Here is a 72,089-nt window from a genome sequence, read left to right as displayed (position 1 = left end):
ACTGTGAAGTTTGGTTATCTTTATTTAAGGATCAACACCCTCAGTAGATGCAAACATGAGGGTTTTATTTGTTTGGGTTTTAGTGAACACTTTTAGCACATGCCTATTATTATGCATTTTTCACGTCAAAATTAATACCATCAAAAGCAGTTGAAATTTATAATTTGCAATCTACTCTTGAAAGCACATTTGAAGCCTTAACTTCAGATGCAGTGCCTTAATTTACAAAACAAAAGCAAAGAGTTGTTATTACAGTTCAGGATAAATTAGACAGTGAGATACATATATTTGCTATTTATGCTCACGATGAGTACTAACAGAACAGGTGACATAGCCAACAGCGCAGCATCATGTATACAGTTTATTTATGGAAAGGGAAACCAGCCAGTGTCACTGCAAATGATTTTTTGTAACAAGAAGGTTTTTTATTTCCTCTTGCTGACACTTGAAGATCGTTAACCCGTTGAGCTGCTACGCGCATAGATAGAACATTGATGAATAAGGGTGTCACTGCTCAAAATGAAGCTAAAGTTTTTCTATTTGAGAAGTGTGTCGTACAAAAAGTCAACAGTTAGTTGAAGAATTAGCATTAATGTTGTAACTTGACTTGAAAAATAAACTGTTTTAAGTGATATTTAGCAGAAATTAGCAGAAAGGAAAAAATGTTTTTTGTTCAGTACGGTTTTAACTGTATAAGAACTGCTTAGTGTTTATGGGTTTCCGTGGTTATACAGTATGCAATCTTAACCAGAGCGTGAATACAGTTTTTGGTGACAATAGAGTTTCAACTCTGCTTTTATCCCTATATATAGTTTTAGTAGAAGAGTATATAGAACTCTACAGACTATAAAGGATGTCAAATAATAGCAACAAACAATAGAAATAGAGTAATGATGGTAAACTTTTGCATAAAAATACGAGTTTTTCATGCTAACACAAGACAAAGTAAGGGTTATGTCAGTAGGCACTAGCCAGTGTATAGTATGATCTAGACTGAGCATCTCATTGTATATATTTTGATCTCTAATCATTTTGTATATACGCAAACTTCCACAAAATATAACAAATGTCGGTCGATGGCAACAGAAAGTAGAAATAATCAGCGTAGAAAAAGTCAGACGTTATGCATATATAATGATGGTTGACTTTCTTTGATGAGAGAGTTGGTGTCCGGTTTCCAGAACCAAATTCGAGCTAGAAAAGACAGTCGACGCTGAGTGGACTAACGCCAGAACGAGGGGCTTAGCTCCGTCTTGGCGTTAGTCCATGGAGACATGGACTAACGCCACCACTAAAGCCACTAACGCCGAAAAATCGAAACACCAGCCAACCACTAATTGAGCTCACAAATAAAGTTTTATCGGCGATGAACCATGCCAAAGCAGTATTAGGGATATTTCTTGATTATAGTAAGGCTTTTGACACTATTGGCCACAATATATTCATTCACAAATTAAAAATTTTTCACTTTTCATCGTCTTCTATTCACTGAATAAGAAACTGTTTGGAATATAGAAAACAAGTAACTTTTATAGAAAACTATAAATTTAGCTTTTCAAGTATAAATTGTGGCGTTCCTCAAGGTTCTATCTTAGGTACAACCTTATTCTTAATATATATTAATGATCTTGTGTTATCTACTAATCATCTAAAACCTATAATATATGCTGACGACACAAATTTATTTTCTGAGTCTAACAATTTGAATAATGACATTAATATAGTCAATAATGGACTTAGAAAACTTGAACAAAGGTGTAATACAAACAAATTAACTGTAAAGATGGACAAAACAAGGAATATTGTAATGAGAAATCATTAAAACAAAATTAAATCAAAAAAATCTATAAAATTATTTGATTCGGAGTTGAAAGAGACATCTTCAATCAGATTCTTAGGAATTCATTTGGACAGTCACCTGATATGGGACACACATCGAATTATAAAACAGCTAATCAGATAGGATCTATGTCAGGCGTGATTGGTATATGTTCTGAATTCTTACCCAGAAGTATTATGGAACTAATATACAACGCGTTTATTAACTCAAAAATTAGGTGCTGTCTTGATTCCTGGGGAAATGCTAAATTTGGTTATTTTAAAAAAATTCTAATATCACAAAAACGTCTAATGAGCACAATATTTAATAAACCACCAATAACTTCATCTCGGTCCCTGTTTATTCGGCTGCCTGTGTTGCCTGTTGACAAACTTTATCAATGTAAAATTATTTTGATAGCTCATTCAAAATTTTATTTAAGTGATAAAAAAACCAAGAAGGATTCACATTATAACACCAGATTTTTAGAAACCAACCTATACCTTTACTATTATTTTATACTGCTTCAAGTCAAAAAAACAATCGAATACAGCGTACCATCACAATAGAACCATCTTCCAATATACTTACACAAAACCTCTGCATTTATTTTTTAGAGTTAATATGAAAAGCCATTTGTTAAGCCTAGATTCCTAGAAGGAAGACCTGCTGTTTAAGTTTGCCAATTCTTGAGGGCCCAGCGCCTCGACTAGCTGCAGTGCTACTGCGCATTTGGGCCTCATCACGCCTAAACAATAGGAACTAAGCTTTATTATTTTGTTCAGCCTAATCAATATTATAACTATATCTTTATTTTTGCTTAATGTTATATTTCTACTAATTGATGAAATAAAACACACACGCACACGCACGCACTTTTAAGTTGTTAAATTGTGTTGTTTTAGCCTTGACGAGGTCTTGACCGCGATAAAATTAAATCAATAGCATTAGTGAAAACCTTCCAAGATCTGTTTTGCTATAGAGACCAAGTCATAATAATTAGCAAGAATCAACTTTATAGTGTAGAAAATACTTAAAAACCATTGTCATAGCTTCAGCAAGTTTACATTATTAATTCTATTTTAAACTCCAAATGGACATTTTGCAAAGATTCATGCCTTTATTCTACACTTTCGGCACACCTTTCGATATGCATATCAGTAGTTTTAAATATGCTTTTATGTTCAGAAGTGGTGCCTTAAATTACAGAACAAACTGAAATAGTTGTTATTACAGTTTAGGATAAACTTGGCAGGTAAGTAAAGTTGCTATTCATGTCCATGGTGAGTACTAACAGAACAGGTGGCATGGCCCTCAGCACAGCATCATATAGAGTTTATTTATGAAAAGGGAAATCAGCCAGTGTCACTGCAAATGTTCTTTTTTGTAATAAGGAGGCTTTTTATTTCCTTTTGCTGACACTTGAAGATCACTAACCTATGTATATAGCATGGTCTAGATTGAGATTCGGCTTGTACATCTTTTGATCTATAGCCTTTTTGTATGTTCTTTATATCTTTGAAGACTTGGATAGCTTAGCATTCCTATTGATGATTATTATTTACTTGAAAGTTTTGAAATCCTTATTTAAGGATAATCACTTTGGGGAAATACAACAATACAAACTCTTTTTCTGCTTTAGTGAACCAATATTACCACTTCTACAAGTCAAAGACCAAAAGCTGACTAAGTTCAAAACCGGAGAAAAGCTTTGTTTTCAAAAGTTTATAACAAATGGACAAAATTTAAACTCTCCTCACAAATGATCATTCTTTTTTTGATCAGTATATTTTCTAAGCTGGAGTTAATACCATTAAAATGAGTTTAAATTGACTAATAGAATTTACAAAATAACAGTCTCACTATTTTAATAAAACACTTCCACTTATTACAGCGTGGAACTTTTGCATCTCTGTAGATAGTAATTCACAGACAGTTTTTTATTATAAAGCGATTAATTTTTATTCTAACAAGACTGTAGTGACATAGTAGCCATATGTGCTTAGTATTGTGCACCTAGTATATGCTAGTTAAAGTACAACTGTAGTTTGCAGCCACCAGGTCTCTTCAGTAAATTAGACAAAGCGTTTTTGTTAGCAGAAATATGGGTTACAGCCCAATTTATAGTAAGCCTTAGCAAAAATGATTCATTTTTTTCTTGTTGACTAGTGATCTGATTTGAGAACACTAATATGAATGCTATATTTTATTTTTCTTTGTTTGACACTAGTTTGTTATCTGTAGTTTGTTCATTTAAATTTCATGCTTGGAAATTTTTGAGTTTAATTATTTTAGTCTTGATGATGCCTTGTATTTGACAAAATAAAATCAATAACATTTGTGAAGACCTTCTAAGATCCGGTTTGCTAAAGAGATCAAGTCATAATAATTAGCAAGATTAGCAAAGATAATTAGCAAGTTTTACGATGTAAAAAGCAATTACAAACCATTGTCATAGCATCAACAAATCTATTAATACTACTCTCAACTCTTACTGAACTATTTGCAAAGATTTCATGGCCAAGCACTTTACGTTTGGATTTCATGGCCAAGCAATACACTTTTGGCACACTTTTTACATGCGTATCTATAGTTTTTAAATGTGTTTTAGTTTCAGATACAGTGCTTTAATTTACAGAACAAATACAAAGAGTCATGATTACAGTTCAGGATAAACTTGGCAGCGAGGTATGGTTGTCATCTATGCTCATGATGAATATTAACACAACAGGTGTCATGGCCATCAGCACAGCATCATATAGAGTTTATTCACGAAAAGGGAAATTAATCAGTGTCAATGTAAATTATTTTTTGGTAACAAGGAGGCTTTTCACTTTGTCTTGCTGACACTTAAAGATCACTAACCCGTTGAGCTGTTTTGCACATAGATAGAGTATTGATTAATAAGGGTGACACTACTCAAATTGGAGTTACAGTTTTTTATTTGAAAAGTGTGATGCACAATAAACCAACAGTCAGTTGGAGACTCAGGGCTGATGCTAAAACCTGACACAAGTTATATTTTATGTTATGTAATCTTTAACCGAGAATAATGGAGAAAAATAACATTTTATGTTATGCTCACTAGGGTTTATGTAGTAGAAGAGAACAGGGCTTTGTTTCTATGGGTTTCTGTCGCTTACACAATGCGCTATCCGCTATGAAGCATAAATTTGATGGCAACAGACCTGGAACTCTGTGTTTTTGATGAGACAGAGTTCTAGTAGTATATGCTAACTTTTCACAAAATATAACAAACGTCAATAACAACATTGCTGTTGCTATCAACATATAACAATGTTGATAGCAACACAAAGTGGAAGTAATAGAAGTAGGGAAAGTCAGCTGATGTACATGTATATTAAGATTTGTCTCCCTTGCTATCAAAAGACAAAGTAAGCGTAATGTCAGTATGCACTAGCCAGTATATAGTATGTTTTAGATGCTGCTTGTACATCTTTATATCTATAGTCTATTTTGTATGGTCTTCATATCTCTGGACACATGGACAGCTTAGAATTCCTTTTTATGATTATTGTTTACTTTGAAGTTTGGTTATCCTTATTTAAGAATCAACACACTCAGTAGATGCAAACATGATGGTTTTATTTGTTTTGGTTTTAGTGTATTTTTTTAGCACATGCCTATTCTTATACATTTTCCAAGTCAAAATTAATACCATCAAATGTAGTTTAAATTTATCATTCGCAATCTACTCTTGAAAGCACATTTGAAGCCATAGCTTCAGATGCAGTGCTCTAATTTACAAAACAAAATCAAAGAGTTGTTATTACAGTTCAGGATAAATTAGACAGTGAGATATATTTATGCTAATGATGAATACTAACAGAACAGGTGACATGGCCATCAGCACAGCACCATATAGAGTTCATTTACGACAAAGGAAAATTAGCCAGTGTCACTGCTAATGATTTTTTGTAATAAAGAGGGTTTTTATTTCCTCTTGCTGACACACAAAGATCACTAACCTGTTGAGCTGTTACACACATAGATAAAATATTGATTAAGAAAATGCGGCACTGATTTGTATTAACATCTCATTTATGAATTGCTACACTGACAAGACACGAACACGCAAACTGCATTTATGTGGGTCCTAATCGACTTTCCCAAAAATGTCTATTCTTATGCGTTTTTCAAACCAAATTTAATATCATCAAAAGTAGTTAAAATTGAACAATAGCAATACACTTTTAAAAGTGTATGTCTTAGTCATGAGTTTCTCAGATTCGATATTTGGTATTTTTGCAATGGTCTTTCTTTTTATTCCTCAGACTTTATCAGAGCCACCAATTTTTAGTAATCTTTCTTGTATACTTTATTATGTGTATACACTGGGTACATCTAGTTTGTATTTCTGAGCTGCAACTTTGTTTGTAGTACTAAGTGATACTGATATAATGTGTTTTTGAGCAGTTGCTAGATTTTAAAAGAATTAAAAATTGTTCACGAAGCTACCAAAAACTCTAAGATAATTACAGCTAAATGCAAATGTTCTCTATAATCTGTCATTGTTGAGCCAAGCAATTTCTTTCCAACAAGTGCTTGCTCATGTAGATATATATCTACAACATATTTTTTGCTTAGTATTCTGAGCATAATTCATGCTACAATTAAATTGATAATTTATTGATTATGTGAGATGTAGATCATTGAATGTATATATAAAGGGTGAGAGTGTAACAGGTGCTCAGTAAATGTGTAAAGTTCGATAAAGAAAGTTAGTTTATACAGAATATTCATACAGCGATACAATGAATGAATCTTTGGATAATCAGAACTATAGCGCTAGCACAGATGAAAGTTGGGAGCAGAGTACTACATTTGGGATTTGTTTAATGTGTATCAACAGCTTTTCAGTTATCATAAACCTTCTACACGTAAGAGTTTTGTATGGAATGCCTGACATCAGGAAGCTGAACTACTTCTGGATCCTAATATATTTGGCAATGGCTGACATTCTATATGGCTTTTCAGATATTGCCGACACTGTTTGCTCATTAGCGACTGGTGGCGCACCAACTTTGCAGGCAAACGTAATGACATGTGTGGCTATGGAAAGCCTAATGGTAGGCGCGACTCAATTCCGATACTGGCAAGTTCTGTTAGCTTGTGTTGACCGATTCTACGCCGTCTGCAAGCCATTTGATTATCAGACATCTAAGGTAGTAACAAACATCGGTAAATTGACAGTAGTTAATCTGCTTATCAGCATGGTTGTTGGAACAGGGCTAACACTGCTAGGATCATGTGTATCAATCGGTAAAGATGTTGTGGGCTTTTGTTCTTCTCAAACGCCTTTTACAATATTGATGATGCTGATTGTAATTTTTACATTAAGTAGTGAAACAGTTCTCCTCGTCAGACTCACAAGAGAATTGAGGAGAATGAGGGCGAGAAGTAATTTAAAGGAAGAAGACCATCTGTTGATAAACGAGTCACGATACATAAGAGGAACAACCATCTTGTTTTATTCCACCTTTTCAAGCGCATTGATAGCTGTACCTATGTCTCTGATTAAAAATAGAAAAGCTCTCGCAAGTCATTTTTATGCACATAGCTATTTCAGGGACATTCTTCAATCGTTTTATGGCATCGGAAACATTTTGCTGTATGCATATGTAAACCGAGGATACACACAGAAAGTGAAGAATAGGTTACAGACTCTTTGTGCTAGCCAAGTTCAGCCCAGCGGATAAGAACCCACCGAAATTGGGCTCTTTTTAGAATGGTTCATAACTTCTTTTCAAAGAATTCATTTAATTAATTATGTTATCAGAATGATTTCCAAGTTATATTTATTTTTATCATTGTACTCACTGTTGTATCTGATATTCTTATTATATTAACTAATTAACTTGTTGTCTCAGCAATCACAATCTAGAACATGTAGGTTTGTGTCTCTTATAACAGAGTTTTTTAGGGCTTTGCGTTCTACCACATCAATAAATGATTAAATGTTTGTAATGTTAATTATATTTATTTATCTCTTTTTAGAACACTTTTCTCGATTGTTTTTTGCAATAGATAACTTATTAAAATTTGTTATAAATAAGTAAACTTATATTTATGGACATGTATAAGTTATATTTTTTCAATTGAAATATTATATAAATGTTGTTTCAAATAAACTACGATAAATAACTGAGCTCCAAATTGGTGAGTTTAGTATATTAAATTAAAATAAATTAGACAAGTTTTAACTAAAAATTTATCACTGAGGCTACAACATTGTTTCGTGGTTCATTATTTTTTCTTTGGGAATCATGATTGTTTTGCTGGCAAAATCGGGGGTTCTTATTAAGTTTTTGAGTTACAGATGGGCAATACAAACATAAAAATGGCTAAATACACTGTCATCAAGTAAACAGGAATTTGACAAAACTAAGCCGCATTGAAACCATGCGGCTATAAACATAAACTCCAATACATAATAGAAGCAACAATACCAAACAAAAAACGCAGTAAACAATGCAAATCAATTATACCCCCCAATATAGTTCAACTGTGGCAGTCTACATAGGAAATGAACACATCCAAGTTGCTACCAGATACTGTCACAAACAACACTCCATTACCCTTTACACAGAATATTTAACATACACACACTTAAAATCAGCTACTCATGTGTGTCTGATATAAAAAGCATTATAAATGCACAAAACAATAATATTAGCTTAGAAAAATTGTTAACTAATCAGAAAATGCAATTGCAAACAAAAACGAATGGCTCTTAGACAACAAGACTAGCGCAAATCTTTCAAGTTGAAGTACAAATGAAACAGATGTAAAAGCGAAATCATGTATTGGATTATGCACAACAGAAGTCTATTCCAGATACAATAACAAAAAACCTTTGTAACTCTGATCTAGGTACAACAACCACATGGCTTGGTTCATTCAGAATAGTAAATAAAATTAGACAGAACTTAGCAAACATATAAAATGTAGAAGCCAACAACAAAAACTTTGTGATAATGTAGAAAATAAAAGTACACATCAGACCCTACAACAACAGAACAAAACACTGTAACTTAGGCCTATAAGAAAAGTATTACGTGATATTCAAACCAAAACTTGCTACACTAAACAAATGGAGTAAAAAGACATGATTATGTAGGCATGCATGGAGTTGTCTTCTATATGTATATTACCTATGATAAAGTTTTGAATGTCTACTCACCTTTGTTTCCAGCTACTGGTAGTTTCATGCAGTTGCATTTATCAGGCTGTATTACCATAATAACTTTCTACAATATAGTGTTTTTCCTTCAAAAGTTGAGTCATCTAATTGGTTGCTTTGATTTGTTTATTGCCTTCGAATTATAAAAGTGAAGATAAGTCTTAGAATGCAGACAGGTTGATGTTAATTCAGTTACTTTGTTGAGAGAAGATAAATCTGGCTTGGTAATTATGAAGGTTTTCAGTTAGACATAAGTTGTATTTTAATCAAGTTGGTGTATGGTTTGCATTGTTTCAGGGTAGACAGCTTAGCGTGTAATTGATATTATTGTCTTTCAGTTGCTATACGTATTTGCTTAGTTCAGTTGTGTTTTTTTTACACGTCATCTTGTCATCCGTCTTTTTCCGATGTTGAGAGGTTTCATCATTTCTGCATCAAGTTTTAAATTCAGTTTCACATGTATGTACATGTGGATCTATGAATAACTTTTTATTGTTATCACGTTTAGTTACTCCTGCTCAGCAGATTAAACTTTCTTGCAAACAGTGGTTGTTGGGAGAGCATTCAGTTATTTTCGGCAGATGCATTTTGCATTTTAGTTGATGTTCTGTTGTTTAAGCAATCGGAAATTGTCACATGGGTAATTTGATATGTATTTGGCCAGTACTTTAACTAGAGCAATAACATTTCTTTTAATTGGTAAACTACAAGGTTAAGTGCAAATAGTCAAGAACTTTTATTTAGTTTAAATTATTTGCACTTGCTTCAATCAGTAAACAACTCCCAATTTCAATAAAGCTAGCACATGACACGATGTTATTCAAAAATGTTAGCATCTTGTAAAGTTTGTACTGGAAACTACAGTACGCAATCAAACAGAAAACTAAAATAAACAATTTCTGATTTTTTGTTTGGGTGACAAAGAAAGGTTTAGCTGCATTAAATAATGCAAGTGTTCAAGTCTTCAATGATTATTGTTCTTAGTTTTCAGCACAACAGCAATACTTTAAAAATTACCAAATTAATGTTTTGAGGGTGTTGTTAGCATTGTTTTTGTCTGCTTCAACAATATAGTTATTTTGATGTAGAACTGTTCTAGCTTAGAAGAAATTCTACTAAACAAATAAGTTAATCAGTTGAGCGAGTTGATTGAGACCAAACGTCAAGTAAAAAGCTTGTGACAAAGTATTTTACAAAAGCTCTAGAAACAAAAAACTCAAAAATAAACAAAAAGTTTGCTGCTAGGTGTTATTTTAATGGTCAAAACTTGAATGTTTATCTGTAAATGTAAATGTATGTGTAAATGTATCTGTAAATAAAATGTATGTCAAAGGTTAAGTTGGCCTGTATTGGAAACATTCACATTAAGTTATATTATTAGTTCATCACAAATCATCTATAAAATCAATGAGCAGTCAGAACTGTCAATTAGAAAATCCTTCAAATGTGGCAACAACAAGGAAAATGTCAGCAAAAAAACACTTGAAAACTTTTTAAAAAATAAGAGCGGCATAGAAAGCCTACATCCTCTAAATAGTTAGAAATTAAGCACTCATTATGTAAGATTACATTTAGTGACAGACAACACATTTTACCAAAAAAGTGGGTCTGTAAAAATACGATTAGTTCAGGCCTTGACAGGTTTTGCCTCACGAAATACTTGTCTCTGCAGAATTACTTGGTAGTAGTAAACCTACAAATTTGGTATGATCGTATCAAAATGTCAAATAGACCATTTACAAACCTTAATGATGGTTTTCCTGAGTACAACAGTAAAATAATAATAGCTATTATTAATGTTTATCGTGCCAAACATCACAATACCTTACATTCGAATATTGACAGTTTTTGCGTTGTGCGCACAACTAAGATTTTAGGAGCATTACGGTCACACCTACTCAGCTACAATGTACCTTCATAAACCTTTTGGTAGCTTTTGAGAATTTCTAAATACTATTTTCAGCACTTGTACACCTACAACATCTTTTCACACATGCTCTGTTATGGAATTTTACAGCTTACAGAAAACTTTTTAACAAATTCTAAATATTATTTTTAACACATGTACACCTAAAACATCTTTTCACACATTTTCATCACCATTTTTAATTATGATGATTTTGATGTTTTTGATGATTTTCACCAGGAGGAGTTTGCATTAGATTATTACTATGGGTTTCTATACCAATCTATAAAATATTTTTGCCTCATGATGCCAACGCTGAAAGGAATAAAACTGTATAATTTTATACCAAATAAGTTTTCATTTTTATCATAGCAAAACAGGCGAACAATTTTGACCTCATTAGCAGCAATACCCGTGATTATTATGATTGAAAATAAAAATGCTCTTAGGAGGTTTTTCTATGTACAGAGCTATGTCAAGGACACTCTTCAATCACATTTCTGCATTAGAAATATTATTCTGTACGCATGTGTTAACCGAGGAGACACACAGAAGGTGAAGAATAGGTTACAGACTCTTTGTGCTAACCAAGTTCAGTCTAGCGGACAAGAATCCATCAAATTGCGACCGGTTTAGCTCTGCTATTTTGCACTGGCCCCATCATCTCTACTTTTGTTTGAATGTTGATATAGAATTGTTTGAAACTTTTCCTTGTTTTCTTTTTTATATGTATGCAATTGTATGTAGTATGTATTTGATGAAATAAATTACACGCACGCACGCACACACACACTCTAAAGTATTTAGTTTTGCGTCTTTAATGGCAGCGCTTTTTAGGGATTTGCGTTCTACCCCATTAGTAGATAATGAAACGTTGGTAATGTTAATTATATTTATTTATCCACTTTTGGTTTAAATTTACCTCAATTGATTTTCACTATAGATAATTCATTAAAACTGATATTGGTATGTAAATCTATATATATGGAATTGTATGAATCATATTTTTTACTGGATTATTATATATATGTTGTTTCAAACAAACTAAAATAAATAAATGAACCCAAATTTCCGAGTTGGTTATACTAAATTAGACAGTTTTTGAATAAAAAGGTTTAGCAGCCGTTACACCATTGTTTTGTGTTTCTATTTTTATTTGTTGATCTGGTTGTTTTGCTGGCAAAATCGAGTGCTTTTTTTTAAGTGATGAGTTATAGTTGGGTAAAATAAACATTAAAAATGGTTATGAACACTGTCATTAAGTAAACAAGAATTTGACATAATTAAGCAACCATACCAAAATACATTGAAACAGCGTGGCTATAACCATGAACTCCAATACAAAACAGAGGCAACAACAATAAACAAAAAAACACAGTAAACAATGCAAAGTGATTAAATCTACTCTAGCTCACAATCTATAAACTTGATAGACTGGCTTGTGCTACTATAAGCTATTGAAACAGTAACAATACTGGGTTTCCTGCTGTAGGCTTACACGCGTAAATTACTCAGTGGTGTGTCTGTATAAAGCAGCACTGAGTAGGAAGCTTCTTCAAGCTTACATGGTGGTAGATTATCTTCTAGAAACCTATCATCAGACTGTAGAAAAAAAACCTGAAATAGGGTTGAATTTGTGAAAAATACTAATTAATCAAAGAGTATAAAAAATTAAAGAGACTTAGGGAAGATATTAAGACAGTTTTTCTCCACCTAACAACATTGCTCATGTAAAATTTAAATTCATGAAAGGGACTTTTAGCAATGAACAATATATTGGAAATGAAGCAATGAACAGGTCAGACTTGAATGCAAAGTTCTTGTCTTAACAAACAATCTGGAAATATTTACATTTTTACCAAAAAAGCAAAATATTTATCTTCCTCTCGTTGTCAATTAATAAATAAACAATGATCAAACTTATGTTTATATAAACTTAGTAAAAAAAAATTGTTAGTTTAGCGTATCACACTTACACTTTTAGGTTGAGTTAATAATTAAAGTTTTTAACTATCAACTTGAATTAGTTTTAAACGGTTTTCAATTGCAATAACAATGATTAAAATGCTTCTAAAAGGGTTGGTAAAACTAAAGTTCAATTACAAAGCTAACCAGACAAAAAGGATCAATAAGGCAAGTCACTATAGAAACCATTCTAAGAGCAAGAAACCTTATTACGAATCTTTAAATCAATATTAGCATCAAGAACAATGCTCATAAGCATATTAATATAATATAAATAGACATAAATATAAGAATAGGCATAAATATAGCATAAAAATAACATAAATATTACATAAAGTTGATAAATAATAACATGATTTGTATTAATTAAGGAGAACGTAAATATAGCTTTTCTATAAACAAAACAAATTAATTTTGTGACTATTCTTGAAAGTTTATCAATAAACTTATACAAATGAAAACATTGAGACTTGAATTTTTAATTTTTTTTGTATAGTCTTTTAAGTTTTTTGCAGATCCACCATGTTGCAAGGAAGGAGAAAAAATAATGAGATTATGAAAGAGATTAAGAAAGCAGCATAGAGCTAGCTTTGAAATTCATAAAAAAACAATGTTTTGAAGGTTTTGAAAGTTGATTAAATTTGATGTTAATTTTATTTAGTCAGCTTCATATTGTGAAGCTGAGAAAATCATAAATAAGCTGTGAAATGAGCTTTTTAGTCAAATAATTATTTACGAGTGTTTGTGGTTTTTGTAGTCTAGTATTTTATTGATATTATTATAAAGATACAAGATCTGAGTAAACTTATATCAAGTCATACAAAAGTAATTTACAAGTTTATTCAGTGATAATCTTAAAAAACTTTATGATTTTATAGCAAGCAGCTCATCTGAATGTAAAAATGATAATTTGCTGACAACAGCCCGTTCAGTTGAGGTAACTACAATTAAACTATATAGCCAAGTTAACTAGCTTCTGATAGTCTATCAAGTTGTAATAAGCCAACATTTTAATAATTTAAACAAAATCTGTTTAAACAAATCATATTAAGGTTAACTTCCATTACCAATAATTTATTCCTATTGTCAGTCATAATAAGGCAATAAAAACAGTTTGCAATATCAAATAGTATTGATGAAGTTTTCTACTAATTAACATTCTGTACTAACATACAATTGACATAAAAGCTTTAACATTTAAAAATAATGGTGAGAACATCAGGTACAAATCAGGGAGAAAACAAGTATAAGTTCAAACCAACCTTTTTCTCAACAGAACTTGGATTAAATTGATGGTGAATTTGAAAACCATTTTTGAAGGTAGTACAAGTGGAACTTATTATATGCAGTTACTTTAGGTAAAAAATTTTGTTAATAAATTATTTCTACAGTTTGTAAAGTGTTGTCAAGACATAACAATACATAACAATGGTAAATTAGTCACAAAAATTGCATCTGTAAATACATTGTTTAACTAGGTGGTAATACAAACTTAATGACTTACATGTACTGTTTTGGCCTGGTGCTTGACCTATACATTTTTGTTACAAATTTTAGTAAAGAAAATGTTTACTTAAGGAGATAAATACTGCTTTAAGTTAGTTACAACTACTACACAGTTTTCAATAAATAAATATTATAATAAACCATTGACTGTTTATTAATTTTTCTATTAGTTATAGAAGAATAGAAGTTTTCATTATTCTATAAATAAATAATAATATAGTTTTCTACTATTCTACTGATAATAACTTTAGCATTTTTATTCAATCTATCTGACAGAGTATTGTCTCGTTACATATTGTGGCATCTTACTTTGTCATCCGTATTTACTTTAAAAATGGAGGACTTTTGGAAAGTGATCGAGTTTTGTTCCATTAATGAAAACTCTAATTGCAAAGTGTTTAAATGAACTAGTTAAACAGACTGTGTCAGACATTTTATAGCCTTGTAAGGAAACAAGAAATCAAAAAGGTTAGGTAAGTTATAGAAGTTGTTCAAGGCAGGGAAAGTTGTTGGATAAGAGTAAGTACAAACAAGGAAGTATGTTTAGTAACATTATCAAAACCCGACAACGTCATGTAGTGTATAAGCGAGTTACTCAGTGATACTGAGTTACACTGATTTACCTTGCAAAGTTTAATGGTTGTACAGTTGTAATTTTTTTAACTTTCAATACCTGTACTAGCCTACAACTGCTGACTTAAATTCTAGTTAAACTGAAGGTAGTTTAATTAGCTATCCAAAAAGATAGCCTATTGAAGTTTGAAAGTTGGAGCTTTTTTCTATCGTTCGCAACCGTAAGATTCTGGCTTTATGGTATTAATGGATTATGCATCAACAGTTGAACAAAAAGCTAGCTAGCCTACTATAAATATCGCGGACGCAGAGAAGATGAAACATTCAGTGTATTGTACAGTGTGCTGAACAGTGCACTGTTCAGCACACTGTACAGTGTGCTGAATGGTGCACTCCTTGGAACTGGGACAAGGCGCTATTTATGGCTGATTGGAAAAACATTATTGATGAAGGTAAGAACGGCTTACATTTTACATAAAGGTATGTACTAATATATTATTTCTTTATGTCGGTTCTGACCCTTGTAGTTTATTTTTAAATACCTAAGCATTGCAGAAAAGGTCAAGTTTTGTGAAAATGGCACAACTCCGCTGAAGGAGTTAATTCAATCGGTAACAAAATTGATTTGGCTGAAAGGTTTGTTATTTGTTGCAACGGTAAAGTCGGAATTTGTGTTGCATGCTATTACGCAATATCTTGGAAGTGATGCTATTATGTAACAAAAAACATGAAGTACATATTTTACTTAAGCATCATTTTGTATGTATAATTAGTGATGTAACATGTAGGAACTTTGCTGTTTCATTTTGCTAAACTACTAAATCTCTGGGATTTTCATTAAAATTTGACTAGCAGGTGTTAACACTTGTTTTGGATTATTATTAAATTGAGAACCAAAACTTCCTTTCAAAACTATATCTGACATAATTATGTGTACTTGGCCACTTACAGTGTATTACTAGCAAATGCAGTAAGCCTACCATTGTCTCCAATTGTATCGCATTACCTCTATACAACTGATGTAAATAACATAAATTTCAGACTTTTGTGGCTTTTTAATGACTGATTTTATTTGTTTCAGAGCCATGACCGTTCTTCATAGCAAAATGACAAAGGAAAAAAAGGGCAAGTAGTCAAGTTTGACCAAATTAATTTCCAAAAAATGTACTTTGGTAAGAAAAATAAGTTTTCTGTGCAAATCAAGATATCTTAAAACAATTTTAGCATCTAGGAATATTTCATAATGGTGAGGTTCTGGCTAAAACCTTTACTAATTGCTACCTGTAATTTTAAAGAACACGAGACTAATGCTTGAGCATACTGGATCATAATAATCAAAATGTCCAATTTGTTTTCACACCTTCTATTTATCTGTAAAATAACCTAGCCAAGCAATAGACTAAAAATCTCTCTTACTAGTGAATAGCTCTGACAGGATTGATGAAAGTGATTGCAAAATTTAATTGCTCACTGCCAACCCATTGTAGTCGCAAAGTCATTGGTAATAAAATCAAACATCATAAAGAGAATAACTCTCTGTAGCCAGTCTTTTTAGCGAGAAGATCTTGTTGTTTTATAAAGCATTTGTAATTTTGGGATAAATTACAAATATATGAACATAAATGAGTATCTGCCTTGAATATTTTGATGTAATTAACAATCTTTTAATTATTGTAGATGTATGCACTCATTCTTATAATCGGAATGGAAAAAGAACCAAGAATAAAATATAAAACAGTAGCTAAAACTTACCCAGTAGAAAAACTGCTGATCCCTTTGAGAACTGAAGCTCATTTGTATTTGTATTTGTCATTCTGGGCATTATCATTATTATCATTATCTTGAATTGTTTGTTGCGCTTGATCTTCATATTATTGATGCTATACTTTCATGATTCATTATTACTGTCGGATATTATTTTTATTTTGCTTAGACCATATGTACCAGCTATTCAATGGGTGTAGCAACTCCTTTCTTGTTAAGCTTCTCATCTGTATTGATCTGTCATCATTTGATATTTTAAGCTTGATCACACTACCAGAAACAACACATGTTTCACTTGATACACGGTTAACTTTGACCATAGTACTAGACTGATATTTTATGATGTTCCTTTGCTATTATAATGTTAGACTATGATTAATTTTTACTGATGCCATTAAAAGTTATATTATCTATTTGCATTGTTTTTCAACCCTTATTCTATAATTATCTTGCATCTACACTGATTTTTAATAAAACTGGAGTTACAAAAATAACTTGGCTGTGCGTTACTTTCTCTTTAGTTTAGTTGAATGAATTTAAGCTGGCTTGATATTAATTTGAGCAAATTTTGTAACAATTAAATAACATGCACTTTGGTTCCTTTTGAACAACTTTTGTTTCATACAATAAATATTTTGGTTCAATTTCAACTTCACATACTTGTGCTTCATTGCCATAAAAAATTAGAAAAAATTATACAGATTTTAACTATTATAAATTAATACGCACTTGAAACTTGCAGCTAATTTAAAACTGTAAGAATATTTCAACATTGAACTAGAAAATAAGTAACAAAATATACGTTGTGAAAGAGAGGTTACAGACTCAAAGCGTGTGTACGGCTAATATCCAAATTTAACAAAAGATATGTCATTTTTATCTTGACTCGCACCTGCCAGTCTCTGCTTGTTAAACTGCCATTGAACCAATGTTAAATATAACACACTTCAAATTGGATTTAATTACGATGGTCTCTTCGTTAACAATTTCCTACAGGTTCTTAACAATGGATGTAAAAACTGGTCATTAAAATCATTAATTTTTTGCAAATGAAATGTGGCTTTTGTAAGTTGGCACTAAAAGCATTATGTGGCAGATGCTGCTTAAATGAGCACCAGAGTTCAAGGTCATCAAAACCAGAAGAGAGACCAATGAGCTGAGTAGCAATGTTTTGCTGCTACAAACTCTCTGTTCATCAATAAAGTTCACTAACACGTTGGTACAAATTACTTGCACTTAGAACAAGATAGACAGACCTCAATATTTTACAATGTAAGTTTTATCATGAGATGAATAGGTTAAGTAAAACCTAGATATAACTCTATTACAAGTAAAATATATTAATTCTATGGTTACTTCTCACAATTCATCAGTAAAAGTATACAAATGAAACCCCTAAATGGCTTTAGTTTTCCCAAATTTGTCTTTGATTTTTAATTATTGGAAAATGTTGATGTTAGCAAAAATGTGTTTTTACATTAGAACACAATCTAAAAGCGTAACCTCTATTCTATAAGGCTAAAAAAACACATAGTACTTGTATATCCTATGTGTATGGATTTGATGTATATTGTGTTTTGGTTTTTTTGTAAATTTATTAAAGATTCTTATATTTTCTTACACGTTTAAATAACAGGAGAAAACATAGAAATTAACTTAGTAGAGTTATAGAGAGTTGTGGATTTACATAGATAGCTTGCTACTTCAAATCAATATACTAGCTCAGCAAATACATTCCTTGATTAACTTAATGGGTACTTAAAAATTTACAAGCAGTTACTTTCAAAATTGTATCAAAAAAATAACTTTTTTCTCTAACAAATCTGGTTTTTTTCTGTTCATCGGAATGCAAAAATAACATTTTGCTGTAGATAGTTTGTCAGTTCAGCTAAACACAACTAAGCTATATAGCTAATTTAACTAGCTTTTGATGGTGTAACAAGTTGAAATAAGAAATCAGTATAATCCTCTAAATTAGAGTCTGATATAAGTTAGTGATTGTGCAAAGAATATTTAGGGTAACATCTGATATCAATAGTCTATCAGGATTCGCAATTATGACATATAAATAAAATCGCATTATAATATACTAAATAGCTTTGCTGGTGGAGTGAACAAATGAAAACTCAAACTAAAATACTTCAAAATAGAACTCTGAGTGAACTCATTAGAGAACTGAAAATATAGTTTATATAAGAAGAGTAGTTAGAGTAGCTAGTTAGAGTAAATAAAGTATAAAGAGTAGTTTATGGGAATGCAGGTGTAACTATTTGATATGGAGTTACTTTTACAAATGTCTATCTCTACAGTTGCCCATCTTACTTGTATCTTTGCTATTAACTAGGTTTACAGTTTATGCTAGTTTTTCAGCATTCATAGCACATCCGATTGCATTTGGATGTTATTTTAACAAAATTAGAACAGTGACTTGTCATATTCTTATTGATTTTTGATTATTGTTATTATTATTTGAATATGACTATATTATTCATGTTCACATTGATCATGAACCTCTACTATGACTTCATTACTCACTCTAGAAGATGGAGGATCATTTGATAATGAAAGCCCTATCTACAGAGTATCACAATAAACTAGTTAATAAGACAGGGGCAGTTATTCTGACTGTTCTGTAAGGAAAATAAAAACACAAATGAGATAAATAGTTGTTGGAGTGTATATAAATCATGTGAATATGTTGTGCATAAATAAATACCAAATAGCAAGCAAGTAGCAACATTATCAAAACCAGGCAATACCACTTTTAATATAAACATGTCACTGGGTAATACCGTGTTACATCAGTTTGTCTTACAAATTTTATTGACTGTATAATTTTATTTTTCAATTTTTACTTTTTTATATCCTACTAACCTAGAGCTGTCAATTTTAATTCTCTTTAAACTAAAGGTGATTTTATTAAACCATTTCACCCATAAGCTTGTTTGAAATCTTAATATTGAAGTTGTTCTTCTTCGAAATGTTCCCACACAGCCCTAATATTCTGACTAAATGCATCAGTCGCTAAATATAAAGACAGCTGGCTTACTATAAGTATTTGAACAGTATTCTGTCACCTTGGTATGAACATAGCATTTATTACAGTGGGTGAAGTTTACATTCCTGAGAGAATGCATCATTGGAAACAGTCTTTTATGCTATTGTATCAAGCTGTCAAGCTGGTTTATGAGCTAGTTTTACTACTAATTCACCTAGTTTATTTTTAGATAAATCGAGCATCGCACTAGTCTGTACTCTGGAGACTGAAATCTACAAATCTTAAATCATTTTAAGCTTTTCAATAGTAGCAGAATTAATAATGCTGAATTTTTGTTATTTGCAGCAATAGTAAACCACCAGAATAACATATTGTATGTGTAGCTTATGACACAATGTTTTAATATTTAGTTTGCAGCTCATAGAACATTTTGTAACAGAAGTAAGTATTGATTTCTTTTCAAATAAATTTTCTTGTTTTATCTTTGGCTAGCATATATGATTATCACTTACCATATTATCACTCATATCAGTAGGATTACCTTGTATTGCAACAGCATTAACCGAAGTAATGTTTTAGCATATACTATTGGGAATTTTGTATACTTCCTGAGAGTCATTGCACTTTCTTGCGCAATACTTCTTCGTTTCATGTTTTCTCAAATGTTTATGAAGCTACTTGCTTTTAATGGTGACTTTCAAGAAACATTCATTTCAGCTTGTACAGAGGAACTTCGAAAATCGTTTGAATGCACATAATGGCTCGGAAGATGTAGTTGTTCGTACACACATCTTACAAAGCCAACTGTATATAATACAACTTATGTTATCTACTACTATTTGAATTAACTGAATGCAATATTTTGATTAAGATGATGCTTAAAGGTGATTTTGATTTTCATATCATGTACTATATTCTACATAAATTATATTTCTGTCACCTTTCTGATCTATTATTGAACTGTTATTGTTTAAATAAACTTACAATGCTAACATTATACTTGATGTAAGGAATTTCTCACACATGCACACACCTGCAGATGCACACATGCAGATGCTCACACGCGTGCAGAGACAAGTTTGAATAACTTACATGTATGCTCATAAACTATCATTGAGCTTACTGGTCTAAGAGTTTGCTTGTGAACTAAACCAATGACTTCTATTAAGTTCCTACTCTTAATCTCTGACGTAACAGATACTTTCCACCAGCTGTCTAATAAACTTTATTAAGTACCATGCGTGAACCATCAGTTAGACAGTTTGATTCAGTTTAATTTGGTTTTACCAACAAATTCTGTGGTAGAGTGAAACAATTCTCAGCTAAAATATTCTACGTTTTAGAGTTGCCATCTTTTCTGACTCGCTGTGTCAAACAACCTTGTGGTGTAACAAAAAATTGTTGGCGTCCTCAAATATATTTAAATACAGTTAATTTGAAGATTGTTTTCCAAATTTAAATGTTTTCTAAAACATTTTCTACCAGCTATTTGGTATAACTGAAAAGAAACCAATACACCATTAAATCTCTTTAAATATCTTGACTATACACTATTTTTAAGTTATTTTAATTACGGTTAGTTACTATTTTTACCTCAGTCTGTACAATAGGTTCTACTATCAGGATCAGCTGGTGCTACTATAAGCTGCTGAAACTGTAACAACACTGAGCTTTCTGTTCACAGCTGAAATAAATAAATCGTTTGGTGGTTTGTCTGTATAAGATAAGACTGAATAGAAACTTCTAGAAGCTTCCATGATGGTAGAACATCGTGAGAATTGATAACTATGTGATTGAAGTAAAGTTTTAAAGTTGGTTGGATTGATAAAAAATTCACATAAATATTTTGTGAAAAAAAGAAAAAAGGAACTGTTAAAAGTATTCAAGCAGATTATTATGAGCCTAACAACATTGCTCATGTAGATGTACTGTAAAACCTGTATTTGAATGCTATGTCGCTCTATTTTTCAACCACTCTTCTATAGTGGTGGTTTATCAAAGGTGACGTTCCAATAGATGCCAGCGGAGTATCTTTCAAATAGCTCATCACAATTTAAGAAAAATGAGTTCAACCATTTTATAGGCAAATGATTGTCACCTATATTTCGTAGTCTCTTTTGTGCCGAGCTACATTAACCCTTTTAGATGCAAAATATTGCTATAGTTTACATAAAACCTGTCATAAACCTCTAAATAATTTTGCATTCGAACCTGAAAAATGTCTCAACCCGTTGATTTACATGGCTTGTACTTTTCAGCCGTTTCTCTTATAATGGCGGTCTTAAAGAGGCGGTATTCGAATATAGGTGGCATTTGCATAAAAGTTTTAGGTAGAGTTTATGGGCTGATTTTCAGTATTTCTCAGTCTACCAGCAAAGAACAGATCAGACTTGAATGTGTTATTCATTTCTCAATGAACAAGCAAAAGAATATCTACTTGTTTACCAAAAAAGTTAAATATTCACCTTACTTTAGCTGTCAGTTAATAGATAAACAACTATGCACTAATAAATCTTTATAAATGTAGCAAATCACCTTTTGTTAGTTTAACATATCACACTTACATTTATGTAGGTTTCCAATTGAAATAACAGTAGTGGAAATACTGTCAGTAGGGTGATTAAATTTAATACCTTAGGACACTTATATTTTGCTAGTATTTAGTTTCGTGAGTAGCATACAGAGTAACATTTTGTTGCAACTTAATTTCGCAGCTCTGATGAGTGTGAAAATATAGTGATGTGAAAATAAATGTAGTGGAACAAGCATAATTAGATTCCTCAGGTTCAGTTCACCGGTAAAAAAAAATGTTAATTTGGGACTAGTTTGTAATTGTGAACCGCAGGTAGAATGCTGTGGGCGAGGTCAATAATGCAATTTGATCGCTTGCTGCCATTTGTTTCTTGGACTATCAATAAACACAATAAACAAAGCTATTTAATTTCGCATTTTTGCTGGTTCGTTATGATAGTTTAGTTTCGCACATGAAATTTTTGCAAGAGGATGACTCCGTGGAAACGCAAAAGTTAGATGAGGCGAATACATAAGTGTTTTAGGGTACTCACTTAAAAATTTAACTTCATCAAAATTAAATAAAAGTTAACTTAAATTCCCTTTAACATAAAGATGAATCCTTTAGCTATTAAGCCAGCTAACACATTTAAAATTGTAGAACTTAAGCTTTTGTTTAGTAAATGCTTACACATAACCCAGAAATTATGGCTTTTCAGCTAATAATAGATTATATAGATTAAACATCAACAGGTTGAGCAGAAAGCTAGCTCGCCTACTCTAAGAATGGCAACACAGAAAAGAGAAATTAATCAGTACACTGTACAGTGTGCTATCTCTTTGGAATTGGCAAGGCACTAAATACAGCTTATCGAGTTGCCATTCTTGATAAAGTACTGCATCAGACAAAACAGTTAACATTTGTATAAATGTATATACGGATAGACTATTTGCTAGGGTCGACCTCTTCTAGTTTTTTTATAGATAAATTAAGCATTGCAGTAGATGCAAAGCCTACTGCTAAACTAGCCACAATTTATTTTTAACCTTTTATACAGTTGACAGCAGAATTGATTTGGTTTAAGGTTACTTCTGGTGATAGTGAAAATTCTGGAATTTTTTGCTTTTTGCAGATCTGATCACACAATGTATCAAAACAGTATGTTAATATTTGATTTAGAGCTCAAAGCAAACTTTGTTCATAATTGAAAAAACAGGATGACAGGAAATTTATTGTTTTGAATAACTTATTATGTTTTTTTAATAAATTATGGTATATAACATGTATTAAATGAACTGCTTCTATCGTATACAAATAACGAATATCTTGGTTTTTTTGTTTTAAGCTTGAATAAGAAGTTTGATCATCAACCTATAATTATTGAATAATAACTAATGACTTCTGACACAGACTTCATTTTAACACAACTTCATACATTGTATGCATACTTGAGAACATAAAATTTATTACTAGCAACCGAAATGAATCTACCATTGTTTTAATTGTATTATATTGCATCAAAATAGTTTATCTAGGTAACTTTAACTAAGAATTAAATTAGGACTTTCTCACAAGCTAGCTTTCTTGTTTTTGTTTCAGATTCGTAACTATTTCTCGTAACAAATACGACAAATACAGGAAGGAAGAATTACGAGGACCATGAAGATTAATCCTGCTGGGAAACTTGCTTTCTACTTCAACTAAGGTACCTTATTCTTATGCAGCTAGGAATTTTTTAATAATTTTTTTCATAAAACTAAATTTCTTGCTAAAAACTGATAAATTATTGGCTGATATCTACCTGTAATTAAGGAAAATGAGACGAATGTATGCTCAAGAATACTGGATCAAAAAAATGACAGTCCGATGTGTTTCCTCTAATTTCTTTTATTCAACCTTACACCAGCCATGCTAAACAATAGACTAAAAATTATTTGTCTCTCACCTATAAATAACGTATATCAAGTTAGTAAAATTAATTGCAAAGTTGACTTACTCATTACCTAAACAATGTACGTCATTTGTATATTTGGAGGATTTCATTTATCAAGCCAAACATTTGCAACATTTGCATTGTAACATTTGCAACATGCAGTTTAAAGGAACATGAAGCTCTGATTTCCTAAGATTACTGTATTATTACAATGAAACCATCTGATCTGTATTTCCTCTACTTCTTTTTACTTATCTCTGCATGAACCATGTCAAACAAGTCTAAAATTTCTTGTCTTCTAATTATGAATAGCGTCGACGAAACTAGTGAAAGTGATCGCAAATTTGTAGTACATTTTACCATCTCTATCTCACAAGTCATTGGTCATAGAATAAACCATTACCAAGAGAATCCCTTTTGTAACCAGTATTTATATATAAATACTTGTTTTATAAAGCATTTGAATTTTGATCATGATTTATCTGAACACATACCTGCGTATATATGCTTCAAGTGCCAATGTAACTAATAGACTTTTGATTGTTATAGAAATATCCCAAGTCCTTGTAATGAGAAAAAGGAAATAAAAAGCTAGAGCTAAAGCAATAGAAAAGAGAAGTGGTTGTTCTTTGAGGACAGAGAGTATCCTTCAAACTGAAGTTACTATTTTGAACATTGCTATCATTCTTGTATATCAGCCATTTTAGCTATTCTTTATTTTCTGTTTGAGCTGTTATATTTATAAGGTATTTACAGCGAGTATTAATTCCTCGGTTCCTGATAATTTCTAACCATGTTCATTAGTTATTGAGAACATTAATGTGATCATATTGAATATTCTTATGTGTTCTTATTTTAATTTTTGTCATGGATATGAAAGTGTTTTAGAAAATAGTAACTATTACCTTGTTAAACTCATTTGTAAACTATTTGACACTTGAAACTATCTGTGAACAATGGTGAACTGGGTTCATTATCAGGAACATAGAATTTTTCAGGCCCTACATGGTTCACTTCAACAAGAACATTAAACTGATATGTTTATGATACCGTTTGGTGTTACTACATTGTATTATATTGCTAGCTTTGCATTAAAATAGCTGATGTTATCAAAATCTACGCAATTTATTTACATTGTTTCTCAGTTTTTTGTTCTATATATTTCTTCAACAAATTTCATAATACTACCAAATAATATGCATTTTTAACAGCTTTTGGTTTCATTTCAATAAATACCCTGGTTTATTTTGAAATCTACACATTTTTGCTTCATTGCAATTTGGTAACTTTGAGAATATTTTCCATAAAACACATTAATAAAAACTTGAAATTTGCTAGCAGTTATTTTCCAACTTAGGATATTAGGTATGACATCAGATATTTACCAGAAAAGCAGATCAACTCAGCAAATATCTGGTTACGTCTGCTTGCGTAAACCTGCGTAAGCAGTTATGTCTACTTTGAGTATGGAAGGAATTCAACAGTTTACTTTCCTTTGTACCAGCTAATGGCATCACCACTCTCCAGCTATAGATTAATCTATGTATATATTTCTCAAAGTATGTCGTCTGTCTTGTGTCGTCGTATGTGGATCTGTACGCGCTTCGGCTCTAGTTCTTAAAATCTCAGCATAAAGAATCTGTACCGGAGAAGATATGATCTCGGATTTACTCATTCACTAGTCCGATCCCGTATCCATTAGGCCAACGAGATTGCTAAACTAGCTACACCACATATGTCATAATATTGGAGCTAATACCCAACGGCTATGCGTACAACACATAGCCATAGCATAACATCACGAGAAGCTGTTGGCTCACATTATTTAAGGTTGACTTGCAACAAAATTCACATTACAGTTGTTTGGTATCAAAAGATTCACGCTGTCTTACTCTGCTGTGTTGAAGGTGCAAAATATGTGGAAATGTGATTACAAGCTCAAAAATAACAGGTAATCGCAGCCATGACGAAACCATCGTAGATAGGAATCAGTTTATTTCTCTGACGTAGTCATTACATTTGGTTATCGTTTTGTCACATGATGTTCTCACGTAAATTGAAAGACTAATATAAATCTCGATATAAAACTTCTCGTAGCACTAGTTTATGACAAACACTTCAGGTTTACCGAAGACCCCATATCAAATATACATGTAGATGCTCGCTATTTGACAGTTTTGTTTCGGCTTGGTCTAATCGTCTAGTCGTAATCTGATCATGTGACCCATACTTTGCAAATAATTTTGCCTGAATTTTTCGATTATCACTGGTGACCAACAGGCTCGTCATGCTTATCAGACAATGATATGTACTCCTTCGAACTCAAGTTAAAAAATTAAACGAATTCCACGGTAGTTTATAAGATATCAGTGCTGAAAGTGACAGCATTACAATGACGATGAAATACATGTAGATGCGTAAGAACAATAGACATGGTTTTATTGAATGCGTGAAGTATGTTTGTGAAAATATTTTGGCGATTGAGGTTGCGTGAAAGTGTAAAAAGAAGCCATATTGTACAACAATGTCCCATTTGAGCCGTTTTGGAAAGAGATTCTAATCTACGGGTGATAGGGTGATTAACTTTTCGATTTTGAGCTTTTAAGAGCTTGTAATCACATTTCCACATACTTTGAACCTACAACACAACAGATTAAGACATGGTGAACCTTTCGATACCAAATAACTGTAATGGGAACTTTGTTGTAAGTCAACCTTTAAGCATACTCAAATTTTCCATTGGCAATGTGCCAGGCTACTAACAAGCAACTCTGATTACTTCTCATTGTTTATAAGACAAAAAAATTTCTCATGATATGTAATTTGAAAGTTAGAGTGGCAAACGTTGCTATATTTTAAATACAATTCAATTTTCTGTCTAAAGACGTTTCTATTACCCGGGCAACACCGGGTAGCACAGCTAGTATTAACATAAAAGGAAAATATTGGACTCTAAGTTTTATGCATAAAAGTAGTGATCTGTCACTAAGTAAACCCGAGGCAACAATTGCCAGACTAAGTCTTCAGTCTTAAACAAATAGACTATCAGCAAAGTATTTACAAATTCAAAGCAAATGCACACAAACTACAATCTCCTTTCCATTAGAATGCATAAAATGAATGAGACTGCATTGACTACTGGAGTTGTAGCACCCAAGTCACTAAAATGATTCCAGAAGGTGACTTCTGAAGAGAAGGCAATCTTAATCACTTTTGTTTGCTGTGTGAGTACTAATGGGTTTTCCATACCACTCTCATTTATTTGGCCACGCAAAACTGATCATGACTTAGAGTTATATAGGATTAATGCCTTGTGTATGTATATATATGCAGCCATTTAGACTGCATAGCTTGTAATATGCAGCCTAAATGGCAACAAAGACTTCATGATTTACTTTTTTTAATCAACTTCCTATATTCAACTACTAACTGTTTCTCATTCCAACTTGTAGAAAGCATTTCTCAGAGCCCTAAACACTCTATAAACGTTTTTGAACAAGCCAACATCAAACACTCAAAACGACTGCTCAATTTGAGTTGATGACATGTTCAGTAGAACGCTTTAAGGCAGACATGTCCAAAGTTCGGCCCAGGGTCAGTTTTCATCCGGCCCACAGCTTTTGTCATAAAATCGAAAACATCTGGCCCGCCGGTTTTTTCTAGACCCATTTATCAGCATTGCGTAGGGTGAATCAAAATTTCTAACGGCTGAAATTTTGGCATTCACATGGTTTTGTTTACAAAACGCTGTTTTGAAGTAACAACATAAACCAATCAGATTAATTCTTGCACATGATGTTTGACCAGAAAATTCTCAACCATTTGTTACAGTTTCAAATATCTTCACTTCTTTCGATTTAATAACAAATTTTATTTAAACGGTATCGCAAAAAAATTGATACCACTCATTTGTTGGTAAGTCATAAATGATTGTGATGCAAATAAAGAATTTAATGATACTAACTATGATCTTCCACTATAATTTGAGTCATGAAATGATGATGAGCATGTGCTCAATGAATATGAAGCTACCGCAAATGTTTTTATGAGTTTTTTAAAATAGTATGAACTTTTGTATTTTGGCCCGAATAATGGTGATGCACTATTTTTTTTTGATGACATTTGCTGTGGGTTGATCGACCTTTTTACTGTTGTACTAAATATCATTGAATTATAATCACGTTTAGTTATATTTGATAAAAATTTGAAAACTTAGGATTGTTGGACAGATTGCTTAGCATTACTGACACCACTGGCAGAAATGACCAAGGTTCAAAGGGTTAATAAATTGAGCAGAAGCGTTGTTACCTGCGTGTTAAACATTTAAAAATCCAATCAACATTTATAGTTACTGTCATATTTTAAATGTGCCCTGCACTTGTTGAAATGCCTATTACTTGTTCATTTTTCTGTAATTGTGTTTAAAAATTCTATAAATATCAAACTGCCATGATAGTGAGATATTGTTTTGCATTTCAAGTGTAATTTGTAACCAAGAGTACAATTACTTCTGTTCAACTGTTACAAAAAATTTAGTGTTAAAAAAGTGAAGTTAAGCAGTTATTGAATTTCAATTATAATGTCAATTCAATTTTGATATGCATGTTTCAAACGAACCAAAATGCATACTTTAGATAGCTGAAATTAAAATTTAAAAAACCAATTATGAAATACGAATTGGCTTGGTAAAATTTATTTAAATTGTTCGATGTTATATCTACAAAATGTCTGCCAAGGTTAGCCCTCTAAATTTTTAATTTGCCAAACCTGGCCCCTTTTGTCAAAGGTTTACATACCCCTGCTTTAAGGGCTTTATAATTCAAGATTATCTAAACTACAGATTAGTTTTCTTGATGATTATTTAGCTAGTTATGCCGCAATCTTTAAACCATTTCTTTCAAACGTTCCTATTTCATTACATCTTTTTTCACCTCAAAAATTGACAATTCTTGCTTGTGAAGCAATTTTTCTTGCTTCACCAAGCAGAAAAGCATATTGCAACTTTTCATCTTGATGCCTCTTTTAAGAATGACCTGAGCAGAATTGAAACTGAATTTTATTATTTTTCTCTTTTAATACCTCTCATTGATTAAAACGTGATCATATCATTTTCTCAGCAAGCATCAAACTATCCTATTTTACAAAAGTTAATACTTGAAAATAAAAACTGAATTTGTCAATTTTTTTTAAAAAGTGTATTTAGGATAGGCAGCTAATTCAACACACAGCTAAATATGTAAAAAGCTTATATAAGCCTACATATAATAATAAAAGCATTTATCTTCTGGCAGATACAGTGTTTGTTTTGATTAATCATGAGTTTTACTAACATGACCAAAACCTTTAATACCTTTACATTTTTTGTTATCAAATCTCGAAACCAAAGCCTTCATTTACCAAAATAATGTTGGCAAGGCGTACTCATAAGCACTGAACACGAGGTGTTATTCTAATTATATAACAGAGTATCTAGTATTTAATTTCAGCTTTTGATATAAATTAATAATGTTTGACATATTAAATGTAGCTTCAAAGACAGTCAGATATTTGGCAGTAATTTTATCTTTAGTTGGTTAAGCATGGATATCTTCTGATAGCCTCAAAGTCACAAACTGTTATAATTGAGATATAGTAACTTTTTCTTACCGCTATTCACATGTTTCGGGAACAAAAACAATCTAGACTGAACAGGAGTTTAAAGCACTAAAAAGGGTAATCAATGTAACAATACCAAGTAAGCTATAGCTTATGTTAAAGAATTATATAGACATAAATGTATGTTTTTCATGAACTTGGTTGTTGATGTCAAAGTTTATTGTTTATGACAAGCGCTTCTTCTGGTTCACTTTGCTTTTCATCCATGTCATGGCTGCTTTCTTCAACCTCTTCATTCAATTCTTCTAACTTCTGACTCTCACAGCTTGTCTCTTTCTTCTCGAATTTCAACTTTTTCTACAAAGCAAAAAGTTTAGCTCTCAGAATCAGTGGTTTTTTTGCTGTGAATAAGTTATTTTTATTTAAGATTTTTGCACAAGAACTGTTAGAGAAAAAGTTTTACTCAAAAGAAAAGAGTTTACTCAAAGGAAAAGCTATCAGCTGTGGCTTTAACAAAATTTTTTATTTTGTGCATAAAATAAAATTATTTGAAAAATTTTATTATGTAAGTGCAGGTTGTCCCAAAAATAGGCCAAATTATTTTACCAGCTTCAAATGAACTTGTCGTATACAAATAAATGGTAAAGGTAGCGGATACAATTGATTTTTGAACAAAGCTTTGAGAAAATACAGTAGCCTGTCCAAAATGCTAAAGTATGGAAATAAAGGTAAAAAGAAGAACTTTTAAACAAATTATCAATAAACACAGCTAAACTAAAGACAGATGTGATTTCAAAGAATATTCTGTAGCTAAACGTTAGCAAAATGTTTTAGCAAACTTATTTGGGAATTTTCATGCAATTCGGATGTGAAACTAGTTTAATTGAGAGCTAAGCAAGTTTTTTTGTAACATTTTGCAATTTTTAGGCTTGAAACAGATAGCTGTTGCTGGATCTACCCTTTTAGGACCATCATCAAATGCTTCTGTTATTTTTGCTCTAAAACAATCTATGAAGTTTGACAAACAAGCACGAAAAGTAGATGTAAAACATAACGACTGGTACCACACTTACCCTGTGCGAAATTCTGTTTTTTGCAAAGTACACAAAAGCTATAACCATCATTGGCCAGCAAGTAAATTGATTACTAACAAGTGGTAGAACAATAGCCAGGTCGCAATCTGGCTGTGTGGCTACTGACTGGATCACTAAGAAACAAATTGTAACATTCTGCATTGCTGTCTCCAGAGCAATTGTCTAAAACAAAAAGGATGAAATTCAAAACATAACCAGTTCCATAAATACTTCAGTGTATCTCCAACTTTAATCAAGATATTTAAACATAGCAACCATCTTTATGTGTACTTTGATTTTGCAGGTCACCAGGATTAATATAATTTGAAGTATTGAATAATTGAACCTTTATTAATACTATGAAATAATGCAGAACCAGTCTTATAACCAACACTAAATCTTCTTTGATAAAAGCAACAAACTTTTTTCAATGACGCCATAAAATCCACCACAATTAATGGTTTATGGTATAGTGCCTCAGATGCGGGAAACTTCAACTTCATTGAAAATTGGAAATTGTCAGTCACAAATGTAACATGAGCTGATTACTCTTTATTTCTCAATATGTAAGGCGGGCTCTGTAATTATGAGATGAGGTGCATTAAGGAGGATATTATGGCTGTGATGTCACAAAAAAGAGTCGCCACCATTTTCACCTGAGTGTTTAGCATGAATCAGCTTTTACATGCAAAAAACTTGGTAGAATTGTGTAAAATATCTTACTAGACTAATGTTTCTTTTCACTCGCTTAGTCATTTTTAGTAGATGTTAATATATTCTGACTTACACCTGTTTAGTTAAATTATAACTAAAACTCAATCTACCATTATTGCTCTGCATTACTTGAGGTTGCTCAAAAAATAACTGCATTTTAGCATATTTTGCTGATCATTGCTTCCATTTGGTAACTAAAATTTAAAATTTCTCAAAATGCTTTCCACCTAACCTAGGAGTTGTCTGCAGTATACTCAAGAAACACAGATAGAGAAAATAACTCTTCACTAAAAGTGTGTGGTACCAAGCTAGATTAACTCTTTACTTGCGATAACTTCAAGCTGCAATCTCTAGTTGTGCCATTGCCGTCCAGCTGTATGCCAGCCTATCTAGCTGCTTAACAACCCTCACACAAAATCATTTTGCATTAGTACGGCTTTAATCACTATCAAATCATTTAATATCTTTTAGAAACTAACTCAGAACCTACTTGCTTTGACAGCTGTTGCTTTCGTAGCATTGCAATGTTGTATACAATTAAAAAAGTTATTTAAGCAAAAATTTTCATAAAGTTAAGCAAAACTATTTCTGAGCTTAAAATTCTGAATTTTTGTTTTTGGGTCTGATCGATCAGTATGCTAATATTCACTCACCTTTATTAATTTCCATTTGAAGCGACAGATCCAAGCAAGAAATCCTCCTAAGCTCAATCCTGCTACTGGCAGCAATATCGCTGACAACGCAAACTTGATCGTCCATCCAACAAAGATGTATGGGGTCATAAACACAACCCCAACAAAGAAGTATAGCAAGATAATCAGAAACATGACCTGAAAAAATATATTTATGTCTCAACTTTTGATAAAGTGGAGCTGATTCAAAAAGTTTCTATGAATTAAATTAATTAGCTTTTCAAAAATTATATTGGAATACTACTGTAAGTTTAGCTTTTAACAAACTGTTAAAGACTAAATTTTAACATATGCCCTAGTTAATAAATGCTTATTTAGAACTTAAATGCAATGTTTAGCTTTGACTTCCTCTTTGAAATTACGTGGCAATAGACAGTATCGTTCAAGCAATCAGCAGCCTCCTTCTGAGAATGCTTTAGGTTACAAGGTTTTTGACTATTTGGGTTTCACTAGTGTTCTGGGATAAAAGACAAAATGGTCTCAACCAAAACTTGATTACTCTCTGGTCCACAACACAAACTATCAGCGGTACACATACATATGACTACTTAACCTAGTTGATCAAATAATGACAATTGTCTGACGCATCAAACTGTCTGCTGTCAGCTTATAGAAGATTTTTTACCAAGCTGTTAAGATTCTAAAAACTTTACATTCTTTATATTTAGTTTTACCTTATTTCATAAGCAAGGATATACTTAATTCGTTAATAGTGTAATCCACAGTTTTATTTTGAGCATCCACTAATAAAAACTATATGATTTCGATTTGATTAAAAAATTGTTTGCTATTTTGTTTTCAGCAAGCTTTTAAATACAAGGATTGCAAATAACTAAAGCACTTTAAGGAAAAATGGCAGAAAATTGTGGATAATAATTAAAATATATTATAGAGTTTTTTTAGGCATATTTACCCTTAATAATTTTTTAAGTATTTTGGATACTTTTGGTAGCTTGTATCTTATGAAGACACCCACTGCAAGTACGCCAATTACTAAACCGAAGCTTTTGGCAATTCCAATAAATGGAATCTTGACTTTCTCTAAACCCTCATCAGCTGGAATGGTAGAGCCAAGTGTATAGACCCAAAGCGGCAGCATTCCTAAAAAGACACGTAATTTTGTAAATGTTTGTACAGTGAACCCTTGCCATACAACATTAATTTCGTCCAGTGTTGGCATTGTAAGACAAGAATGTTGTATAGAGAGGCATAGAAACCCATAGTAATTATTTGATGCAGCACCCCTGGTAAATACATCAAAATTTTATATATGTACTGTACATGTTGAAAATTAGTAATAAAATAGTATGTTAGCCTTAGTATCAATAGTTACCTAGAGTAACTTTAGTGTATTTAGTGTTTTTAGTGTTTATGGTCTGCAATAATATGTAATATTACAGTTTACTATGTGCAATACATACCGTAGGGAGTTTTACCTTTGAGGCAGACGTATGACATAAGCATTGAATTTAACTTAAACAAATTTAGCTTACTAAACACACAATTAAAGCTAACTTTTACTATGCATTTTATGAAACTAAACTGTAATTTTGTCATCATCTAAAACTTTATCACCAATCTGTTTCCAGTTTTTTTTCACTTAAACTTATAATAAATATCTTTGAGCTGAGAGAGAGTAAGCATTGTATCTCTTCTAAGTGTAGCGGGAGAAATTTTGGTATCTTCAATATTCTTACATATTCAGCACACCGACTGACAAATTTGAATTTTGAGAAACTTTTTTGTTCATGCTGTATGGCAAAAAAAGTGTTGTATGGCGCACAAGCTTTTTGCCTTATGATGGCATAAGGCATAAGGCACACCACATAAGGCACACACATAAGGCATAAGGCATAAGGCACACACAGGCGTAAGGCGCACACACACCATGAGGCAAAAAAACTGTAGAACAGGAAAACTGTAACTCGAGAGTGAATTATACATGCAGCCTAAATTGTGTGTGATTAAATAAAAACACTAAGACGTAATTCAAAACAAGGAACCAAACGTTAGCTACTGCTTGGAATACTAAAGAAGATATAAAGATACTATTGTAGCATATTTAGTTATTTACCAAGACTGATGATAGTGCTTATTGTTGTCATGGTTACACTCAGTGATAGATCTCCATTCACCAGTTTTGAAAACATGTTGCTGTTAACTCCACCAGGACAGCAGCCCAAAACAAAGAACCCAAGTGCTCTGGCTCCTGTGATCCCCATTATCCATATTATTGAGTATGCGGCCTTCAAGTAGACGCACAGTAATATAGCATACAACTTCAACTAGTAGGCTCTTATGTTCAAGAAGAGGATTTTTATGTAATAGTTTATTTACCTAATGAATTGAATTGAATGGTTCTAGGCTTTGGAATCAGTGTATTGACCAAAGTGTCTTCATAAGCTACAAGTTGATACAACTTTCAATATAACATTGAATCTCTACTTGAATGTCATGGTGCTCTGTTTTTACTCTTCCCCTATAATAATGTTTTATTAGCAGTGACATTCAAATACAGGGTGGTGCTATGTTTTGGGATTAGCTATTTGGAATTTTGGGAAAATAAATTTAACCCCTTTATGAGCGAAGCAATGCTAGGGTCACTTATATTTTGCACTTTTTTTAGGCCGCATCGACATTAATGCTGTTGGCCTCAACACTTTTGCTAAACAGTTTTTCATATATAAGTGAAACTACCAGACCAATTACACAAGGAACTACTCTGGTTATAAAATATTAGCAAGATACAGTGATTATTTATTTTGATAGTGTCATTTTCAAAGTGTTAAAAAACTGTAAAGCTTTGGAGGCGGAAAATGAACATAACATTTTCAAGTTTCAAAGATGTTTTTAGCATTTAAAAGTTAGAATACACCACAAAAATGGCTACCATGTCGTACAATGTTCCGGGAGGGTATTTTCATTGACCATTAAAGCTCTTCAAAGCCTTCAGGTCAGATCATAAATTACATTATGGATTAATCTGAAGACAATGGGTCAGATTTAGACCATGGTGACTTTAAATCAGAGTGATTGTGGCGATCAATCTTCTCAGATACACCATCACTAAAATCATGATAACCACTACAGCAACAACGGAAAAATTGATCGTTATTGAGGTAACTGAGTCATTATTAGAACTATTTTGTAGACTCCATTCTACTGATAACTTTCTATTATGGGTTTATAAAGATCAAAGAATATCAAGGTGGCAGGCTTAGAGCGGTGGCGTTCCAATAGAGGTTTAATGTTAATAAAAAAAATATTGAAGCTAAACATGCCTAAGAAAAAACTTAAATACATTTTAATAATCTCTTCAATTCTTGTTGTCTTACACTTTTAAATAATTTTACTTCTCAAACTAAAACAGTAAAGCCAATCATAATTACCTTCTTAAGGCCACTAACTTTTTTCAAGAAGTCTATTCTAATATTTGAGACATAGTGACAACATTTAAACACATTTGCAGTTGCATATTATGTCACCAGTACAAACAAACAATAAGTTTAAATAATCAGACTCGATCAGTTTTAGATGACCCCAGAGACATATTTATGTTGTAGAGTCTAGGTGTTGTGGAGTGGTGATAAGAGAAAGAAAACCCAATTGGTGTCACAAAATTATGGGAGCTTTTGTCCACAACTTTTAATACTTTGGTCCAGAACTGTATTTAAAAGAAGTATAAAGGAGTGCTAGTGTTACTTACCAGAGGCATGACAGTGAATTGTGATATCATTGCAATTATCGGAGCTTTTGGCGTTTTCAAATGTTCTTTAATTGTTTGAAAATTCAAGTCATTTCCCATTCCTAATGTAGCAACGACAACCTAAAACATCAATTATTGTCTTGGTCTCTAGAATTTTACATCTAGACCTAGATGTGTCACGTTACAAGTGAATCTATATGTACAGTTTATCAAATTATTATGTTAACCTGTTGTTTACCTCACAACTAGACATTTTATTCATGGTCCAGACATAGAAAAGAACACATCTCGTAAAGTGCTCTACACACTTGCAGCAAGGAAAACAGGTTTTAAACTGATCTTAAGTTGATTCTTTTCTGAATTGCTGGTTTTTTGGTTCAGATTCATGCAATTTTTTATAGCTGTGTCTTTGGGGCTCATTCGAGCATGAATTTAACTAAAAACCTATGCATAGACAATATTATTTGAGTAAAATCAATTAACCGATAGGTTAAAAAGGGATAAAATGATTGAAGACTAACAGGCGGTTGTTAAGCAGCTGTTGAGCAGTTTTTTGTCAAATAACCAAGTTTTTATGTCATTTAAAGCTTCATTTTTGTTGTAAATGGCCAAAATATGTTTGCATAATAGGATAAATATAATACAAATAAATATTCTATCGCTTAAAAATCTATTTTGATCTCAAGCAATTATTTGACAAAGCAATTAAGAGCAAGTTTAGTTCCTACATGCTTCGATCGATCACAATTTATTTCTAGGGAAAAAGTTGTGAGCTTGCAGCACCTGCAGATCATTTTAGTAGCAAATTCACAAATTCATATATGTACTAATAATTTTTAGCTATACTAAACTAAATTATTGTAAATTATTGTGCCTTTTTTTATAAACCAATTTTAACAGTAGTCATTAAAAAGTGTATCACCGGTATTTTTCTCAACTGCACCAATAACATTGGTAAATTAGTGAATGCATTTGGATTCAGAGTCAAGTTAAAAACGATAGCTTTGAATTTCGATTTGACAAAAATTTGATACTTGTTATTTGAAAAGTAAAATAAGTGCTAGGAAGCTCAGACATACCAGCCAGTAGAGATACTAACCGCTGCCATAATAACTCCATTGAACACTTTATCAATAAATCGACGCTCTCTCATCGAGCGCATGGTGATGTTGCCCACATATTGTGACTCGTTGCTGTTGCTGAGTGAAGCGTAGAACTTGATGACAGAATAGCCGATGTAAATCGAAGTACCTGTTAAAGCACATAAATTACATAATTTTTTTATTGTATACTTCAATACATCAGAGTCTTGGCTTTCGAATGAGCTATTGTTTGCCATGGTGAGACAGACATTGTTTGGTGTTTATAGGAATTCCCCAGAGCTCTACCGCAAAAAAGTTTACAAGCATAGTCTCGAAAATTGCGACGTCACAATTCTCATATTCATTGTTTTGTGCTCTTACCGCTTATTTATCAACTATGATAATGACGATAATGACGCTAGTGGCAGGCGAAGGTAGGACAACTCCAGAGAACAAATGAAGATGACAAAGGAATTAGTGTCATTAGTTCTCTATGTACATATTATTTCTATGATAAGTACCTCAGACTCCAAGAACCATACTATATTTTCCCGATGATATTATGCACTAGCTCTTTATTTTTAATGCGATGTTAAGGGTGACGACTGAGACTACGGTAATTAATTTCAAGCATTGCGTGATCTCGCGAAAATGCGATTGACATTTAGTCCTAGGGCCACGCAATCGCAGGTCATAATTTAATCGATGTGATTTCATTACCTATATCAACGACAGTACATTTATTGAAGCATAATTAATTAACCCAGAACATTTGTTTGTATTGGTCGGGCGTTTGCATGATTGGGCATTGTTGATTATCTAGAATCTTAGTTTATTATTAGCGCTCTCCGAGTTTAACAGCACCGATTGTCACAGAAAAACGCAGCCTCAATGGCAGCAATAGGGATCGACGACCTAAGGCTAAATGAGAATTATGACGTCACATTTTGAGTACCTGAACCAAGTGTTTTTTTTTTTGCAGGACGTAGTTTTGACACCCTGTTTTTCATAGTTCTATTATTTTTTGTGTGTTGAATATAGGCTCATTCGAAAGCCAAGACTCTGATGTATTGGAATATATAATAAAAAAATTATTTAATTTAAGTGCTTTAAAAGTCTTCAACTTTGTGAAAGCTTGTTTGCGATGAGCCAATTCTTATCATACTCATGATTGAAAACTTGGTTAGTTTTAGATAGATTAACTATTTTCAGCAATATTAATCACTGACAACGTGGGCATGTTAAAGATCCACCTCTGTCTTTTACACATTGAGCAAGTGAAATTCTTACCTAGCTCTGTCAGATTGAACGGGTTGCAAAATGCATCCCTTCGGGTTAATCTGACAGTTCCAAAAGAACCCTTTGACAAGTGTTAGGACCACCTAAGGTGGTTTATAAAAACTAGTCTTGGTGGTGTGTTTCTCTACTAGAGAACATGAGAACACCACCAAGCATTGTCACTACATGACAGAAGCATGCCATTACTATCTATTTTAAGATAATAAATTTTATAAAACTGCTGAACCTTCCAAAAAAACTAAAAATGTTGCAAAAATTAATAAATAAAATTCATGGCTGGTGATAGAAAATTAGTGCACAAATAATTGCTAGTAAAAATGGTTTTATTAACTTTAAACCATTTAAAAGTATGCATATTATGATGATTTTGCAAGTCTTGAATTTAACTTGATTGCACTATCACAAGTTTGATACGCAAAAAATCAGCTTTAAAATTTTCATATCATTGCAAAAGCCTAAATGTTAGTAAGTAGAAAATATGTGAATGATGATCACAGAACCTATGTATCTTGCTGAAATTCTTTCTTGCTTTGTAGATCTTTCTCTACGTTTAAAAACAGTCATTATTTGATAATTCAAGAATTGAGTTGTAAAAGGATGTTAGGATTTTGATTTGATTTTATATGGTATTTAAAATTTGCAGGTGATTTGCTTTTGAACAATAAGTTTTTTGGCTGGGACAGATTTGATTTCTAATTTATAAACAAGCTATTTAGGCCATAGCTTTGATAAATGACCTGTCAGTACAGGTACCAATTTTTCAACAACTTCATTTTTCCATATATTAAATACAAACATTGGCGACTAGTGTAAGGACTCACCCAACAAAAATGCAAATAATCCCTAGACAGCTTGACTCTGGTTGACATGTAGTGATAAATGTCAGGCTGAACCATGTTTGACCATTAAAGATAAATTTGCGTAAGATTTTGGTAGATGCTATCAGAAAGTATTGATTATATTCTATCGTTTGCAATCGTTTTTAATGCTTCAAGTGATCTGAATGCCAGGATGTTACAGGATTAAAATAATCATAAATTGTTAGAGATTAAAACATTCAAACTAGGCAAAAGTGTGGTTATGATATCTATAGTTACAAAGAGACCAGAATAGGGACACATTTATGTAAAGCCGCAACTTAACGTAATAGCCGATTCCACCTATAGCAATGGTATCACCTGGTGACGCAATTTCTCATATATTTTTCTTCTGTGCATTTGAGCTGCGATCAAGCTCTGGCAATTCTAATCAGTCAAATTACCTCAAACATCAAAAACAATCGCAAATGCTGGAAAAATGCTGACATTTTTGGATAAAACCTACCAAAATTTGGCGTAAGTTCAACTTTAATGACAGAAAAACTTAAAGACAGTCAGAAAAGATATTTCACTTGTATTGGAATAATGACAAGCTAAAACTCAAATCCTTAAAAGCTAGTTGATACTATTTATACATCGGTTATGCTAATTGTACTTCTGATTCGGTTTATACCATTACAATGTATCCAAGATAGCAAACAAGTTAATGACTCACTCTGGAATGACAAGTTGTAACACGTTTCTGTTAGTAGTAATTCCTCGGGCACTTCTAGAGCACTTTCATTAGCTGTTATATTCCAAATCGGTTTCTCTTGACATGGTGAAATGATAACTTTCTTCTACAATATGTGTCATTTTTGTGTCTGTACACAAAACAGTCAACATTACTAATAGATAGCTTACAATTGGTTTTGGAAAAACAGCAATATCAAAAGTGTTGATAAAAATACAATAATAATTCAGTAGGGTAACCTGGTTTGAAGGCTTAATAAAATCTGTAAAAAAGAGCCTTCCGCAAGTTTTATCCAGATTTTTTGATAAATTACTGTAATAAAATCTCCAAAAATTTTGTTATTGTCAAACTCAATTTAGCGCAAAGTAAAATTGGCTTTAGACTAAAACTAATGATGCCTTTTAGTTACTTACAACATTTTATATTTTATATAGAATCTTGTTTAGGTTATTTTAATTACATTTCAAAAAAGGTTCACTAAAACAGAGAATTTTTAGCTATAATACTGATGATGCTTTTCAAAAACCTGACTGAGTGCATAACTCCGAAAATATGTAAATCTTGGCACTTGCTTGAATTTGCTCATTGTTATAAAATAGAAAATGTTGAATAGCGATTTTTTCCATAACTTGTTAAAATATGGAACAATATATTATACACACATATCTTGGCAAATATTTCTTATTATAAAATTTTATGTTAGAGGGATTTGACTGCCCAGATGTTTCAAGATTAAAATCGACAAACTTGTTTGCTGTTGAAATGGTTAGATCAAGCAAAAATGAGATTATGAGGTTTATAGTTGCAAAAAGACTAACAGTCTAGAGGATCATAATGCCGCAACTTGAACGCAATAGCCGATATTAACTACAGCAGTTATCAAGTCGTCGATTGAACAGTTTAAATGAGCTACAATTACCTGAGCACAACTATTGTTTCTATGTAAGGCTCCTTTAGTGGCAAACACATAGAGTGTCGTTGGCTAACTGTTATCTATTTTGCATTATTGCTTGATGTCTAAAGGTGTGTCAACATTATAAGTCAACCGTAGCAATGAATATGTAAATTACAAGTGGTTAAAATAAAGTCCAGAGGACACGCGAGATTACAATCCACAGACTGCAATAGACTTCTCTCAATTGACTGAACAATGTCATTGTAAATAAATTAGTTTTGATTTTAGCCATTTGAAATAATAACACATAAATTTGGAGGTTTTGAAGGAAGTTGATTTATAGCTGATGGGAAGTTACAGAATGTTCTATTACAAAACCAAGATTACATGTGCATTAACCTTTAGGTTAATGCATATGTACATATGCATTAACCTAAAGGTTAATGCATATGTACATATGCATTAACCTTTAGGTTACTGCATATGTAATATGTAACCTATGCATACCTATGTAACCTATGTAACCTATGTAACATATGCATATGTAACCTTTGTAATATGCATATATTAGGTTAATGAAGTGTAAATGAATGAAAACTATTATTATGTATTTTTAAACTGTTTTGGTGCATACTTTTGCAAATACTTTTGCTTAGTGATTCTAGCTAATAGCGATTAGCTAAAATCACTAAGCAAGGGAGCTAAATTACTCTCGGTGGCCAGAGTTTGTAATGTGTGATTTATAACTCTGATCAGAGTGCGCTACTATAAGCTACTTACTGAAACATTAACTATGCTTGGCTGCCTGCTCTCTGCTGACACAGATAAATTGCTCAGTGGTTTGTCTGTATAAAACAGCACTGAGTAAGAAACTTCTTGAAACTTTCCATGACGATAAAATATTGTGAGGAACTGATCTTCGGGTGATGGAAGAGTCATTCTAAACTGAGTTGGCATATCTGTTAATATCAACAAACAACTTGAGGTAAAACTAGCAAATGAAAAAGAGTGTGCCTTTGTGTATAATGTATTATAATAGATGTCACATGTGTAGGTAATATTTAACTATTTACAATTGAGCCAATCTGCTCTTGAAGGATTTGAATCTAACACACTTTTTTTCAAAGTTTAACGAGATTAAATGTACATGTATGTATATTAACCAAAACAGAAGGGAGGAGGCAGAGGTTTGACTCACCCAAGGAACTGTTAACATTCCCATTCTCTGTAAAAGAAAAAACTTAGCCTAGTCAATTAGTACAAAGTAGTCCAATTAGAACAACATCTGCAAAAGTTGCACGATATAGTTGAGTGCAGAGCTCACCAACTGAAGATAAGTTTGTATAAAATGACATTGCAACATGACCCAGCATTTTAGTTTTATGGTCTGTCACACTGGTATCCTTGGTTTTAGATTAAAATGATCTAAAACCAAAGCATGTTAAAACTATTTATGGAATTAAAACTCCATTTTAGCTTTTATACAAAAATGATTCCTTAAAGCTTGTAAAAATTATTTATTGAATTAAAATGACGGATTAGCAATCCACCCATAAACATGATTTTAATATCAGATGTGATAGGGTTACTCTCTGTAAAACCTCTCTATTGATATTATGAATAGGGGAAACTATGTGAAAGTAACAGAGGTCATCTAAGTTGTACCAGAACCTCACTCTAGACAAAAAGTGCTTGTAGATTTATTACTTGTAGGCGTAAGGAAGTGGAGTACATGTGAACCGTTTGGATTTCAGTTTGTAGTTTTCACAATTGCAAGAGAATCATGGTAGCTAATGTCTTTATTCAGAGACAAGACACATGGTAGCCTTTTCTGATAGAGTTTATTAGCATCCAATAAGCACGGGCTTTTGGTGTTTTGTGGTGGTCAAATCTTGTGGCTATGATCCTCATAAAAATAGACATGTTTGCTGACTACCACAACTGATTGCCTTTTATCAACTGCATTGGGTGAATGTGAAAAATGTTTAACTGAATTCATTACCTTGCTATTGTTCAAATACATGTAACTATGCGCTGTTGACAGATCACTAAGAGACTCATCAATAGAATAACTTTCAGTTTGTAGATACGGTAGGACAAGGCAGATGTTTATTGAATATTTCATTTCATGATAGATATTCTTTTGATTGTGTATTAAGCGTACGGAGCTGGCAATCCTAATGTACTAAAGATTTGTAGGTATATAAGCTGCATATAGGTATGCTTGGTTAAAGCAAACTAAAATATAACACTTTTTGATGTAGACAGTGATATAACAACCAAAGTCATATAGCAGTCAATAATTTGAGCTAAACCTATTTCAATTTACATCTTATTAGCAATGATGTGCTAAATTGAACCTATTTTTGCAGAGGGTAAATCACAAGCTCTACTCTTACTCCAGATAATGAATCAATGTTTGCTGATGTGATTAGAATATTACGTCAGTTAAAAGCTGTAAAATTAATTAACAACTTCCAAACATCTGAATTAATAATAAATTAACCTACATGTAACATAGTGAGTAATAAGTAGTCAACTAGCAATGTGATTATTAACTGTACTTTACTACTTCATACGATTCTTCTAACTGGCTGCAACCAGTATTGATTATTCCATTGCAAAAACAGCAGTTTTTACAAAATTCAACTACATACATATTTTTGGAATTTCAAGAATATTTCAAGCAAGCTAACACATACATGTAGATTCCGTGAGATGTGATGCAATATTATGTAATAAAAAATAAATTTACTTGTTTAAGCAAACATAGGTTCAATAATTTTAAAATTTACTGACTTGAGTAAGAAAAGTCTCAAGAAAAAATGATGACTATAAATTTTTATGAGGACTGTGTGGCTGCATGTTTGTCTTCACATTAAATCAAATTGTGAATTTGCTTTAGTCATTACATAATCTGTTTTCAAATTTTTAAAACTTTGTCGACTTTTTGTTATTATTAAGCTATCAGTAATTGTATATGAATTTTTCTAAAGCAAGAACCGTAGACCGTGAAACTAAAACTCAGCTGCTCACTAACTCTTCAAAAGTAGAAAAGAATATTTTTTGTAAATTGTAGTTTTAGCAGCATGACCATTTTTAAAAATTTAATCAACATATTTGGTGCTTTTTTTTAATTTCTACTGTGTAGAAAGCTGTATAATAAAACTGGAAATTGTTGTCATTTTGTTCTACAATAAAACTATTTTTAGGTCAAGCAAGTTCCATAATAACAGAAGTCAGTGTAAGAATGTAGACAGATTATTCACACCTACCCTCTGGTTGACTTGCTATGCAGCTAGCAAAGCTCAACAGAAAAACAAAAGCAAAGCTTACAGAGACCATCCTGGATGGTTGAGAGAACCTGGCTGAGTCTTCAATAAAATATGAATCATAAGTAGATGATGGTTGCCTTGGAGAGAACATGCAGAGCTCTGATAGGTGAATAGTTTTATACCAAACATGTAAGCTATCAAATAGCTAGGTTATGCAAGCATTCTCGCTTATCAGGAAGAAACGGTTTTGTTAAACAACTGGATTCTTTAACAACTTTAGATATAATTATATTTCGCAAAGTATGTAAATGTATGTAAACATAAGAGAGCGAGGAATAGCTGATACTGAATAATAAAGATTGAAAACTAAGTAATTATAATAGTGCTGGAAAAGTTTAAACTTCAAACACGATACTCAAAGTATGTTTAAAAAAATGCAAGTTTAGTTAATAACAATAAGGAAACTATCTTTAAAAACTTATATTATAAACTTCAAAAGTAATGTAAACTTACATAATGTAATACTTGTAATTTCCCACAATAAATTTTACAGTAAATCTTACAGTAAATCAAGATTACAGATAATCTAACAGATAATCTTACAGTAATCTTACAATAAATCTTACAATAAATATTACAGTAAATCTTACAAATAATGTAACAGATAATCTTACAGTAGTCTTACAAATGTTTGTTATAAAAGGAGAAATTAGTTACGAATTACTAATTGGTTAGGTTTAGAAGAAAAGACGTGCAAGCTAATACACAAAATACAATTAACAATTTTTACTTGAAATTACTCCGTATTATTCAGTATTAAATGACAACACTAACTTTCCACTTGTCCAAGTACTTATAACACAAACTTTCAGCATACCAGTAATATGAAACACGCCTAAAAACTTTGGCATAAAATCAGAAGTTTGATAAAAACCCTTGAGAAAATATTTGATGTTTTCAATAGCAATAGGCGCTTGCATGAGTGACTTACCTGGCTTATGCGTTTTACGAAAACACACAATTCTATTTTCAGTTTTATTCTGAAAAAATGAATGTGTTTCAGTGCTCTTAACAAACTAGTTATCATTAGAAACTATCAAATATACCAAATAACTAAACTGGTTTTAATTACAAATAGTAGCACATATCTATGCAGACCTCAAGACAATACAATTAAAGTGATATAAAAATTGCTACTGTAATACGAGTTGTGTTCATTGTTTCTCTGTCAAGGCCATAGTTAGATATAGCAAAAAAAATTGCCTTTAATGGGATTTGAGCTTTCATCTTCTGTAGTTGAAGTATTTTTATGAAATCCATTCTTTAAAAACAGGTTTTGGCAGAAAATATCAACAGAAAAATCGGTTTTTTGAATTTTTGGGCAAGGAACAAAAATGATTGACTTTTTAAACATGAGAATATAATAAAACTCTGTTATGAAATTTCATTTTATGTAATCTATCAATAAATGATCATTATTTCAGGTTTATTTGAGTCGCATGGCGATAGTAAAGACAACCTGTATCCGTTTTGCTGAAACAATTTTTTACAGATGATAGACTAATAGATGCCTGCTATTGATTTTTAACTATCACGCATTGCTCATTTAATAATAATAATAATAATAATAATAATAATAATAATAAGAAGGCAGTAAGATCGCACAGACAGAATATAAAGGGCGGCATGACAAAGTGGCAAGTGCAGTGCACTGGAGCATATGCAAGAAACATGAGTTGCCCAAACAGAAAAATGATACGACCATCGTGCAGAAGCTGTATTGGAGAATGAGAAAGTGAAGCTGCTATGGGACTTCAATGTGTAGACCGACAAGGTTATTGAAGCTAGAAGACCAGATCTGATACTAATAAATAAAGAAACCAAACAATGTCAGGTCATAGACATAGCAATACCTGGAGACACAAGGGTAGTACAAAAGGAAGATGAGAAGATTGGTAAATACAAAGAGCTTGGGTTCGAGATAAACAAACTGTGGAAGGTGAAGACCGAAGTGATACCAATAGTAATTGGTGCACTCGGAACAATATCAATGAGGCATATAGCATACCTAGCCGAGGTAGGAGTAAACATGTCTTTTGAGACTATACAGAAGACAGCCATCTTAGGAACATCTTATATTGAGGAAGGTCTTCTCTTAGTAGAATTGAGGGAAATGTTGGATCCTTTGGCCTTTTGTTAAGACCCGGACTCAACACTGGCTAAAATCAGTCACCTACCCCCACACGACTGTGAAGAAAAACTTTTATACAATAATAACAATGCATCACTCAAGTGTTTAAATCAACTAATGAAACACCACTTTTTTTCACTTCTTTCTTTAAAGGTTAAAAAGTGAAAGTTGTTACCTTGAATTATGTGGTATTATAAACATCACTTAGAAACACCTGTTTCTCTAGATGCTTTCAGACATACATGTATATTTAGCTTAATCTACTAACAAGAATGGCTGTATATTGCTAGGCCATCTTTAAACTTCAAAACTAGATACCCAACTGTCAAATCTTAAATGGCAAAGTAGTGTGTAAACGGGCTGATCTGGCTCAGAATTTTCGCCCTAGCATTTTGCCTTGAAAAATGAATGAATGTGAGAAATCTATACGGGAGATGGCTGTACGGCTGCCAAAGAGCATGTGACTGCAGGACCTAAGTGCTGGTCAGGCTTGCCATTTGTACAATCTCCTTTATTATACGCTTTTCTTTAAGCCTCTGATTGTCTGTTTATTACATGTTTGACTGAACATTAGGCTATTTGATGTAGATTAAAGCAATAATCATATAATAAATGAATAATATTAGAAATTTATGCGGCGCTAATCTAATCACACCGTCAGTGGCACTGACGTACCCCCAGATATTTTGTGCAGCAAAGTGTGCACGCTTTGCACTAGGCTAACAGCGAGTAATACTTGTCACAAAATCATTCAAGCTCAGGAAGGATATTCATTCGGTGCGTCTAACAACCGTATCAACAATTCTTTGTTACTAAGGATTATAATCTGACAGGCGAGGATTAGTTTTTAAGGATTGTCTGCTCGCTATTTTACAAATTCACTACTGCATTTTACAAATTCACTAAAACATTTTACAAATTCACTACTGCATTTTACAAGTTTGTTATAATAAATGGAAATACTTAAAGAGTTGTATTATTCACCAGCCGGTTATTAGCGGGGTACAAGAGCCGCTGCAAATCTCGATAAAAAACTTCCTGAGCTATCTAGAAAAGATATTCAGCATTGGTTAGATAAACAGCCTGCATACCAAATTTACAAACCGAAGCCTAAAAAAGTAATGTTTCCCCATTACGGTCAAGAAAAGCCAAATCACACTCGCCAAGTAGATATACTTTATTTACCGCATGATGGAAAATATAAATACATGTTGACTGTGATAGACATAGCCTCTAGATACAAAGAAGCCAAACCTCTCAAAACTAAAAGAGCGACGGAAACCGTAGAAGCGATACAAAATATATATTCTAGATCACCACTAAACTACCCGAAAGAGCTCATGGCTGACAAGGGTAATAAGTTTATGGGATCGTTTATCAAACTGATGAAAGATCATAGTGTAAAAGTTAAAAGATCGCTAAACAAGAAAAAAGTGGCATTTGTGGAGAGATCTAATCGCACTTTAGAGGAAAGGGTTTTTGCTCTTCAGTACACTGAAGAGATTAAAACAAAAAAGGCATCACGTCAGTGGTTAAAATTCTACCAGCACTGCTAGAATCAATTGATGATGAGGAAACGCGAATGATTGGAATGAAACCGGCTGAAGCGATAAAACTAGACAATGTTCCACAGCCTCAATATAAAAAAATACCAAAATATTTGCCTATAGATTCTTTAGTTTGATACCTCTATAAGCCAGGAGAAGAACACAATGACACACGGTACAGAGCTACTGACGCTATTTGGTCTGTCAACATTTACGAAATTGATGAAATTAATTCTTTTGAAAAACAGCCAGCATTGTACACTCTACGAGGTATTGATAACAGAACATTTACGAGAGAGCAGTTGCGAGTTGTACCCCTTCTCTCCTCTCGATACTGAAGGTATAGTAATGACGGATAAAATATACCCGCAATTGCCATCAGCGCCTGATGGTGGTTTGGAACGATATAATCGCGTGAGAGCAATTCGCAATGAACTTCAAGATCTAAAAAGTAGCAGGTAGAGTTTGTATAAAAATACAGTAAGGCAACGAGTGCTTTACAAAATATTACAACAGTCTTAGGATCTTTGGCATTGGCAGAGTCAACTGCTGGGATTGGCACCTCACTCACCGTAGTGGGTATACCAGTAGGTTTAGTGCTCACTTCATTGGGAGCCGCATTCGGTTTAATAGCGGTTCTGATAGCCAAACATTGCGGGAATTTTGAAAACTTACTTTCTGCTGGAACTTTGTACATTTTTGAGGCAAAATGCTAGGGCAAAAATTCTGAGCCAGATCAGCCCGTTTACATACTACTTGGCAAGCTAAAATATCTACTGATGATAGAATTTACACATTTTCATGATTGTTTTTAAAAGCATTATATGCATATATTATGACTATATAGTGCCTCTGTAAAGATATTCCTGGCACATATAGATTAAGTGTCAATTAGACAGTTGTTTGCTATTTCCGTGAGTCATTCTCTGTTTATGTCAGTGCAGTTTAACAATTAAAGTGAAAAATATATAATACCTATTTAATATACAATTTGGAAAACAGATAAATAGCTCAAACTGTTACTAAACAAGTCTTCATTGCGATAAATTCTGATTTTCTGTTAAAGTTAAGTCACTTGTGACACGGTAAGCTTTTGCTATGGGTACCAAGCATCATTTTCTCTTTTTCTGTAACACCCGATTAAAGGAATTTGGAAAGCTTATTTCAGATCAACGAATCCCTTTACGAACTTCTTGTAGCAGTTTGGGCACAAAACTTATTTTTTTAGCGGCCAACTTAGACCTAGAAAAAATAATTGTGAGAAACTAAATTCGCTATAAGAAAATTATTAAAAAACTAAGATGCTAATCTATCTAAATACAGTATATTATTAAACTATGATGTTGTATTCTTGCTGGGAACTGTCATCCTGATAAGATAAGATGGACGTTGATTGAAAAGCTTCATAAATGACATTCAGCTCAGTAGACTGACACTTGTGCTAACTAACCACCTTACAAAAGATGTAGATTAATGTTTACTATAATAAGAGTGGCGTTCAGTGATGGTATAAAATTTTAGCAGTAAAGGAAAAGTTGTAAAAGCGGATTGGCAAGACTACACGCATTACCCACGGCCTACAACAAATGGCTTGTCAGTAAAAATACCAATCGGCCAGCAACTTCATATTTCCATACATTAAACACAAACATCGATGACTAATTTTGGTTATTTTCCAACAAAAATGCAAATAATCCTATTGTCATTTGGATCCTGGTTGTCATGTAAGCAGTGTCAATTGTGGAATAAATTTCAGCTGAAACTATGATTTACCATTGAAGAGAAACTTGCGCAAATTTTAGGAGATTTTATCAGAAAGTATCGGTATTTTTCTACCATTTCCGATTGTTTTTGATGTTTAAGATAATCTTCTGACAGCCAGGATGTTTCAAGATTAAAATTAACAAAACTTGATTGTGATTAAAACACTCAGACCAAGAGAAAGTGCAATTATGACTTCTACAGTTGCAAAAACCGACAAACTAAAGACTCGAAGCACTACAACTTGAATGCAGTGATAGATATCAACTATGGATATGATTTCAAATTATTAACATTTTCAACGATAGCAACGCCATTTTGCATGTTTTTTTCTTCTAAAAGTTTTAACTGCAATCAAGATATGTCCACTTTTATCTTATTTATCACTTTCACTTCAAACATCAAAAGCAATTGCAAATGATAGCAAAATATCGATACTTTTTAATAATTCAGTAATTTAGATAATTTAATATTCAGATTTTAGTAGATTTTTTGATAAAATCTAATAAAAGTTTGCTCAAGTTTATATTCAAACTGCAAAACTATGTGCACATCTTTCAATCCTCAAATGACAAACTAGAACATTCAGTTTGATGAAAATGACATATTCTTATAAGTGTTTTAAAAAGCATGTACATGTATAAAATGACTATATTGTTGTAAAGACATTCATGAGACATATTGATTAGGTGTCATATAGACAGTTGTGCGCCATTTCTGTGAGTGACTTTCTGTTTATGTCAGCATAGATAGCTTATCAACAATTAAAATTAAAACTAGATAATATTGTAGAACTGAATTGAAAGTGACAATACTTTGATTACTCAAAAGCCGATAGTACGGTGAAGGGAAGCGAACATTACAGTGAATTATGAGGTATCGATGAAAAGATAAGGCAACTCCAAAAACAAAACAAGCAAAGCCATTGTATAAACAAAATTCCAAAACTATTATTGAAAATACTCCCCCTTGGTTGTAGAATTTTAATCATAGAATACAATTTAATAACAAACAAGATCCTGCTAGCTAACCTACCTAACCGACCAAACTAGCGCTGCACGATATCTTTGCATGTACATTTGATTATTTGGTCTCTAAATATATCGAATATTGAAAAATATTGAACACTGAAGTTGTCTTCTTTCGATATATAGTGTTAGGCTTTAACATGAACGATATGAGAGGATATTGGTTAACATCGGTTGAAAAACAGAAGTTGTCACCTCTTTACAATAAAGAGAATAGACAACTCCAGTTTTGCAAAATAAAATAAGCCGATATTTCAATAAAGTATTGGTTTCGATATTCATATCGGCTTGAAAACTTACCAAATATAAACTCATCCACTGAAATATATCGTCACATCGAATTATATTGTGTTATCGTGCAGCACTAGGCCAAACGTCTAATGACCTAAGTTACACCTAGCATATCTCTGAGTTTCTCGAGTCGATCACGACAAAGTGGTTTCGTGAAAATGTCAGCCACCATATGACCGGTGTAACAGTGCTTGGTTCAAACGTTGTTGTTCATGATCTCCTGGCGTATGTAGTTATACTTAATGTCTATGTGTTTAGAGCGTTTGCTTGTTTCGCTTTTGTTTGCAACGTTTATAGCAGACAGATTGTCGATGTTGAGTTCGATTGGTTGCATTGGTGTGCTGTCGATGCACAGGTAAAGTTGGCGTAGCCAGGCGGTTTCTTTTGTTGCTTCAGGAGCTGCAATGTACTCGGCCTCTGCTGTTGATAAGGCAACAACATTTTGCTGTTTGTTGATCCAACTAATGGGGCCACCACAATGCATAAACAGTACACCTGAAGTGGAGTGCCGACCCTCATTTTATCCCCAACTAGCATCAGAGTAGGCGATTGGCTGCTGATCTTTCTTGTAACAAATGCTAAGATCTGGCGTTGCTTTGAGGTAGCGTAGAACTCTTTTCACCGCTGTAAGGTGCGTTTCAGTTGGAGCAGTGATAAATTTAGACAACACTCCCCCTGCGTATTGTATGTCTGGCCTGGTGGAAGTGGCAGCATAGAGAAGACTACCGATTATGGATTGATACAAGGCTTGGTCTCCATGTTTACTTCCATCGTTCCTCACTAGCTTGACGTCTGCAGCCATATGGGTAGTAGCAGTTTTGCAGTCCGCCATATTGTATTTCTGCAGAATTTGTCAAATGTATTTTCTTTGGTGAAGTTTCAGAGAGCTCGGAAGTTCTGCTTGAATGCCCATGCAGAACTTAAGCTTTCTCAAGTCCTTCATCTGAAATCGAGTGCTGAGGGCCAGTTTAATTTCATCTAGGACTGACTGATTGTCACAGATTAGAACTAAGTCATCTACATACACTGCTATAATGGCCTGGATATTATCATGCTGGCATATATTCACACACTGATCTGTGCTTGATTGGGTGAAGCCTGTGGATTTAAAGAACTGATCCAACACTTGGTTCCAGCAGTGTGAAGCTTGATTGAGTCCGTATAGAGACCGTTGCATCTTACACACAAAGTTTTCTTTATAAGGATAGACAAATCCTTCAGGCTGTCTCATACAAATTTCCTCTGAGAGATCACCATTGAGAAAGGCCGTAACGACGTCTATTTGGTAAACAATCATGTCATGGCTTACTCCATATGAGAGCAGGAAATGAAGAGCTGACTGCTGAACAACTGGAGCAAAGGTTTCATCGTAGTCTACTCTGTGCTGTTGAGCGAAACCCTTCGCAAAGAGTCTAGCTTTGTATTTTGCAACGTGGCCATCAGTATCGTCCTTTGCTTTAAAGACTCACCTGCAACCAATGGCTTGTCGATTTGGCGGCAACTAAACCAGTGTCCATGTTTTATTCTTCATTTGAGTCTCATACTCCCTCTGGGCCGATTTCAACCACTCATCAGACTGGGGGCTAGACTGGGATTCCTTGAAGGATTTTGGTTCAATAGGATCGGTTACACAGTTGGCGGCATGTCCCTTACCAGTGTAATCATGTATACCATATCTCCTGGGCTCGGTAGAATTGTGAGCACTTTGATGCGACACTAATTCAGCTCAATGATTGTGACTTTGGTTATCTGCTGGTTCGATCTCGACTTGATCACTGGAGTTGTGTGTTCTCACACAATCAACGTGTTTCTGTGGAAGGCCAAGTTTTGATTCATCAAAACCAACATCTCTGCGCACAACAACCTTCAGACTTACGAGGTCGTATAAGCGATATGCTTTGGATCTGAGGCTATATGCGACATGGATCATCGTTTCAGCTTTATCATCCAGTTTTTGCTTCAATTCATCTGGGACATGGGCTCAAGCGGTGCAGCCAAAGATGTGAAGATGGTTTAAATCTGGTTTATTGCCATACAACATTTTGTAGGGAGTTATGCACTCCTTGTGAGCATTGGTTGGAACTTGGTTGCATTTATATACGGCTGTACTAATGGCTTTGACTCAAAACGACTTTGGCAGCTCCGATTCAATGATCATCACTCGAGCGGCTTCACATACCATCAGATTGAATCTTTCCGCTTCGCCATTTTGTTGGGGTGAGTAACAAGTTGTCTGCTGATGCTGGATACTATGAAAATGAAGGTGTTGTTCAAGCAGCTCAGATATATATTCCCCATTTCCGTCAGTGCGTAACGTTCCGATTGTTTGGCAAGTTTGATTTGTAACTAAGGTTTCATAATCTTGAAAAACTGAAAACATATTAGATTTATCTCGAATGAAATACACATGTACAAACCTACCGTAATCATCAATAAAGGTGACAAAATATTTACCGTTACCAATAGACTGATTTTGCATGGGGCCGCAAACATCATTATGTACAAGCTCTAATACCCTCTTAGGTTTGATATCACCGGTAGACTTGAACAGTTTATGCGCCATTTTACTCTTGATAAATGGCTCGCATTGACCTACTGATACATTGGATAGATCGGCACCAGTTACTAATGATTCTCGGTTCATCTGATGGATAGTTGACTTATTTAAATGAGCTAGGCGTTAATGTCATAGAGTGTTACATGATGCCAGACTCGCGCGATGATTTGATGATTCAAGATCTGTATAGTATACAGTAGTATATGTAGTTTACCAACACGTGTGCCCATAGCGTGTGTCTGACCAATCTTATTCTTCACCCAGGCTCTGCTATGGCTAAATTGAATGATCATACCTTTATCTGTTTTAGACTTGACCGAGAATAAATTTTGCTTCAGATCAGGTACATGAAGTACGTCATAGAGGACGGCTTTTCTATTCACTTACTTTGGCTATTCTATTCTTATTTACTCGCACTGTTATGTTTACATTACTAATAGGTATAGCATCAACGGCACGTCCATCAGCCATCATCGCCTTTTCCGGCTCGTCTTTTACTGTATAGGACTTGATGGACGACTTGTTTGGTGTCATGTGACGTGTTGCTCTCAAGTCCATTAGCCATTTTTGTACAAGATCACTACTGTAGCCAGCTGGGAAAGCAGATTCAGCACTGTGAGGGTTGTTATCAACTTCTGCTACATACTTTGCCCTGTGTGAGTATTTTGGGATGCGTCCATGACTCATTTACCCATCGACCATAACTCGATCTAGGTTTCCGACAGTCTCTGATGAGATGCTGAGAAGAGTTACAATTATAACATTCACGTTTGGTGTATTCTCTGTCAGAAGAGAGGGCAGTGCTCTTGTCAGGTGCTCTTTGTTCACCATGCTTTTGTTCTTCATTCAATAACGCGTTTTGGAAAAATTCGAGAGTGGGGCCTTTACCTCGAGCTTCTAGTGTTGTTAACATGGTGCTGTAACTGTCGGGCAAGCTGCCAAGAAGAGTTACGGCCTGATCCTCTTCGGATACCAGAGCTCTGATAGCAGTTAATTTGTCAGTGATGATTTTTGTGTGTTTTAAAGGGTTTCTATCGATGTATCCTCTGACATCACCGAATGAAAATGATGATTTTTTGAGAAATAGACAATTAGCCATCAAGTCACGCTCAAAATTTGATTGTAATTTGTCCCAGGCCGCTTTGGGTGTTTCGCATTCGGAAGCTAGATATAGCACTTCATCACTTGCCGATAGAATAATGTTACTGAGGGCTTTAGATGACTTAGATTTATACTCTGCTTTGGCAGGGGCTTCAGTTGTGTTTGCTGGAACAGCGATGCTTCCATCTGTATAGCCATACAGGTCCTTCGCTATGAGAAAATGCTTCATCTTTAATTTTCACGTAGTAGAATTTGCTGTGCCCAGCTTAGATACAGTCCATCTTTTTTCCATGACGATAGGTTTGCTGGTATTAACTTAAAAACAATGTCCTTGGCCCATAACCTATTGTTGAACTGAATTGAAAGCAACAATACTTTTATTACTCAAAAGCCAATAGCACGGTGAAGGGAAGCGAACATTACAGTGAATTATGAGAAGGTATCGATAACAAGATAAGGTAAGGCAATTCCAAAAACAAAACAAACAAAGCCATTGTATAAACAAAATTTTAAAACTGTTATTGACAATAGATAATATGTATTTAATATACATTTTGGAAAGCAGCTAAATAACTTGAACCGCTATTAAACAAGTTTTCAATGTGATGACTTCTAATTTTCTGTTATTAAAGTGAAGTTACTGGTGAAACGGTAGTGTTTTGCCTGCAGCCAGGCTTTTGCCATGAGTGCTAAAGCATCATTGTCTCCTTGTTTAAATTAAATTAATTTGGAAGCTTTACTTCAGAACAAAAAATGTTTTTAAGCATAGTTTATTGCAGTTTTAGCACAAAACTTATTTTTTTTGCAGCCGTCTCATAGCTGAAAAACATGATCATGAGAAACTAAATTCAATATGAAGAGCTGATTAGATAATCAAAAAGTTAATCTACCTACTATATTATGAAACTCTGATTTTGTATTTTTGTTTGGAACAGTCACACTGACAGAAAATAACATAGACATCGTTTGAAGAACTTCATATAAGACGATCAGTTCTGTAGAATGGCACTCTACCGCTTGTGCTAGTAATCCACCTTCAAAAGTATGTAGACTCACTTTTACTTTAATAAGAGTCATGTTCAGTGTTGTTATAAGATTCACCCAGTGAATGAAGATTTGGAAGAGTAGACTTTCAGAGTTCTATGCATTACTTACGGCTTGTCTATTGTAAAAAAGTAGGTCAACTCCAAGCGATGCCGGACTCAATTTGACTATTAATCTCGAATTTGACTATTACCTGACTGTGTATTGTGAGTCTCCGTTTGTTAGCTCCACACTTTCAGTCATTGGTTCTGCGCCTGCTCCACCTGTTTCCGTTTCCGGTATCATTACATATAATACTATTATATTATAATTGGAAATATTAAAACTTTGGTTTTCCAGATAATTTGTTTATATGTTTTTTTTTCTGTGTTAGTCTTTCTTATTAAAAACTCAATAATGCACCTTAGCATGCCTTACGGCCGATGGCCTTCAGTGAACTTGTTCATAAATTGTTGTCGCAGAAGCAATGTATCATTTTCATTGAAAATGAACATTCCAAGCAAATCCTAAGCAAAGCCGGATTTACTGTCAGTATTGTATAAAAGCAGTTATATTATTATACTTTGAGTTGTCCGCTCATGCCTACAGTGTTTTACTTTTGTGTATCACGTAAGGCTTTGCATGATGCTGTGCATTCTCACACACTTAGAAGGTTGTTTAAAATAGCATGAATCTAATTCAAAGACCACCACAGCAAACCTAGAGTTAACCATTTCAATCACTTTCAATGGAGTACCAAAAAAGCTTTGCAATGATATTGTTTACCGTCTATTTTATTGTTTATCAATATTACATGTTAACTTTAAAGTAGAATTTGTTGAGCTGCTTGAACCTCCATCAAACTCTCTTTCTTGAATTTAACTCCTTATTTTCTACTTCTGAATGGTGTTTAAAATCCTGGCTCAAGCTTAGAGGTTTATCATAAAAAGTGGTAAAAATCCACAAAACCAAGGCTAGTTTTTGTCTTCCAGTCAGATAATTAATTGTAGTTTTAAAAATTCATGAAGCTGATTCAAATAATACTTTGTTTGTATGTTGGTAGACAATAAATATAAATAAATATAAAATGTCAATTTGAGGTAAAATATTATATTATCCTAATTTGTATGTTTTAGATAAGACTGTTAATTAAAAATTTGTCTCAAATGAAAACATTTTGCTAATAAACATGATATATTTTATAAAATACACTATGTTATTACAAAGCATTTAATGTTCGTAAAATTTTCATACTAATATTTGACCTTGATCTTAAATTGAAAAAGCTCCACTGCTTCAGCTTAGTTCCACAAATAGAATACAAATACTTTAACACAATTACAAGATACGGCTCATGTTTGTTGAAGTACCATTCATATTTTTACTGAATGTCTAGAAGTAAAACTAAAAATGTTTTTGATAAAGTTACGTTATTTTATTTATTACTTAGATAAGTTATAATTAGTAATTAATACAATTAGTAATAAAAATTATACAAGTTGTGTTACTTATGTAGATTCAGCATGAATGCAAACAATGTGTAAACACTGATCAGGAGCCATTTATAATCTGAACTAATTGTTAAAGGTTGACTGGCAACAAAATTCACATTACAGTTATTTGGTATCAAAAGATTCACCATGTTTTACTCTGTTGTGTGGTAGGTGCAAAATATGTGGGAATGTGATTACAAGCTCTTAAAAGCTCAAAAACTAAAAGCTGGCGTAGATTGGAATCTCTTTATTTCTCTGACGTAGTCATTACAGTTTGGTTATCGTCTTGTCATGTGATGTTCTCACATGAATTGACTGGCCAATAAAAAGCTCAATATAAAATTTATCGTAGTACTAGTTTATGACAAACACTTCGGGTTTACTGAAGACTTCATATCAAATATAGATGCTCGCTACTTTACAGTTTTCTTTCGGCATGGTCTAATCAGCAAGTCGTAATCTGATCATGTGACCCAATACTTCGCAAATAATTTTGGCAGCACTTTTCAATTATCACAGGTGACCAACAGGCTCGTCATGATTATCAGACAATGATATGTACTCCTTCGAGCTAAGGTTAAAAAATTAAATGAATTTTTAAGGTAAGTTATAAGATATCAGTGCTAAAAGTGACAGCATTACAATGACAATAAAATAGAGCATAAGAACAATAGACATGGTTATATTGAATGCGTGAAGTATATTTGTAAAAATATTTTGACGAATGAGGTTGCATGAAAGTGTAAACAGAAACCATCTTGTAACAACTCCGTCCCATTTAAGCCGTTTTGGAAAGCGAATCCAAACTACGGCGGTCTCGTGCGGCTGCGATTAACTGTTCGTTTTTGAGCTTTTAAGAGCTTGTAATCACATTCCCACATATTTCGCACATACAACACAACAGAGTAAGACATGGTGAATCTTATATGATACCAAATAACTGTAATGTGAACTTTGTTGCAAGTCAACCTTTAAGTCGAACGACTACTGCTTCGGCTAGCTATATCTCTTGATATGTTTCCCAGTTTCTACACTTACAGCCGGTATCTAATTTAAACGAAGATCAAGATACCATCAATCAAGATACCATTTTATTAACTTCCTTTTAAAATATTTCAATGTTCGTTGCTTAAAGGGAGACTCAAATCCTGTCCTATAATTCGCAACTAGTACCGGTGCTAAGAATTGGGAAAGACTCTAAACATGAATCATGTTGGTTTTTCCCACCCTGCTTCATGCGACTGTTTTTTTTCTCACTAACTTATGACATGATACACATGCTGTAGTAGGTAACTACCAAACTATAATGGCTATAATCATAATGCAGAACTAAAAAATGTTAGCGACAAGCGTATACCTTTTGCAAAAATCAGATACCAAACCTTTTGGGACATACGCGCCGAAAATTATTCATCTAACAAATAGTTGGTATGTGGTGTTGTCATATTTAATTGTGTTATCGTTATTACTAGTGCATTTCAGCCACTACTCTAGCGTGCTTGCTTTTGTACTCAGACTGGCAATTATTGAAGACTCATTATTATGTAACTTCTAGGCTCATCTCCTTCTTTACATAGTCTATACTTTTGGTCTTGATTAGATTTCTCAATGTTTTTTTGATAGTTTTTTGTGGAACTTGATATCGTGATGTTAGTAGTAATTTATCATTGCAGGAGAATTTTATCACAACCGTAAATGTTGGTTGTAAATGATCCCTCTTATAAAGCTCTTTAAAAACTTACCTTGCTCTTGCTGTCAGTTAATAAATAAACAGCTATGTACCATAATGATTTTTAACTAATTAACCATTTATTCAAATGCTGTCCGTAGGATTGTTGAATCTCAAATTTATTTTGAAGTTTAACTATATAACATTTGTAGCTTTATAAACCTCTATGGGAAGCTTGAGCAAGAAATTGCTAAAAATCTTCTAAAATATTAGCATCAACAACAGTGTTCATAAACATATCAATATTAGATAGATTTTACCATCAAATGGGTAGATTGAAAAAAAAACATAAATATAGTTTTTTTAAACAAAACAAATTAAATTATTGACTATTTTCAATATTTCATTTATAAAAGTAAACAAATTAAAACCTTACGATTTGAATTTTTTATGAGTTTTTTGGTACTTTTCAAACATAAGTCAATAAATCCTTTTCAATTTTTTACAGGAATGTACATGTATATAAGATAGGTGATTTTTTGTTTAAGAATAAATATCAAGTAAATGTGAACATTTCAATTTTCGCTTCTCCAAATCTGTACCAATGCACAACTGTCAACTTAAATTTTCTTAATTCTAAAAATAATTTTATTTAGCTATCCAACTAGTTTGGGCATTTGAAATCTCAAAATTGGAGCTTTTTGTGTAGTAAATGCTTACACACAGCCGTAAAGCTATGGCTTTACAGCTATTAAAAAATAATGCCTCAACAGCTTAACAAAAAGCTAGCTGGCCTACTATAAACATGCATGGTGACACAGAAAGCAAGGCGTATTCAGTGCACTGCACAGTGTCTTCTTGCAGTGCCATCTTTTATAAAAAAAAATCATATGGAGAGGTATAGAAATCACAGTAATTATATAATGCAAACATCCCCTAGTAAAAATCATCAAGATTTAAATTAGTACTGTACATATTAAAAATTAGTAACCAAATAATATGTTAACCTTAGTAACTATGTTGTATTGAAGTATTAGCAAAAGCAGATAGCATAATGGAGAAATTCCTAAACACCCGATACATACGCATTATTACATTGAACATGATACCTAATACATTAGTGAACCAGCAATAAAGGCATTCATCATATACTCATTTACAAGCAGCTTAGAAACCTCCTGTGGAAGTAGCCCATGAGGAATGACACATCAATTGACATGCCAGAAAACCATTAAAAGATACCATACCTGTACCAGACACAACCATGACAATTGGAGTTAGTCATTATTTCCAATTATTATACTCTCCTGACGAATTTTATTAAAAGGACATAATTTTTTTCTATTTCCTGTTATTCTTTGTTTATATGAATGCAAAAACATTACTATTTTATCAATAGCTTACTCAGTGTACCGAATCACAGCTAAGATATGAATGTAGCTTTCTTACTTAGCTTTTAATAATCCATTTAGTTTCACCAAGTTAAAATTCTAACCTAATTTAAGTGTATAATGTGGCTACAGCTAATGAATGAGCAAGTTATATTTAGGTTAGCATCTAATGTCAATAACCTACTAGGGTAATCAATTATAAATAACAACAATAAAAAAAGTTTATAATAATTATATTAAATAGCTTTGCTGACATTTTCTACAAACTAACAAAAACATAAATTCACTAACAACTAAATTGGTGTTCAGAATAGATATCATGTACCAATCAGGTGGGAAGTATAAATATAATTTCAAACTAAAGTTTTTCTAGTTAGAAAAAATGCTGAGTTATTCATGATATAATGAAAAAGTAGTTTATAAGAAAGTTACAGATACAACCATTTCATATTGTGTTACTTTTGGTAACCTCTATGTTTAGATGTATTTATGTTTACTATTTATGCAAGTTTTTGAAAAATTTCATCGCAAATAGCATTTTTATAGAATCTTAATCAAGCTACCTCTAAGAATAGTGACTTGTTACAAATTATGAAACATTACTATGACATCATTGTTCACATCGAAGAATAGAAGACTCTTTAAAAATTATCAGTTCTTCTGTTTCATTAATAATAGCTTCATCTGAAGAGTGTCACAATAAACTATCAAAACATATGGAGACAAACACACATAATTATACTAGTGTAAGAACACAAGAAACAGAAGTAGATAGAGAAATCATGGAACATATTAAGCGGGTAAATATGTCGTACATGAAGAAATACTAACAAGCAAGTAGCAACATTATCAAACCTGACAATACTGTTTTGAATATAAACATATCACTAGGTAATATCGCATTACATCAATTTATTTCACCAATTTTATTGGCTTTACAATTCTAATTTTTTATTTTTGCTTCTTCATTTCTTACTATCTTATAGCTGTCCATTTTAATTACACTGTATCTTTAAACTAGAGATAATTTTATTTAGCTATACCACCTAAATATTCATTTTAAATCTCAAAATTTGAGCTTTTTGTTTTTTAAATATTTACATGTTGCCCTCAAATTTTGGCTTTACAGCTATTAATGAATTATTCATCAACGGCTGAACAAAAAACTGGCTGGCCTACTATAAATATGGTGACAAAGATAGAGTGGAGTAGGCAGTGTACTGCACGGTGTGCTGTCACCTTAGAATAAGTAAAGGGTCTGTTAAAGCATATAAAATTGATATTCCTCATCAAATTCATCTGTAAAATAACTGTTGTAAAAGATGAGGTTGACAAAGCATGACAAAACACAGCATTGGAGACATTCGCTCATACTTTTGTAAAAGTATGTAGAGCTGTCGTTACTGCCAGCTAGTAGCTTATTTAAATGAATTAAGCATTGCTCTAGTCTGAAATGTAAATACCCATAAAGACAAATTTATTAGAGGCTTTCCATTAATAGCGGAATCAATTTAGAAAGAGAATTTAGAAAATTTAGAAAAAGAAACTTATAAACCTAGGCATTGGCCAATTTGAAATTGTTACCAATGACCAGCATCACTATAACATAAACTATGGTGGTGCATTATTCGCTGCTGGATGGACAACAAAGTCTATTCGCAGTAACTGAATAAGTGCATAGTCAGCAATGCCACATAAATAACTGAAGCACTGGTATTATGAATCTGTAACAGGCGCAAATATAAACTTAGTCGACAGTAAAATGACCCCTTAGGAAAATACTTAAATAATATTTGCATATTTTAGTCTGCAAAATTTGGTATTCTTAGTCATTTTTATGAAACTTTGACATTTTCTGGCTATAGCTATTTCTTAAAACACTCGTTTACATATTAAAATAATGCTTTAGAATTAGTTCAGTTTCTACAATACTTGAGCCTTTGATGTTGTCAACTAGTTAGCAATGGTCACTAATATAAGATACTCTTTATATATATCACTATAGAGTGAGCAAAAACCAACTTTGAAAACCATGTCCAGAATATTTTTGGGAAGATTGCTGACACAAATATTATCTTTAACTCCACATCAGCTAACACATATTCTGATAATATACTCAAATATCATAGAAACTACAGTTGCAACTCGTACACTAACAACAATGTGTACTAAATAAATGGCACTGTTACCAAATGATAAGTTTGAACAGATGGAGTTGTCTGCTCGGTAGTAATTCAAATAAATCAGAAACTTAAGCATATGAAGAAATCCTACAGCACAGTTTTATTGAAATATGGCTTTCCTGATTAATGGTCTGAGACTGAAAGGACCAGATAAAGAATGAGGATAATACATATAAAAAGCTGTCAACTTGCGATATTCATACAAGTACAGAAAACTTAAGAATTACATGTATATATGCGTAAACAAGATGATTGCCTCAAAATCTAACAGAGCCAGTTCTAAAAGAGAAATATAAATACAATGAAGCTCTGTGTTACTTTTCCTTTGTATTTTCTATGGTAAAAAAAATTTCTTTTGCTGTTTTTTTATAGTTGCACTATAAAAAGAAGTATATTTATAGCTACACTAGTACTGGCATATGCTTCTTACATCCCCTGAGTTCATTTTTATTGCTTGTCGTATTCACTCATATGCAGTTATACATGTATTTTGCAATGTAGACTTTTATTTCTGTTTGTACAGCGTAGTTTTAAGGGTAAAAATGTTGTAGAGTAAATAATATAAAGTTAGTACATACGTTTAGCTACACATGTAATGGCAAATATTGTGCAGTTAACACTTCAGGTACAAAGCTGAAATTTGCTCTGGCTTAAGCTTTAACCAAAACAATTCTGGCAAGAAAAGTGTATCTTTTTGCTATAATCATGATTTCTTAATCTAATGTTAGCAACTAAAAATATTTTGAAAAATTGTTTCTTTATAAAAATAAAGGTTTTGCTGAAACTTATCAAACTAATGTCTAATTTCTACCTGTGATTTTAAGGAGCATGATACTCATGCATGTTTAAGTATACAGATCATATCAATGAGACTATCTGATCGATATTTCCTTTATATGTACTTTGTTTATTCATACTTAAACTGGCCATGCCAAGTGGTAGTATAAAATATTTTTTAGTTTCTTATATCAGAGTAACCTTTAGATGCCTACCTGCTCTTAACTAGCGCGTAATAGAGAGAGCACTCTGAGTAATCCATGAAAGTACTCAGGGTGACTCACACATGGTTCACAAGTCCTTCATGTCAGGCATTTGCGTAAGCTATAGAAGCTAAACAAAAAGTAGCAATATTTACATGCTAGATGATGGTAGTTGACAGAGAGAGCAGAGAAAACTTCACCTTTTTATATTAGAGGGAATATAATCCTCGTTTGATGCCACACGTTGCATCGCATTAAGGATGGACTTGCATAATTTTTCAGTAAATTCTATCAGAAAGTATCAGTATTTGACTATCATTCGCGATCGTTTTTGATGTTTGAAGTGATCTGACTGGCAGGATGGTTTAAGATTAAAATTGCCAAAACTTCATGACAGTTGAAACATTAAGAAAAGAAATTGCGCAATGACATCACTAGTTGCTTCAAGTGCTACCGTTAGTATTAGTTATTGCCCTCAAGCTGCAGAGTTATGCACCTATACTTTATCGACCTCTTTGCAGCTATAATAAATCTCAAAATAGTGCTTTGGCTTAATCTTAGCGTTTTTGCTGCAATCGAGTTTGGTCAATTTTAATCTTGAAGCATGCGGAGAATCAGTTTACATCAAATATGAAAAACAATCGCAAATGATAGAAAGTTACCGATACTTTTTGTTAAAATGTACTAAGATTTTGTGCACGTTCATCTTTAAGCTTGTCTTTAGAATTTTGTATACTGCCTCTAATTGGTTGTGGAATAGATATTTTTAAAGATCTGACAAGAAAAGCTCTCTTCTAGAATGAAAGAACTTATTTCTTCAAACATTAGTCTATGAATTTAATTCTTTATGTTAAGTTTTTCACAAGTTGTCTCCTTCTTTACTCTTAGTTTTTCAATTATCTATGCTTTTCATGATTGTTTCTATTTACGTTGATGATATATGCTGAGCTCATACAAAAAGATTCAATAGCCTACTTGAAGGTTTGGCTTTTCAATATCCTTGTACACCAATTTTGCAGTAAAAACAAAAGTTTCAGTACATAATGCAAGTATTCGATGTATGAGTGCGCAAAGCCTCATGTTATAAATTATGGTTTCCATAAATGTCAAAAATATTTTGCCTACTGACTGTTTTTGAATAGTAGCCAAATAAAGTGATTCACTCACAACAACTCGGTTGAAATACCAAAACCATCGCCATTAGTAGTTCTCACGTTCTGTATGTCTTACAACTTGCAAAAGCATGAAAATTAAAAAATACAACCTGCTAAAACATCAAAATTGAATAATAAATGCATCATTTTATTGAAGATTTATGAAATAAATAACAGTAGATGTTGTTTGCACTCTGTTTCTTTGTTTTTTGCAAAATGTGCTTGGGACTTTAAAAGTAAACCTGAACATATAACACATTATATTTACATGAACATATAAGCACATGGAGTGTATGATTATTCTAACCTTAGAAAACATTCTCCTTCAAGTAAATTATTTGCTGGTAATCCTTCAACCACTTAGTTTTGTAATTGTTGTCATTGGCTATCAATGTTATAAGCAACAATTTCTTTCGTACATCATTTTTAACAGCCACTATTGCTATCAGCCACTACTGCTTTTATACATGAGACAACAGAACTGATGCACTGTCAAGTTGTCAGTCAATCATTTACAGAAGAGCAGTTTTCCTTAACTAGTATGTTTCTAATAGGTAAAGAAAAACTAATGTCAACTTCTGCATCTTAATCACAATTGGACCTTATTATACCACAACTAGACAAAGCTTATTGATTGGTAAAAACTTGTTGAATAGTAAGCAAAGCATTCACTGGTAAAAATATGTCACAATGTTTACGCTGACATCTGTAAGAGCGCATTACTCCGACTAGGCTATCCTAAGAGGGTTTTTCTTAGTAGCATAGCGCAATGTTGCATTAAATTGTTACTTCAATAAAACAAGATCAAGTTCGAATTTATAGAGTCTATTTGCTATAATGTCACAAGCAGACAAAGCGAGTAGAAAAACTGACACACTATCAAAGGATGGCATTCGCTTTCATATAAGAGTGCAAGCAAACTATTTTGAGATGAGCCAAACACAGAATACAAAAAACATAACAACATTATTCTACTAATTTTTTTCAGGCACAGAAAAACAGAAGCAACAGGCAAACATATAGATATGTCTTCCTTTAAACAGGCTACACTTTCAAAGCTGGCATGTTATGCTAACAAAGAATTTCTTGGCATCAAATTATATATCTTATATCTATAAATATAAGCTAGATGGATGCTCGGCTTTGCTCGGGTAATAAAGAAGTAAAGAAAAGGTAATAGAAAAGTGTTTGCACAGAAGATTTATTTTCATTTAACATATACATCATTTACCATTCAAACTTTTAAACTTCATAAAAGGAGCGCTTTGTGCAATTCAAATAAATAAAAAGACCAAATTAAGCAACTGTAAAGGTTTTTAAAAGTGAAGCAATTTGAAAGTAGAAGCTAGATGTTCCGTTTTTCCACAATGATTACAATGCAAACTTATTTTATGTTGATACAATTAATACAAACTGAAAAAAAATAAAAATAAAAAATCTTGAACATGTTAAATTAATAGTGACATTGAGTACACAAAGTGTGAGTATAAAAAGATACTGTTGCAGAAGCTTGTTGTAGTCAAAGTTCTGATGGACAATACTGGTTTCTCTTGATACTGGTACAAACATATGCGGTGAAGCGCACGAAGGTGCTTTGTCTGACCGAGCGGAGAGAGAATGTAGAGGCCATTCCTACCCAAGATAACACAGTATAAAACTAGCCACATAAAAAATTTCAGCTTTTAATTTTAGCTGTTACGGAATGACAGCACAATTGAAAATGAAAAATTAAAAAAAGGTAATAATGCGTTTTGTAATAGCTTTTTTTAATTCAAAAGAAAAAATTGCAAAAGGTAATATCAATCAATAATAAAAGGTACATACCCATTTAGCTTTTAAGCTTCAATCGTGATAAGGATACATAAACAGTTTAAAATATTAAGAATGGTTTAGCCTAGTGGTTAAGCTTGCTTGTTTGCTAATTGGTGAATTCAATGTCACAAGGTGAAATCCTCAGTGAAGCTGTTTTTTTCGTATCAAAACCTTTTTGCTATAACTGGCCAAGAAAATGACAGACAAGCACTAAAATTCAAGTAGATGTGAAAGTCTGTCTGTTCATCTTTGAGATTAAAATCTGGCAATAAAAAATTTACCATACAAAGGATTTGATCTCAGACCCTCCAGTCATGGATGCATTGCACCTATCCATCGGACTATGGCGTTCAACTAAAAATCATGACTAATAAAGATGAAGATATGCATTGCAGCAACTAAAACGCGCCTAACAATTTTGCATCGCACGTAACGATGAGCAGCTGACCTCACTAGGTGAATGCTCAGCATTTAACAGCTTAATAAGAACAGCTTGTAAACAGTTGCAAGTAATGCAGTGTAGAGGTAATGTAGTAGGTGAGTTAATGTTATGTTTATAAGCTGTTGTTTCCTTACCTGTGAAACACAGGACATTCACCTAGTACATATTTTGTACATCAATTTCAAACTTTAAACTCTAACATATTATTGTTCTGGATCTAAATTTACTCATATTTAAATAGAAATAAAGTTTACTAGAATTAATGTATGTGGAGACAAAAGTTAATTAAATTTACATCAGTATGAAAAGATGCTAGAAAGATTTATAAATACAGTCAAACATGGATAACTTGCCCTCAGATAGCTCGAACACATGGTTAACTCAAATGGTTTTGTTTGGTCCGTTACCACGCAATGAAAAATTGCTTCAGATAACTCGACTTCAACTTCGTTAACTTGAACATTTTTTTGCCCAACGGCTACCGAGACAGTTGTTATCGCTTTAGAAACTCACTTTATTCAAAGCCATAGAGATAAACCTCAGATTTTAGTAGTTCGTAGGTGCCGTTATTATCATCATCAGCAAAATATTTTCTTTCGTCAACGAGTTTTTCTAAAGGCTTCATGAAATTTGATTTTTACTAAACATCTGCTTAGCGATCGATGGTCCTACGAAGGCAAGGAAAAGCGAGGTAACCTTCGCATAAACTTCAAAAAAAATCGGCAAAATTGCTCTTGGTTAAAACGCTCAAAAGAAAAAGATGTCTTTTCTTCTGAGCATCTCAACAGCGATCACGTTTTGCCAATATTAATCTGAAAACATCCTGGCAGTCGAATCACATAAAACAACAAACAAATATCAAGGGATAGAAAAATCTCTATACTACCTGATAAAAAAATTTCAAGCTTTACATTAGAAGCATTTAATTTGAAACAAGCGATTCATGCTTTTGATTTATATTATAGTTTGTATATGTACATGTATTTACTAATAAATACATGAACTTATGACAGTGCTCTGATAACTTGAACACTTTGATAACTCGAACACCTTCACTCGGTCCCATGAAGTTTGAGTTATCCATGTTTGACTGTATTTTATACTTTTCAGGAATGAGTCACCATCACTACGTGTACACACCAAGCTAATGTTAGCCGGCCAGAGAATGGAAGCAATGAAGGGTATGGAAATTTGAAGGGCATGGAAACCTGCTACAACTTATCTTTTTACTGTGAGTTTGCCTCCTACCCAATAAGCTTTTATGTTCTGTCTTATCACCAATCTCTGTGAATTTAAAAAAATATTTTTAGCAAAACAAGTTTAAGCATGATGAGTGTTTATAACACACAATGTAAATCTGTATAGATATTTCTCAAAGTTTGTGGCTGTGTTTGTCCAATATTAGCTATTAAAATCTTGGAATAAAGAACCCGTATTGCAGAAGATTTGATCTCGAACCGTTCTTACCAGTCTCAGGCCTTACCAAATCAGCCACATGAGCTGATTAGGTAATATATGATGCTATATCATGGAGCAAAGACTTCACCACTCTCTGTTACGACGCAACGTGATGGTGCAGCGTCACAGAAAGTCGCATATTTCTATGAATGCTCAATCGTTAGAGCAAGTACTTGGCTTTTAGTAGTAAACTGACTCAAATTGTCCATTGGCAATGTGCCAGGCTAATAGCAAGTGGCGAGTAGCTTTACCGATCATATTTTATAAGCAGATTTTTAATACCCGAAAAACGCCGGGCATCCAGCTAGTGATGGAAAACGTTGTTATATGTTAAATACAAATAAATTTTCTGTCCAAAAACTTTTTTATTACCTGGGCAACGCCAGGTAGTACAGCAAGTAATATGTAAAAATGGCATGATTGTCCCTCTTTGAAATCTCAAAATTATTATCACTTTTAACACTTGGAGATAAAGAAAACAGATATTCAATTTATTTTTCTAGTTGTCTTCTTATTGTTAATGCAATCACCACAAGCCAAATTTAAACGAAGTGTTGCAGTTGGTGCGTTTCTTTTAGTTTGACTGGATAAAGGCAAATAGCACTAGGGTTGACAGGGAATTTTGATGGATTCACAAGGGAAATATCATTTAGTTTTACCAACTCTGGCAAGGGGATTAATACTCAGTTTTAAATAGGTAACAAATGATTTTGCATTCTTTTTGGGTTCATAAAAATTGCGCTGACTCAAGCAACAGAACTTTGATGACTTTCTGTTTATGTGAAAAGGGAATCTAAAGGGAAGTCTTTGGGAGTGGATTGTGGCATCTAGCTTTTTGCACAGTAAATAAATTTGCTGGGCATAGTCAGTTATTTTAGTGACTAACTGAACTCTGACTATCTGGTTGGCACAAAGATGGCCAACCATCTTTTTATAAAGGCAAATACCCTCACTCTGACGATGGCTGGTTGACCTTCTTGGGAGATGGCAGCCAAAGCAGCCAGGGTGAGCGAGCATTTGCCTAAAAGAGGCAACCTAAAGAGGAAAGCATGGCTAGAGCCCAAGTTGACTCAGAGGTCTCAGGTGGTTTCAGTATAACCGAGCCAGCCTGGATCATCCAAGCCTCAGGCCGCAAGCCCACCCCCAAAGAAAAGGAAAACGCAGGACTGACTGTAGCAGCCACCAAAAAACTGAGTGTGGAAGCCACTGACACGAATCGAGTCTCACACTAAGAGGTTGACCCGCTTTCTAAGAGTGCTCACAGCCAAAGAGATCGTCTGCTGGGATCAGGAAGAAAGAATCTATCAGCTGCTAAAGAATAGCGGGCACTGGCAGACCTTGGCCTTTTATATAGGTGGTCTGATATAGGCCTGAGAGCTGAGGGCTGAAAGGAGACAACTGGGCCTTCACCAAGTAAAAGGTCCAATGCCTAGAGTTGGTAGCACGGCAGCAATGACTTATGTCTCAGCTGCTTTTGCCTCCTGGTGCTGAGTTAATGTAGTAGTGCTGTTCAGTCTTAACCTATTACAAGAAATTTCGTTTATATATATATATATATATATATATATATATATATATATATATATATATATATATATTTGAAAAATTATTGCGAAAAAAGTAAACTTTTAGTATTTGCGTTACAAATTTGTTTCGTACGAAGCACTCCTCAGACGCAATTGTACTAAAATGAAAAGCTTTACCGAATGTGCCAAAATATCAGAAATGGGCTCGCTGTGTTATATATATATATATATATAGATACGTATAAATATATATATGTATATATATATACTGTATGTATATATATATATATATATACATACAGCTTATTTGTTTGTTATATGTTTGAGCTTATTTTTCGACAAAAATAAGCTCAAACAATAAAGGTTGTCATCAAATTTTTTTGAGCTGCTTGGCGGAGTATAATCTTAGACAAATGGTCAATAGGCCGACACATTTTAAAGGAAATATTTTAGACTTGGTCTTAACATCGGACTCAGAATTTATTGAAAAAGTTGAGGTTGTGGAACCTGGTCTGAGTGATCATTTTTTAGTAGAAGTTGAGCTCAACATATCAAAAACTGACAAGGTAGCTAGCAAAGATTTTTATTTTGTATATGAAAAAGCAGATACCATGGCAATCAGGAAATTTTTACTTCAAGCTTTGGAAGACATCAAGGACGCGATAAAAACAGGACACAATATTGACCAATTGTGGAATATTTTTGAGAAAGCCGTTAAATCTGCTGTCAGTGATTTTGTTCCTAAAAAGACAATAAAACAACGAAATAACAGGGAACCAGTATGGTTCAACTCTCAGGCACGTAAGGCTGTGTGCAAACAACGAAAACTATACAATAAGTTTAAAAAAACACACTCTCCTGACTTGATGGCCGAATACAAAATTATGAGACGCGAAAATAAAAAGATGTTTCGCAAAATTGAGCAGGATTATTATAATCGAGTTTTGTACGAACCACTCCGGGCTGGCATAAGCAAACCTTTTTTCTCTTTTATGAGGCGCACTCAGGGTCGCAAGAACAGCCCCTCCGCCCTACTAGCTAATATGCAATCAGAGTCGGAGATGGTTAATAATTTTAACATGTTTTTTCAAAGTGTTTTCACAAAGGCAGATGAATTTTTTCCTGAATACGATTTACCGGATACCAGCACCAGTCCAATAATAGTCACTTGTGAGGGCGTGGAGAAAATGATCGTAGGTCTTGTAAAGGGCAAAGCCCCTGGGCCCGACGGCTTAAGAAAAGAGGACTTCATGGTTGACGTCAGCACAGTGTCAGCAATGCTCACACTGGTTTACCAATACTCTTTAAATACCGGAAGTTTACCTTCTGCATGGAAATTAGCCAATGTCACACCAGTTTATAAAAAAGGCGATAAGACTCTCGCCGGAAATTATCGCCCTGTCTCACTAACATCAATAGCGTGCAAGATGCTTGAACACATCATTTTGAGCTATATCAATAAGAGCCTAAATCTTTCCTCGCATCAGCACGGCTTTAGGCATGGACTGTCGTGTACCACTCAACTGGTCACTGTTGTCCATGATCTTATGGATGCAAATAATGAAAATCAGCAAATACACGCTGCAGTTCTTGACTTTTCGAAGGCCTTTGATAAGGTATCACATTCTCTGCTTATAGTTAAACTTTTAGGTGCTGGGGTCCATCATTCGATTGTTTATTGGATTCAAAATTTTTTAAGCAACCGATTTCAAAAAGTTATTATAAACGGTCATGCATCAGCACCCTTAAAAGTCCACTCTGGAGTGCCGCAGGGCTCCGTTTTGGGGCCCACACTCTTTTTAATATATATTGACAATGTCGGATCAGTTTTAAAACACTCCACCATCAGACTGTTTGCTGATGACGCTCTTCTGTACAGTCGAATTGATAATCACCATGATTGCATAAATTTTCAGTCTGACCTCACTGCCTTGGAAAATTGGGCCTCTGAGTCCAAAATGATTTTTAATGTAACAAAGTGTCAAATTGTAAATTTTAATTTCACGTCAGACTCTGGCGTCCCAGCTGAGTACAACCTTTATAATACCAATCTGGAAGTTGTGGATAGCTTTAAATATTTGGGCGTGATTATTACAAATACATTGAGCTGGGACCACCATATAACATCGATTTGTACCAAAGCATTACAAACCTTGGGAATGATAAAACGGGTTCTTTTTAATGCTCCTAATAAAGTAAAGAAAATCGCATATTTGACTTTATGTAGACCCGCCTTGGAGTACGCTTGTGAGGTCTGGGACCCTTTTTTAGTCAAACACATATCTCAAATTGAATTTATACAAAGAAGAGCCGTGAGATTTATATGTAATTTGAAAGGAGTTGCTAGTGTAACGGAAGCTCGAGAGAATATCCAGTTGGAAGTTTTAGAGATCAGAAGAAAACGAGCAAGACTCAACCTT

The sequence above is a fragment of the Watersipora subatra genome, chromosome 8 (genome assembly GCF_963576615.1).
Source record: "Watersipora subatra chromosome 8, tzWatSuba1.1, whole genome shotgun sequence".
Classification (NCBI taxonomy): domain Eukaryota; kingdom Metazoa; phylum Bryozoa; class Gymnolaemata; order Cheilostomatida; family Watersiporidae; genus Watersipora; species Watersipora subatra.
The sequence above is the reverse complement of the archived record's forward strand: the minus strand, read 5'-3'. Positions refer to the sequence as shown.